General features: G+C 49.3%; 2 protein-coding genes across 5 annotated transcripts in view; both read left to right on the forward strand.

Annotated features, from left to right (window-relative positions):
* Positions 1-1005: 1005 nt before the first annotated feature.
* SLC6A5 (solute carrier family 6 member 5) lies at positions 1006-49640 on the forward strand. Of its 3 annotated transcripts, XM_080641132.1 has the most exons (17): positions 1006-1024; positions 1843-1943; positions 3290-3826; positions 6438-6576; positions 8966-9097; positions 9430-9603; positions 15467-15608; positions 18261-18393; positions 24075-24209; positions 25858-25961; positions 29104-29228; positions 33938-34050; positions 34798-34929; positions 35823-35922; positions 38453-38553; positions 42616-42783; positions 45020-49640. In XM_080641132.1, the coding sequence occupies exons 2-17, from the start codon at positions 1941-1943 to the stop codon at positions 45173-45175; spliced, it is 2394 nt and encodes a 797-aa protein (XP_080497258.1). In that variant the 5' UTR covers positions 1006-1024; positions 1843-1940; the 3' UTR covers positions 45176-49640. The 3 variants fall into 3 exon arrangements, with proteins under 3 accessions (XP_080497258.1, XP_080497257.1, XP_080497256.1); XM_080641131.1 differs by lacking the exons at positions 1006-1024; positions 1843-1943 and adding an exon at positions 1987-2127; XM_080641130.1 differs by lacking the exons at positions 1006-1024; positions 1843-1943 and adding an exon at positions 2140-2265.
* Positions 49641-60863: 11223 nt separating this feature from the next.
* Positions 60864-70501, forward strand: part of NELL1 (neural EGFL like 1) — a 721145-nt gene continuing 711507 nt past the window's right edge. Inside the window, exons 1-2 of one of the 2 annotated variants that reach the window (XM_080687783.1) lie at positions 60864-61265; positions 70385-70501. The exon at positions 70385-70501 is cut by the window's right edge and continues 12 nt beyond it. In XM_080687783.1, the coding sequence (XP_080543909.1) occupies positions 61211-61265; positions 70385-70501 (172 nt within the window). In that variant the 5' untranslated portion in view covers positions 60864-61210. The remainder of the gene's footprint in view (positions 61266-70384) is intronic. The other variant, XM_080687782.1, reaches the window with a different exon arrangement.

Consider the following 70501-nt stretch of genomic DNA (forward strand, 5'->3'; position numbering starts at 1 on the left):
GCGCGCGCCCCAGGGCTCCTTGGCTCCGCTTGCTGTCCTGACCGTCTTCAGCCAAAACTCACCAGACCCACCCTGTCTCTTTCACTTGCCTGGTTTCCTTCGGAGCGGCGCGGGCCTCCAGGGAGAATTAGGTGCTTCTCTCTCCGCCCGGCCCAGCCCCGTGAAAGGGGTTGGGAGATTTTCTAGGGTCAAAGGAGATTTTATGAGTTTCCGTTTCCCCAGCTTTAAAACTGGGAGTTTCTCAAAGGTTGTTGTCAATGCTAAATGAGTTAATTCATGGAAAGCTCTTGCACAGTGGTTCAATGTTGAGAACTTAGTAAATGTTAACTCAAAACTACAATAAACGTGGCCTGGAACCCGCAAAGCAGCTCTCAAGGAGGGTCTCTTCAGGGAACCTGTCCTCCTTCAATATCAGTGCGGACCTTGCATCCCCAGCCTTCTTCCATCAGAGGGCCCAGCGGGCGAGCCTGGGAGCAGGGCGTGGGAACGCCAGCGAGCCACTGGAAGGTGGCGGGAGGGGCCTCCACGGCGCCCCAGGCACCCACCACAATCTGCCGCTGCAGCTTTCGCCCGCACCCCGCGGCGTTGCCCTCCCGCTGCGTGGGGACGGTCCAGGTCCAGCCGGTGCAACCGCGCCGACCCCGAGGCGGCGGGTCGGGATGCTGGCCTGGCGGAGAAGAAGGGACTGAGTGCTTTCTGTAGCTCCCCATCCCGGGGGCCAGGGGTTACCCGAACCAGGCCCTCAGGAAGGAGGGCAGGGCGGGGGGGAGGGAGGGGGAAGCGGTTTACCTACGAATCCTCTTCCATTCTCCAAACTACACCTTCTTTGTAAAGGTGTTTCCCCATTGCTTTGCACCCAAAGGAAAGTCCCTCTTTTTATCGCCACGGCCACCCCCACCCCCGCCGGAGTAGGGCAGCACACCTTCCCATGGCTTCAGGGATGGCCAGCCCTGCCACCTGGCTGCGGGGATCCTGATTCTGAGGGTGAATAAGACCTCACGCTTCCAAACCAGGCCTAGCTGCGGTGAGTTTTTATTGAGAGGGCTAAGAAAACATGAGTCTCCTTTGACTTTGAAAGTGACCTAAGAACCAGGTTGGTGTTGAAGATACTTTCCTTTTAATTTCTCTAAAATATTTTCAGAGGAGCTTAACAAATACATTGAGAGCAATCGTAATTTCACCCAGGGATGTCTGTTGTGTCAATAGAGATAAAATAGGAATGCAAATGGTAGACCTCAATTTTTAAGCGAAAGTCCAGGATCCCTCTAACCCTGGTTGTCTGGAAGGGTAGGGCTGTGAGAATCGAAGTCCCCATACACGCAGGTGGGTACAACACCCTTATCCAAGCAGCACCCCTGTGCGGCAGCCATCGCAGAGCTGTGGTGCTACAAGCAGACCCCCCATCGTTTGGGGGGTAATATTGTGGAATCCTCTGCTTGCAGATTTGGAGAGGCAGCTACGGATGTAGTAGCAGAGAAAGATGGAAACATGACGGTGATGTAACTCCTTCCCCCGCGCCCACCTCAGCAGCCCAATCCGCTCTGCGCCTCGCCTTGGGTGCAGTGGGACGTGTCCTTCCTATGTTTTCCTTAATTAGGGAGAGGCAAACTTCTGTCATCTCCTCCCGCTGGCTTCGGTTTAGTAATCAGACCCACATGAGTCACGCTGAACACGCAGCCCCCCTCCCTCCCGAGTGACAACAACGGGCCAGCGTACTCACGGCTGTTGTCCCTTTAAAACTCGAATCCATGGGGGTAATGATTTATCAAACTTGTATTATCAAGAAAATGTCAAACGAAGGGCACCTTGCTTTGCACTGACGCAAACCTCGCCTTTCCTAAGGAGATATAGAAAGCGCCTCTCTTGCTGGAGTCAAAGCCAGTCTTGTCAGTAGCTGGTTTCACTCTCTCTACCTATTCAATCTGCTGCCGGTGTCAGACATGGTGAGTGTTTGCTTTTTTGTTGTTCTTTTAAGAGAGGGGGCTGCGGGGTTAGGAGGAGCAGATTCGTTTTGAATACTTCTTTTTGAAATGGTCTGTACATTTTGGAAGAAGGAGGGAGGACGGTTGTCACAGCCGTAGTATTTGCACTTGTGAACATCACCTGAGGTTCAAGAGGTTTCTGAAGGTATGGAGCTGAGCGGTTGGCGGGGTCACCCACCCTGCGGATTCTCAGCACTGTCCTCGGTGCTGAAATCAGATGCCGGTAGGAGGATAGTCGCTCTGGGTCCTAGAGGCTGAGATAAGAATGCTTGCTGGAGTCAAGGTACTTAGATTGGTGCAAATTAAGGAGTTCTGCTATGTGCACTTGTGCAAGAAGACTTGATGAGAGGTGTGTGGATGAGCTGACGATAATACGATTATTCTCACAGTATAACAGTAATTTCTGGTACTAATGTTTAGGAAACCTTGAAAGATAACGAGAAGGAAGAAAGCAGACGGAAAAACCACCGCTGGTAGTTCTTTTAATTTGAACCTCAGTTGGGAGAAAGCAAATGAAAATTAGTCATGAGTTTTGGCCCCCACGCAGGTGTAGGGCCATGAAGGATATCAGACTTCTGTAAATAGGTATTCTGGGTTGGAGGCGGGCACTTTGCATGTTCTTTTACATGTCTGGGAATCTGGGAATCTGGGAGTGAATGTAGATTGTGCAAGATAACAAACCTAGTGTTTTAAGTGTGGTTTGTCACTGTTGTTGGGTGGTTGTTGCTATCCCTGCCTTTGCTACCTGGCGGGCAGGGGTGGATTTTGGATCACTGGGATTCGCACAAACGATTTGGCCTGAAATCCTCGCAGGTGCCAGGGCATCAGCTTTGTGGCCGCAGCTTGACTATCGCTTATGGGAAGAAAAAAAGAGGCAGTGTGCATTGTTGAATGACAAAGGAAATGGGGCGGAAAATTAAAGAATCTTTCTACAATGGCGATGGGGACATGGGCACCCTACAGCCGTGATGTGAAATCCAAAGAGGGCGGGAGCTCGTGACTGTAGGCTATTTCCACCCTCCCCTTTACACTCCAAAAACCCATTTCTGCCTCTTTTCCTAGTTCCACTCTGTCAGGGAGGAGAATGTTAGCTTCCTTATGTCATCTGGTTATTGACCCGACAGGCAAATTGAAAAATACTGACTGCAGTTTTTCTTGGAAAAGGAAAGAAAAATCCAGATTTCAATGTGTTCCGTAGATATTGTGTTTGGACCTGAGCTGTGAACATCTCTATATGTAGACACAGGTTCATTTCAAAGCTGCCTTGATTTTTTTTTTTTTGCACGAATTTCACGTTGTATTTGCAGGATTGCGGTGCTCCCAAGGAAATGAATAAACAACCAGCCAACAGCCTTGAGGCGGCGGCGGTGCTGGGCCACCACGAGGGTTCATGCGCGCCCAGGACCAGCCCGGAGCAGGACCTTCCCGCAGCCTCAGCCACGCCGCCCAGTGTGCCCAGGTCGGCTTCCACCGGCGCGCAAACTTTCCAGTCCCTCGATGCACGAGCCTGTGAGGCTGAACGTCAGGGGCTGGGGGCTTGCAAACTCAGTAGCCCGAGGCCGAGGCCGCCAGCCCCCTCCGCGCCTCTGCGGGATTCGAGCGAGACTCACGGCGCGCAGGCTGCCCCTCCTGGGGGCGCAGGGCCGGGCAACGCGATGCATTGTAAGATTCCGGCCCTTCGGGGCCTGGAGGAGGATGCGGACGTGAGTGTGGGCAAGGGCACCCTGGAGCGGAACAATACCCCAGCCGTGGGCTGGGTGAATATGAGCCAGAGCACCGTGGTGCTGGGCACGGATGGAATCACGTCTGTGCTGCCTGGCAGCGTGGCGACCACTGCCGCCCAGGTAAGCAGGTTGCTCTCGGCCCGCGCAGCCTCCTGCTCCCCAGGCGCGCGAGGGGAGCGGGCAGTGGCGGGTGCACGTGTGCTGATGCGGAGACTGGTTGGCAGTGTCCGGTAATGGGTGCTGACGGCAGCTTTGGGGCTTCGGAAGCTCGCACTGCGCTGGGGTCTCCAGTTCAGGGCAGTGGGGCTGTAGTGTCCCTGCCCGAGGGGTAGACCTCAGGACCTGCCGCTCCCTGTCCCTTCCCAGCCTCAGTGGAAGCAGAAACCGGGCGCAGCCTGATGAAGCAATTGAGGCAGATATATTCCTACCCCCTTACGAAGACAACCCCCACTTGCCAATAACCCGGTCTTTAATTATTTTTCTTAATTAAAAAAGAAGAAAAACCCAGAGGAAATACTCGTTTAAGTTTTGTAGTCTTTTCACTGTGAGTTACCCTTTATCACGTGAGAACTCATTTGATGAGAGTTGGGTTTTCAGGAGCCTGCTCCCGAAACTTAAGTTTCAAGGCTTTCCCCAAAATAAGTAAAATAAAATAAATATGGTATCTAATTTTGTCATCATAATTTTGTATGGTTCCCCCCCCCCCCCTCAATTGTATAAGCTTCAGGCTCCACAAACCTGGAACCAGCTCTGCATTTGATCCTTTATGCTCAACCAGAGGCATGAAAAACCCACAGAGCAAACCCCAATCCTGGGTGAAAGATTAGCAACTATTACCGGTGGTCCCTTCTCCCACATAGGCTTGGTCTTCTTCCAGTTTCCCCCAGTCTCTCTCCTTCCTCCGCTCTCTTCTTTGCTCTGTCTCATTCCACCTACTTCAGCTCGTCCCTTCCTGCCTTTCTACTATCTCCTCTCCTCCATGGGCTCAAGGGCTAGGCATGTGTGCAGTGGTGGGTGCCTAAACCAGAACATCCATCTGGGTGAGATTTTGGATTTATATAGCCCTTCTGTTTGTAGTCACTCTAGTGTTGGTTCTCGTTCTCTCTCTCTCTCTCTCTCACACACACACACACACACACACACACACACACACACGCACGCACACTTATCCACAGACCCATGCAGCAGGAGCTCAGCTGTTAGAGTAACTAGAAATGAACAGACCCTTTGGCTCTTCCACCCTGTCCTTGTTTTGCGGGGAGCACTTCTGGAGTGTTCATCTGTGTGTGTTCACTGCCTCTGACAGCATGTGCCCACCAGTGTAACCTCAGATGGAGGCAGATTTTTGTTTCTCGTATCTTCTTAACCTCCGCACTGCGGCAAAAGCCGCTGGAACTCCCACCCTTCTAGCTCTGGAAGAATGGGAGGTGGAGGTGGAGGTGGGAATGGGGCCAGTACGTGTGGGAGGAATGCAGGGGGATGTTAAAGATGTTCAGTATAGATCAAGCCCTGCATTTGCCTATTTTTTAGCTCTGCCCATCTTGTTGTTGCCTTTCTGACACCTACCTCAGCCTGCCTTTCTCCCATGACTTCCTCACCTCCTGACAGCTGCTTTTTCATCCTCCTTGGTCTGTGGACCAGGGTGGGACATCCTGGGTTGCTAGGATAGAGGTGGATGGTGACTGAGGAGATGAAAGCCATGCAGTGGCTGGGTCCTAGAAGCTTTATGGGGTGTCTGGTGTCCTGAACATTTTCAGAGTTTTAGTTGAGGTGGCTTTTCTGCTTAGTAGTTAGACATTCCAGAATCAGGTATGGCCCCCCAAAAGCATCTTAGTGTGAGTTTGCAGAGGTAAGCCCCAAAGCTGGAGCTGGAAGGTGCTCAGGGGATAGCTGTTCTAAGGCTCTCATTTTACAGATGAGGACACAGAGACTCAGAGAGAGCAAGTGGCTTGGGGGACTATATAGCTCATAAATAGTGATATTTAGATCAGAATTCAAGGCGTTAAGTGTCCTATCTCTTACCATATCCACTTCTCTATTATCCCCCCTTTTTAATTCACACATCTCCCTCCTGCCCATCTCCCTTACCCCCATGCCGAAAGTATCCCCTCCCCTAAATTAACCAACCAGGTAGATTCTGCCTGCAGGCTTTGGCAGAGAAAGGGAGGCAGGGGCTCTGGCTGGCTTCAGGCATTGCAGTTCTCTCTCTGGCCTTAGCACAAGCTCCAGAGGGAGAAAGAGCTGGGGAAGGGGTGTGTTGAGAGGTTTGGGTGGGGAGGGGTGGGTTGGTTAGGGACCTGCTTGCTGGAGACTCTGGGCATGATATTGGGGGCCTGCTTGCCTAATGAACTCTTGGTCAGGGGTTGGGGATGGAGGGATCTGCTTGCGATCAATCAACTCGTTCAAGGTTTGGGGAAGGCTGCTTGCTGGTGTGTCCTGACTGCAGGATTTGGGCAAGAGGGGCTCAGGGGTTGTTTAAGATGGATCTCAGATCAGGGTTGGGAGCCTGCTTGCCAAAAGACTCTCAGTGTAGAGTTGAGGGGTGAGGTTCCTGCTTGTAGATGCATTCCCTCTTTGGAATTGGGGTCCTGCTTGCTGATGCATCCTCGGTTGACAAGTGGGGGCCTGCTTGCTGGGAAAGACCCTCAGCAGGGGGGCGGGGGGCTGGAAGGGGACCTGCTTGCTGACCAACCCAGGGCTGTTATCCAACAATGTGCTTTTCCGCCCCCAGGAGGACGAGCAAGGGGATGAGAATAAGGCCCGAGGGAACTGGTCCAGCAAACTGGACTTCATCCTGTCCATGGTGGGGTATGCAGTGGGGCTGGGCAATGTCTGGAGGTTTCCCTACCTGGCCTTCCAGAACGGGGGAGGTATGGCTTTTCCGGTCTTTCCGCCTGTGGCGCTGTGGGGTGGGCATTGGGGGTTGGGGGAGGGACCCAGAGCCCTAGGATGGCCCTGAGGGGAGGCTCAAAACAACCTCCTCACACTCCAGCCCCATCCCCTGAGGCAACAGGGCTAAGCCAGAGGGCAGGAGCTTCAGTCACTGTTTCACCCTAGATCCAAGAGGCTTTTATCTGGAGAGAGTTTGGGGAAGAGGTGGGCCCGCATGATCCCCCACTGGTTCTGTGGGGAGGGGGTCTGGATCCTGAGCCAAGTGGGCATTGATGCAGGGAAGTTCAGACTCTGTGTGGTGCTGGACACCAAATTCAGGATGCCTTAAGAGTATAACTTGGAAATCCCCGCCTACACGGGAGACCTTGGGAATGGGCACTTGGGTGGTGCTGAACGCTGGCTGCTGGTGAACCAGGTGTGAGCTGAGAAGGGCTAGGAGCTGTGCTCTGAAAACTCTCTCAGAAGTATCCCCACACATAACGTCCCCTTGGACACCAGCGGCACAGTTTGACGAGCAAAATCACTTAGTCTAAAAAGTGGGTTTCGTTTCATTTGCCCTAACTGGGTGGAGGAAATGCTTTTGAAAGACAAGCATTGCTGAAATGGTGAGGACACCAGTGAGCAAGCACCAGCTGCCAGGCCTCTAGGATCTGCTGTACCTCTCTGTGCCCTTGAAGGAGGGACACGACATCCCTGGCTGGCCCTCCCGATGCCCAGGGCCAGTGGCTGCCCCCCTGCGGGTTGTTATAATGGGAATTTGCACCTGGAACTCCCTCCCACAGCTGTTAAACTTGCCTCTCACCCCATCAGGTTAGGCAGCTTAAGTTTTGTTCTGTCCTGTTTGTTTGTTTTTTGTTTTGTTTTTGTCTCTTGGATGGGCTCCAGGCAGAATTTGGTGCAAAGGGACAATGGACACATACTGCACCACAGGACAATTGAAAGGGAAAAATATGTTAATGCCCCTCCTCCCAATTCCAAATTAGGACAAGCTGACGAGTACTTATGAGGATCACAGAGCATTTGCAATCAGGGTGCCCTGGAAACCGAAAAAATGTGTGTGGCCACCCAATTAAGGGCACCACAGCCGGGTTTCCGGGTTTCCAGGTTTCCGCTGTTTTCCTCAGGGAGTCCCTAGACCAGGGTGCAGGAACCGAGTGAAAGAAAGGTGCTCTAATAAAGCTTTCTGTGACAGGAAGGGCAGTGGGTACACAGGATTGCATAGGGACGGAGTTCCAGTCAAGCCAGTTTGATCAGTGAAAGTGCCCTGGCTTTGCTAGCCTGGGATCTGCAAACTGCGGGGTAGTGCACACGCCCAGGTTCCGGAGCTGCGGAGCTGCGCACCCAGCCAGGCGCCAGAGGAGAGCCCCACTTTTCCGCACTGCGGCTCCAGGGCTCTGAAGCCCTCAGCGTGGGGTGGAGAGCTCACTGCCTTCTTCCCAGGAGCGGAAGAGGATTGCACAAACCACATCATGACCCCTAATTTTACTCCTCAGCAGCCCAGTGCTGCTGCCTGCCACCGGGCCTTCCTGTCCTGGAGAACCTCTGGGGGGGGGGGGGGACCCCCCTGTGACAGAAAAGGTCTTTCCTCCAGGCAGGAAGTTGGGAGGAGGGTGAACAGAAAGAGGGCCCTAGGAAGGATCAGCTTCATTCCGTTGGGCACAGTGTTCTCACAGAATCTTCTAAGGGAAAGAAAGCCATAGTCTAGATGAGATACCTACATCAATATTGTCAAGTGCTCAGGGCCTGGGGGGAGAGACAAAGGAGACTTCTTGGAGGAGGAAGCATTTGAGTTGACCTTGAAGAATGGAAGGGACTTCTTATGTGGAGAGGGAAGTTGAGAAGTGTGTGGTGGCTGCGGTGGTGGGAGAGGAATGGGTGCCTGGCCACCTGTCTGTCAGAGCAGGCCCTGTTGGCTGGTAGAAGGTGTGCAGGTAACTAGGTAACTTGGGTTGTAAGCCAAGGAGGGCTCCCAAAGTCTGGCTTCCCAGATGTTAAGTCCTTGGAGGGTGGGGGTGCTATAGAGATCGTGAGATTTCACCAAATCCAACTCCAGCAATGAGTCAAAGGTATGGACTTGTGGAACACAGGAAGGACTTAATTTTGGGACACTGAAGTACTACAATTAAAAAAAAAAAGACTAAAACAGCCAGCACACAATCCTAGCTACTCATCCAGTGGGGAATTGAAAAAAGGAGTGTGTTTGCAGGGAACTCTTGTGTTTTTTACAAGGGTGAAATGTCTTAAATGTCCCTGGGTGCCTGTGGTGGAGCTGGACCATCAAAAGCTCTCTGAAAAAGGTGGGGGAAAGTGGGCCAAAGCCTGGCCTTGGCCTCCCAGGGCTCTCACTCCCCGTTCTCTCTTCCCAAGGTGCTTTCCTCATCCCCTACCTGATGATGCTGGCTCTGGCTGGGTTGCCCATCTTCTTCTTAGAAGTGTCGCTGGGTCAGTTTGCCAGCCAGGGGCCAGTGTCTGTGTGGAAGGCCATACCAGCCCTGCAAGGTGAGTCCCCCTGCCTCTCAGCCTCCTCCACCTCACGTTGCTCTCTCCGGCCAAAGGGAGGGAGACCTGCTTTGGTGATCAGTAGAACTCATTCCTTCCTTCTTTATTTGATCAATACCACCTCTGGGTCCCACTAAAGAATGACCCATGATCACTTCTGGCATGTTCCATTCCTGGCAGAATGCCTCGATGCCCTTTGAAAACACAAAGGTCACCACTAGTAGTGTATCCCTCTGTACAAGTGAACCAAGACCTGTCCCCACCCGGGCCCCATTGAAAGAATTCCGTAAGATTTGGGATGAAATGATTCCCTGGAAATTTTGCTTCCACAGGCTGTGGCATTGCAATGCTGATCATCTCTGTCCTAATAGCCATATACTACAACGTGATTATTTGCTACACACTTTTCTACCTGTTTGCCTCCTTTGTGGCTGTGCTGCCCTGGGGCTCCTGCAACAACCCTTGGAACACGCCAGAATGCAAAGATAAAACCAGACTTTTATTAGGTAAGTTTGGATATACCTACATTAGGTGAAGTACTCATTCATTCATTCAATGAAGATTAACTGAGCACATATTATGTTTGCCTGCCTTAAGCTAGGTGCTGGGGGCACAGAGATTTAAAAAAACAACACCAAATATACTTAATTCTAATATTTAACGAACTCATGGCCTAGAAAGGGATCATAAAATTTTTGTGTGCTCAGGAATAGCTGGAGTGTTTGTTTAAAAAAATGCAGATTTGCAGGCCCACTAGAGTCTGATTTATTAGATTTGGGGTGGGGAGGGTTGGGAAATTTGCATTTTAGCAAGGTCCCCAGGTGACTCATATGTGTAGTACAATTTGAAAAGCAATGAGGTCCTAAAGTCTAGGGAAGTGATTGATACAAGTGATTCTGGGTCTACACTTTACAAAATACTGCTCATATGGAAACAGACACTTCAACTAAAGCCCTTGGTAGAAAGGTGCACAATGTAATAGTAGAAGAGAGGAATTCTGCCTGGGAGACAAGGGAGTGTCTCTAGGTATTTCAAACCGCGGGCACATGAGGACTTGGGAGCAGGGTCAGCCTGTTGGGTCAAGGGTGAGTAGTAAGTGTGAGGAGACACAGGCTGGTTCGTGGGCAAGGCTTCCTGGTCCATAAAACATCCCAGCCCCAAGAACACCTGTATCCGTGCCACGTAACTTCTCTCCTCTGAGTCTGAGTTTTCTTCATTTACAAAACAGAAACAGTAACAATGTCCTTCATCCTGCGCACCTCCTGGGATTGCTGTAAGGAGAAAAGAAATGAAAGGATATGATGATGGCAGCTGAAAAGTATAAAACTCTACAAACGGAAGGTGCTAATTCTATCAGTCACCTTTGAAGGCTCTGGTCCTTTTAACAGGCCCCATAGACAAGTGGTGTCTTCTCCCCAGGCGATCTGTCATTTCCCTTAAGCTGGACTGTGCTGAGGGCAGAATCCTGTGATCTCTATAGACTGGCTTTTATTGCTGGCCCCCAAATCAGCTCTTTTGCCCTTGCAGAACTCGGACATTATTTAACCCTTGGGGTGTGTTTAAGAGAGAAAGGTGCATCCTTCCCTCCCACCCCTCCAGAGAGAGGCACATACAGTCGTTCACACTGGAGTATTTTCACACACGTGATCACGTACATACTTACCTGACCAAGCTCCCCGGCAGAGGCTTTGAGTAAGACTGGAGAAGAGTTAAAACCAGGGACGTGTGCCCATGAAATTCAAACCCTGTGCACCTGGACGTGCTCAGAAATGGAGATGGGGATTTGTGGGGGTTCCCAGGTGTGGGGCTCACTAGTGGTATGAGCAGGAGTAAGTGTCTCTTAGACTCTCTGGGTCTCAGTGTCCTCATCTATTTAATCTCCATGTTGACGTATTCTTAGGTTTGAGCAGTGGTTTTCTACCTGAGCTGCTGCACATTGCCTGCGTACCTACTGTGTACCAGGCATTACTCCAGGTGTTTGGGATATAGCAATAAATAAAATTCACCTGGGGAACTAACAAATTGAACGTCACTAGTGTCCATGCCAGACCAATGATTCAGATGATCTGGGGATGGAGCCTAGGAGCCTGTATTGTTAAGGTTCCCCAGGTACACCCAAGAGTAGGAGCACTAGGGTGCAGTTTGCCCACATCCTGGTGGCCACCTCTGCAAAGCTGCTGTATGAGAGAACCCCACTGGGCAGCTGTTCCTAGATTCACAACCAAAACCCAGCTGCCAGATGGCTCCCTGAAGATAGTGGCCATGGTAGGCAAAGGGCATCTCCCAGGATGTGGGGCCTGGAATGGAGAAATATCTCAACGTCATGCCAGAGCCCAGCTTGTTCCCTCCAGATTGTGCCAGAAAGGGGAATCACTTTTCAGGGGAGTGCCTGCTGGAGGAGGGCTGCTGCTTTGATTCAGTGTCTGCTTCCCTGGGGACTTCCCTCAGGGACCATAGTGATCGGAGCCTGCAGCTGTGCCCCGGGAGGGATAGTATTTCAGCAACACCATTCTCCTCTACTAACAATATCCACCAATATTTGTGCAGCACCTTAACACTTAATAATAATACCCAGCATCACTTACTCAATGCCAAGCACCTTGTTAAACCCTTTTACTCGTATTACCAATGTTAACATGAACAATAAACCAACATATGGCATCCAATATTATTTTCACTTTACAGATGATAAAAACTGGAGCTCAAGGTGATAGAGATAGTTCTGTGGTAGATCTGGGATTTGAACCAAGTACCTGCCTCCCAAGACCCTGGTCCTAACTACCATGCTAAATGCTTCCTAATCCACAAAGTAGCTTTATAAATGACGGTTCTGCTATTTGTAATAAGTGCCCAAGAGTTCCAAGGGGCAGGTGACATGATCACTGTTTTGCAGGTGAGAAAGTGGACTTGAAGGCTCAGAGAGTGGGAGTGTCAGGCTGTGAGTCACAAGGGGTTTGGGTCTCATGACTCCTAATTCTCTGCTCAGCCAGGGTTCCTGAAGAGTCCCAGCAGGTTCTACTCCCTCAGTCCTGCAGGGTGACATCAGCCCAGGTGTTCCCTACCTATTTGTAGCTGAGGTTCTATGGGGTAAAAAGGAAGCTTGTTTGAGTCAGAGACACAGTTAAGGACTATACATGATTGTTCATTGCAGCCATATTTCCAGTCTTGGAAAAACATCAGAAACACTTACACCTGTGATAAAAATTCAGCAATTACTGGATAATTCCATGGTTCCAATAAATTATAGTGCATCCATACGATGAAGTTTTCTATAGTCATTAAGAATGAATATTCATAAAATATGGAGAAATCCTCACCATATTGTGTTAAATGTAAAAACAAGATACAGACTTATAGCGTACCTTTATTATTCGTAAGAAAATATGCATGGATAGAAAACATATAGGAAGATGATACACAATCTGTTCACTGGCACATTTGGGGACATTCTTTCTTTTCTTCATTATATGTCATGGACATGTATTTATTTTATTAGAGGCCTGGTGCACGAATTCGTGCACCAGTGGGGTCCCTCGGCCTGGCCTGCAGGATCGGGCTGAAACCAGCTCTCCGACATCCCCTGAGGGGTCCCAGATTGCGAGAGGGTGCAGGCCAGGCCGAGGGACCCCACTGGTGCATGATCAGGATGGGGAGGGATGCAGGAGGTTGGCCAGCTGGGGAGGGACCGCAGGAGGGCTCCAGGGCGTGTCCAGCCCATCTCGCTCAGTCCCTATTGGCCTGACCCCAGCAGCAAGCTAACCTACTTACTGGTCAGAGTGTCTGCCCCCTAGTGGTCAGTGCACGTCAGAGTGAGTGGTTGAGTGGCCTTAGCATATCATTAGCATATTATGCTTTGATTGGTTGAACGGACGGCCGGACACTTAGCATATTAGACTTTTATTATATAGGATAGTCCTGTATGTGTATGCATGTGTTTTTGTTTGTTTGTTTGCTTTTTAAAGCAAGCTGAGCACATAGACTAGGCCTGGCACGTGGATGGGGATATCCCTGGGTTTGTGGAGTTTCCAGTCTGGCTCACAATACCCAGGAAACTTTAAAGGCAGAGTAAAAACACTGCACAGCTAGGCTCCTAGTGGACATGTACAAACCAGAAAAACTATGCAAGCTCTCAGCAGAGAGACAATGAACATTTCCCACTGATTATTCCCTGGGAGCATATGGACAGGCTGGGCAGATCTTATCTCATTCTTAAATTTTTTCACTTGTTTGTTATAAAGCAAGTGTGTGTGTGTGTATGTGTGTGTGTGTGTGTGTACCCCCTATCTGTTCTTCTATGTTATGTACACATGTGCGTGTTCCCTTATGGGGTCCAGGCAGAAGTAGTATTGGTCCTTTGGGGTCCTGGGGTGACTTAGAAAGATGATGATGGTTTGACTTGCAGAGACACAGGCAGCTTCAGAGCCACACTGCTCTGATGGACAAGTCGGGAGTCCAGACAAAGGGTATCTCAGGCTCTCTCCCAAAGGGCCACTCTGAGAGAGAAAACAGAACAACTCCTTCCAGGATGCAGTGTTCCACAAATAACCTCCCAAGCTCACCCTCTCCTTCAAACCCTATAACCACCCTACCCTGTGATAGCAGGCAGCCAGTCCCAGGAGAGAGGGGATGAATCGCTGCCGTTGTGACCTTCAACCATGGCAAGGAGGTATTTACCTCAGGTCCCTCTCAGCATTGCTAGGGACGCATTGCCCAGGAGCCCTGCCTCACCATCCAGATGCTGGGACCTGGTACCCATGCCAGCCCCAGGGACCCGACCACCTCCTGTCCATGGGTAGAAGCCATTTGCCACATATCTCTAAGGTGTATTTTGTAAGAAAGACTGTCTTCCTTAGGGGGACTCCACCATCCAGGTATCTGTAATGGGACACGGATAATCCATGCCCTGCCAAGTGAGACCAGCGACTGTTCTGTGAAATTAGGAGCTTAGCTGGGCCATTTAAAACGGAAACCACATAAATACCATTTCTATTTCTGGAATGGCCTAATTTTCATTAGAACTTTAATTAAATGACTCCTTTTCTCCCTACCCTTTCATTTATTAATAATTGCCCGAGTAAAGAGAATCCCTTTCAAACAGCTTCCAATTTAGAATGATCATTATCGCCGCTCTTTGTTCAGGGTTGCTGGGCCTGCAGAGCTCTCTGATGGCTCGAGCCAGACTTGACGTCGCAGAAGCACGCTTCTGCCATCTGGCGGTGGTACGGGGTATTGCAGGAGGCTGCCGGGAGCCCTGCTGCAGTGCCGCAGGAGCGCGTGACCTGGTACTGCAGGCAGCAGCGATGATCTAGAAACGCCGCCCCGCCAGGAAAGCGGGGAAGCTGCCCGCCTGCTTGTGCTTCACAATGGCACGTTGGGAAACAAGCAGTTTGGCATTTGCCCGCATGTTAGGGATCTCTTCAGTCTTAGGGGGTGGGTGCACTTTTGGGCAGGAGGCCAAGAGATAAATACTGTGTTTAGGGAGAGAAAAGGGATGTGGATGGCGATTTAAGTGTCTGCATTCAGGTCACTGCTGGGGGAAACAGATGCTTCCATGAGTTCGGAATCCTTCCGGAACTCTCTGTTATTTGATTAGACTAAAGGACACAATAGTGAATAAGAAGGCATTTTGAGGACGCTAAGAGTAGTGGTTCTCAGCCCCAGGAGCTTTTGCAGGAGCCATTTGGCACTAACAAATTCACCCCCAGGGAACCCCTGGATTAGGTCCTGCTGCAGGCTCACAAACACACGCATGGTTGCTGCCTCCACTAGCCCGTGTGGGTGTGTAGGAAACAATGTCATATGTACGTACTGTGTGTCATTCATCCTGCCAGACTGTGGGTTTAAGGTGAACGTATAAGTAAGCCTTCTGTGGCAGTAGCTCTCCAGGAAGTTTGCTTATGTCTAATTAATCTCTGCAAGCCATTTACTTTCTATGGAGTTCTGAGGACCTGGGTTGGAGTCCCGATTCTCTTCCTCATTAGCTATGTGATTTCAGAGTTACTTAACCTCTTTGAGCCTTTTCCCTCAATTTAAAAACAGTGGTACTAGTACTCACTGCATAGGCTGTTGTGAGCGTTAAGTGAGATAAAGCCTGCAAAGCATAAAGTGCTCAGTGCAGTGCGTACCGCACAGGGAGTGTCTATAAACGAGAGCTACTGTTATCATTACGGATCAGGGCTCTGGGGTCCGTGACACATAAAAGGTAATTCTGCGGTTCATCTCCATCTAGGTTGGTTCAGCTAACACTTTCCCGAAGTTACTCTTCAATATCTAACACATCTTTTTGGCTTTTGGTTTTCAATTGCTACGGCACATGGGTATATTTTCCGCATAGATGCCACCGTGTTTCCATCCTGTCCTCTCCTACAGATTCCTGCGTCATCACTGACCATCCCAAAATCCAGATCAAGAACTCGACCTTCTGCATGACTGCCTATCCCAACTTGACCATGATTAACTTCACCAGCCAGGCCAATAAGACGTTTGTCAGCGGCAGTGAAGAGTACTTCAAGTAAGAGGGCTTTGTGTTACTTTCTCAGAGACACCCAGTGAGCTCATGAACGCTCGACTTGCAGAAGGAGGTGTGGGGGCCCGAGGGGTGGGCTGCCTCCCTTTGCACCCTCCCTTCCCATTCGAGTGATCACTGAGGAAGAGACTGTCCCCAGTTTGGCTTCTTAGAGCAGATTGTTTGCCTCAGGGCCTGGAGGTGAGAGTTGGCAGAGTGCTGGTGGGGACAGAATTGCTGCTGCTATAATTCACAATGTTGTGACAAACACTTTGCAAAACCTGCATGCATTGTGATCTAAGCAGACCTTCCGTTGACTAGTTGTTGTTTTTTTCTTCTGCATTTGAGAAGGAAAGAGAGGCAAAACTTCAGAAACCAAGTTATGGTCAAGGATGTAAAGAACGAAATCATTTTTAAAGAACAGTTTCACCCAGTTTTATACTTTCTACATCAGTATTGAGAGACGCTGAGGATTGATGTCCAGGGACCCTGGAAAATCCTCGGCCCCCACAGGACGATTTAGTCAAGTTCATGGAGTTATTTCGTAAGAGAGGTCTGTGTAGGCAGCGTCCCAGCAGAGGGTACCTGAAGAATGTCCTCTAGTTAGGCCTCAAGTTGGGGGTTGTCCACTTGTGTGCTCAGGGCCTTGGCAGGGGCATTTGGCTGCTCGACAGGCTAATGAGCGAAGTACAGATGAGCAGGATGATAGAGAAGGGTGGGGACTGGGGCCAACTGGACAGGATGTCAGCCAAGAGCAAGGGTGGCTGCTGGTGCTCGGCTTCACATCCCTGTCTGTGGGAGTGTGGGCAGTGCAGCCAAGCTTCCATGTTACAGGTAAAGTCAGAGGTAAAATCCAAATTGCTATGTGTCTCCCACTTTAAATGTTAGCGAACTGAATAAAATAAAATAAAATAAAATAAAATAAAATAAAATACAGTATCAGTGGGGCCCTGGGTTGTGATTAAAAGTGATCACTAATATCTCTACTAGTTGCCTAGTTGCTGTCAATTTCTGCGTCAGATTTCTCTTCTGTGCAGACTCAGAGGGGACATGCTTGTCCCTGCAGACAGAAGGGGAGTGAGGCTGAGAGATGAAATAATCCCTTTGAAGATGATATAGGAGCAGTGAGGGTGTGTGTGGACTGACCCTGAGCACTGAGAAGCTGAGTCTGACTGGTGGTTAGAGGAGGTCTGACCACATAATCCACAGGGTTCAGTGTGTTGTTAAATATTTGAGAATTAGCTTTCTGTGGTTTTCACTAGTCCTCTGGGACCAGTCTTCGTTTCCAAGAGGAAATGTTATTAGGAAATGCTATTCATCCACGAGCCCTTTTTAAAGGGTGGGGTATTTGAGGTGGCCGAGGTGCAGTGGAATTAAGTGCTTTACCCTTGAACATGGGGAGGTCCTTTCATTGCCCAGGGAAGGTCTGGGAGCCCAGTTCACTTCCACCCTTGCTCACTTCCCCTAAGCTCTTTAAAAATATATATATTATTGATTTCAGAGAGGAAGGAAGAGGGAGAGAGACAGAAACATCAATGATGAGAGAAAAAAACCACTGACCGGCTGCCTCCTGCATGCCCCCCACCGGGGACCGAGCCCACAACCTGGGCATGTGCCCCTGACCAGAATCGAACCCAGGATCCTTCAGTTCACAGGCGGACTCTCTATCCACTGAGCCAAGCTGGCTAGGGCTCCCCTAAGCTCTTGAGCCCAGGTTGCCTCAGACGTGGAGACTGAAACAGGCTCTGTCACCCCAGAGTGTGGCCACCCCTGTTCAGAAAAGTGTGGCCAGGCCTTACAAAACAGCTTATCAGGTGGTCCCTCGGCAGCGGGGCGGGGGGTTGCGGGGAGTGGAGGGCGGGGGCAGGGCGGTGCTGCTGCCTTCAGAAAGCTCTGGGCTGTCATGTCTGCAGTCCCATAGAATCTGGGTTCCGGCTGGGCCTTTGCTCAGGTCACAGGAAACCACCAACCACCCAACACAGCCCCTCATCCAGGAGGCGTGACAGGATTGCTTTGGAGTTGCAGAGATGGTTCGACGCTTACTAGAACTCACTGTCCTATAGCTGCCTCCCCTCCCCAGGAGGGAAGCTGCTTGCCCACCCTTGGCCAGGCTCCCAGCTGCTGCCAGGGACGTGGGGTCTCCAGGCAGGTGGTGACTTCTTCAGCACACACAGACCCTGTACTGAGTTTTACATTTAAAACTAGGCAAACACTATTGGGATGCATTCTCATAAAAGAGTAGAACAACAAAGAAAACACACCAAAGCCATCCTGGACAGTTTAGAGTTTCTGTTTGTGATGTGGCCTTCTGTAAAGTCGTCACCCTTGGTAAGGCCGTGGGGGGCTGTGCTGGGACCCCCGAATGCCATGGGATTTGTTGTCCTTCTCCTGGGGCATCTCATGGTGACGGTGGCGCTGACAGTCTTGTACGGAGCCTTCCCCGGGGCCATATGTGGCCTCCCCAGCACATAATGAAGAGCAGGGGCAATCTCGTTGGTCTCTGCAGACAGCCTGGGTTAGAGAATCACTCACAACCTGATCTGGTCAGGTCCCTGATGGGAGGTGCGGTTGCCGAGTTGGCTTGAGGCTTCTGGCTCTGCTGGGAGATTAGATCCGGAAGACTCTCATCCCTCCCTCCTTTCTCTTGCCTACTCACAGGTACTTTGTGCTGAAGATTTCTGCGGGGATCGAATATCCTGGGGAGATCAGATGGCCACTAGCCTTCTGCCTATTCCTGGCTTGGGTCATTGTGTATGCGTCTCTGGCAAAAGGAATCAAGTCTTCAGGAAAAGTAAGAAATTGGGTTTACCTACGAGAAATTGGGTTTACCTAGGGGTGATTGTGACATGAGCAGGTTAAAGAGCACTGGAAGGAGAGTCCCGAAACGTGGGTGCTGTTCAGATTCTGGCCCCGGGTAGCTGTGGGCCTTAGGAGTGACTTGACTCCTGTCGTTCATGGCTGTTTTAAGGCTTAAATGAGACAGATGTGCACAGAGCTCCTGGGGGCACTGTGGTTAGGTTCCTTCCTTTCTGCCACGGCTGCCACTCTGTTCAGCAGGTGGCCCTCCCTGACATGGCTCAGTCACCCTCCTGAGCTAGATGAGTGCTGCTGGCCTTTTGCCTCTTGGTCTGGCTGCCAGGCTGTGACTGCTGCTACTAAGATGCTGGAAAAAGATCAAAATTGTGAAATGATCCTTTCTTCTCAACCCGACCACTACACTCAGCCTTTCATGCCCTTCTTCCAACCTCCAACCCATGTGCCCCACGTGCCCCGTGTGCCCCCAGCACCAACACTGACAGTCCCACCGTGGGATCTGGGTTGAGCAAAATACTTGACGACTTGCTGAGCTGTCGCTCGGCTGGCCCTTTGGAGGTGATGGGATTCCCACCCCAAGCTCAGGGTGTGAAGGCAAGGAGTCCGGACCCTCAGGACACTCTGGGTAATGCCCGAGGGTCACACTGTTCTTTGTGATGGTTTAGGACGGCATTATAGCCACTGCCTCCCTCGATTTAGAATGTAGCCCTTGGTGGTAGATTGTATGGGCTTTTTTGAGCAGATTTTTCTTTTAGATCTGCTTCATTAAGAAAGGTTGCCAACTAGGAATTGATGATCAGTTTTTTAAAAATGAGGAATACCACCAGAAATGATGACACTGCTCTGGAGCGTGCAAATGTTAATCATGGAGTGTGGTTTGGAAGCCTGGGTGAATGGCGGCTGAGGCCTCTTATTATCCCGGGCTCCTTTGTGACTCAAATTCCATGAACACGCCATTGCTCAGCCGCGATGTCCTCCTTCTCCTGCAGGGAGATAAACTCAGTTCCTCTTGCTCAGCGCCCTTGAGACAAGACTGGCTCAGTGCTCCCTATGAGATCTCACTCTTCCTTTTATTTTTTAAAAATATGACTTTATTGATTTTAGAGATAGCAGAAGGGAGAGGGAGAGAGAGAGAGAAACGTGGATGAGAGAGAAACATTGATTGGCTGCGTCCTGCATGCCCGACCCCTACTGGGTATCGCGAGCCTGCAACCTGGGCGTGTGCCCTGTCTGTTAATCTAACCAGTGACCTTTTGGTGCATGGGACACAGCTCAGCCTCCTGGGCCACACCACTGCTGAGCCAGGGCTCACACTCCCTTTTGAGCAGCTAGAATTCCAGAGGCAGGGGAGACCAGTGGGCAGCCTGAAGGTCAATGCCGCCCGAGCTCCTTTGTGACTGAAATTCCACAAACACTGCCATCTCTAAGCAGCGATGTCCTCCTTCTCCTCAGGGGCTAACAACGCTAACCTAATTAGCTAGCCCAGGCTGGTGGGGCCTCACCTGACCACCTGTTCAGGGCTCTCTCGGTGAGGAGGTTGCGGCCAGGAGTCAGGTGTCGGGCCAGCAGGCTCCGACCAACCAGTCATTGCCACTCCTGCCAAGTGTAATTCATTACTGTTCAAGTTTAATTCCTCTGACAGTACTTTCTGAAGCTGCCCTGGCACAGGGGACCAATGGGCACAAAGCCCCCAGGCACACCCGACTCACACTTAGGCGTGCCCAGGATTTATAAGCCAAACTGTGGGCCCTTTTAGTTCAGCAAGATCACGATCCATAGAGTGATCCACAGAGTGATCACATCCTCCCACACACCATGAGCCCAGACCTGGGTGCAAGCAAGTGCTTAGGGTGTAAAATTTAAGGCGGCTCTCACTCTCAGGTTCCTGCAGGTGCCAGTTGGACCCTGAGAGTGGGTGCCTCCTTAAATTTTGGACTCTCAGTGCCTCACTTGCCTTGCCTCTTCCTAACTCTGGCCCTGCCTCATACATTTCTGATCATGTGGTCCATGGAGGGGCATCAATGGGAAGGAAGAACATAGGAGTTAGAAAGCTTCAGGTTTGTATCTTGGCTCCAGCTGGGAGACCTTGAGTGAGATATTTAACCCCTTGTGAGACAGAACCTGAGCCTCAGTTTCCTTTTGAGCAAAATGGGAATACTAATAGCCGGTCCACAGAGGGGGTCATGTTCGTACAGTCTCCGGCAGTGAAATGGGAAGAGTTCTCTCTGCCGGTTAGAGAGAACTCAGCCTTGGGGTTTTCTTCCTGCCCCCTGCTGTCTGGGTCATGTCCTCTCCTTTGCCTCCTCCATCCTCACTCCCCATCAGCCCCACGTGGTCAGGAGGTGACCCCTGCTGTCTTGGTGGGGTGGGGAGGTCAGACTGGTCAGGGCCCCGCCCTATAGCATCTCCTCTCCCAGCCCCATCTTACAGCTGCGGGGACAGCCCGGGCAGCCTGGGGCAGGCAGTCTTCCCTGAGATCTCAGATGCCTTTGATTTCATAACAACTTCTGTGTAGAAGGGCTTCCTTAAGAGGAAGGAGAGAGGCAGGTTTGGCAAGAATAGGAGGGAGAGCCTGCCTCCCCCAAGTCCCTAGCAACCCCTGAGCTTCTGGGCAGGAGGGAGGGGCGACTTCTGTGGAGGGTGGAGGGTGGAGGGAGGGGAGGGAGGGAAGAGGCCCCTGTTAGGAAAGGTAGCTGTGCAGAGAAAGGAGACCAGCCCACCTCCAGTCTAGTCAGAACGAAAGAGGTTGGCCTTGATGAGTAACTGGGTTTGGAGGAAGAAATAACTCGTTTTCCTTAATCTGCAGCCTGCCCCATTTTTGCTAATGGCAACACCACTTTTTCAGTTGTTGAGGCCAAAAATTTTGGGGTCATCCTTGCCTCCCCGCTTCCCGCCCCTCATTCCACATTAAATGGGTCAAAAAATCCTGTTGGCTCGCCCTGCAAAGCATTTCTCCTAGTTCCTGCAAAACACCCTGGCTGGAACCATAGTCCTCCCCTGCCTGAGTGCAGCCATGGCCTCCAACAGTGGCCCCTGCTTTTGCCCTGGTGCCCGCAGTATATTCGCCACCTAGACACCGGGTGTGGTTCAAGTGTTAGAGCACGTCACTCCTCTGCCCAAATTCCTGCTGCAGCTCCCATTCCCCACTGAGTAACGGCTCTACAGGATCTGCCCCTCCCGCCCCTCCCCGCACCCCCCCTCCAGCCCCCCTCTGCCCTCTGCCTGCCGCTCCTGCCGCTCTGCCCCAGACACTCTGGCCTCCTGGCTGTTCCTGCGTCAGGTGCAGTCCCTTCTTAGGGCCTCTCTAGCTGTTCCAGGCTCCAGTGTTCTCCCAGATACCAGTGGCTCATTTTCACGTCCTTCAAATCTGGGCTTTTCAATGAGGCCTCCCCTGCATGTCCCACCCCCTTTGCTTTGCTCTACTTTTTCCTTTTCCACACATCATCTTCTAATATGCCACGAATGATGTTATGATTACTACTGGTTGCCACTCTACCATTTTGGAATGTAAGCTATTTGAGGGTAGGGGTCTTTGTTGTGTTTACCCCACATGCTTAATGAAATGATCCCAAGAGTTATGTCTTAATCTCACCCCCAACCTATTCCCTGCAAATTCCCAAATCTGTCCTCAGCCCTGAGATCCCAGTGTCTGCCAGTCCCTGCCACCTGGAGCCTCCTCGCCAGGCCCTAGAGCCTGTGCAGCCAGGGCATGGTGGGGTCTCTGTCTCCCTCCCAGGGCAGGTGCCCAGGATGGAAGGTGCAGGTGGGACTGGAGTGGCTCTGAGCCAACAGTTCTCACTCAGTGGCTGTACATGCCCACCCCATGGATAAGAGAGGGTTTGATGGGCCAGGATGGGAGCTTACCCTCAGCCTTCCTGGTGTCTTTTAATGCACATTTGGGTTGCCACTGGCCTGTGAGCTGAAGGTTGTCTGTGTTATCAAGACTGGTGAGACCTAGGCAAGACCAAGTGGCACTTCTATTTCCAGGACCCCCAGGCCTGTGCCACTTTGAATGGATTGTCCCATTGTACTCTTCCAGCAGCCCCAGTGAGGAATATGCTGCCATTATCACCACTTTGCAGGTGTGGAAACTGAGACTCAGAGAGGTTAAGTCCCTTCTCCAGGCAGCCCAGCTCATAAGTGAAGGAGCTGGGATTTGAACTTAGGCCCGTGGGACTGTAAAACCTGTCTTACCACCTACTCTTCTCTTATCTACCAAGTCCTGATCCCAGGCCCTTCCTCCGTCCCCAGGTTTGATTGACAGATAAGGAAGGAAAGCACTTCTCATGCATCCCTGTCCCTATCCAACCACAGCCCCCAAGTTCTGCTCCTATTACTTCTCAAATACTTCTTGAATCCGGGAATATCTTTCAGCTGCTAGTCAAGGCCTCCTGTAAGGTGGAATGATCACATGGTCCATGGAGAGGCATTAATGGGAAGGAAGAACATAGGAGTTCTTTTTTTTTTTTTTTTTAAATATATTTTATTGCTTTTGTACAGAGAGGAAGGGAGAGGGATAGAGAGTTAGAAACATCGATGAGAGAGAAACATCGATCAGCTGCCTCCTGCACACCTCCTACTGGGGATGTGCCCGCAACCAAGGTACATGCCCTTGACCGGAATCGAACCTGGGACCCTTCAGTCCGCAGGCCGACGCTCTATCCATTGAGCCAAACCGGTTAGGGCAACATAGGAGTTCTTCATCACTCTTAGCCTCAACCTTTTATTTTGTCCCAACAGTGATTGGAGCTTTTCCCTCAAACATCTGCTTGCCCACTCACTTCCTTCACCTTCCCCCCTCTCTTCGCCTCACTGGCCTCTCAGATCCAGCTCCTGCATCATCTCCATGAACCTGTTAGTAAACTCCCAGGTTGAGCCCAGTGCCCTCCCCGGACGTCACTGTGTCCTAGGTGTCTGGTTTAGCCCATTATTCGGACGCTGTCTCTGAGTCTTCCAGGTCATGAGTCCCTGGATTCTCATGCATCTAATGCCTGGCTCATGTAGGCCCTCGGTAAACGCTCGTTGAACTTAGTTGTATTTAATGACCATCTGTTATAAATCAGACACTATGCTGAGGTTCCTTTGATCTTCACAATTACTTATTTTTAAGAAAGATGCCCTTGTCTCTATTACAGAGGCAGAAACTGAGATTCAGAAGGCTCAATAGCTTGTCCAGGCTCTCAAGGCTCCTCAGAAGAGCCAGGGATGCTGTTCCATTTGAACTAAAAGTGTCTGATCATCAGATCAGGGTCTTTCACCTGACAGGGTGACTATGAACAAGGATGGGAAGCTTAAGCTAAAAGGATTAATCTCTAATGGTGGAATTGGGGCCTCAAGCAGAGGGTAGGGTAGGAGTTAGGGAGGCAGCTGTCCACTCAGCTGCTGGGTGGGGTGAGCTGTCCATCCTCACTGGGGGCTGACTCACCCATAGCCTTGGGTGTCCTTCCACAGACTTTATTTTGGGTTCCATCTGGGTCACCTTTGGTCCCAGTGCCTTCCCCGTGTCCCCAGCCCTAGCAGAGTTTGGGGAAACTACCTGATGCCCTCCCCATCGGGCACCCGTGTCCAGGGGCAGGTCCCACCCTGCCTCTGCTGATGCTCCTCAGGCACCCGCTGCAGGCCCGCCCCACCCAGTCCTCTGTTGCATGGCTCTTCCAGGTGGTTTACTTCACGGCCACGTTCCCGTACGTCGTGCTCGTGATCCTGCTCATCCGAGGGGTCACCCTGCCTGGAGCTGGCGATGGGATCTGGTACTTCATCACACCTAAGTGGGAGAAGCTCACGGATGCCACGGTGGGCTTACGGTTTTGTTTATGTCGCATCTGGGAGCTGGGGGATGGCACATGGGGAGGGGACTCACGCCGGGACACTCCTTGACAGAAAGGGTCAGACCTCCTCCCACAGGGCATCTCACTGTCCCGTTGACAAGGTCTGCTAATCTGGGAATGGTACACACTCAGGAAATCTTTAATGAGAAGTGGGCAACTGGGAGTTTTCAGATTCCGGGAATGGTTGTCCTACATTTGGGGTAGCAGCAGAGGCCGGAATGAAGAATGAAATCCCCTTAGTAGCTTTGGGCCACCTCACACCACTTATCTGTTACTAATTATAGTGCATTGGAGATGGAGTTTTGCTGGTTGGAAAATAATAGCACTTAGGCAATTCTATTTTAAAGGGCCCAGACGCATTTGAATACTTACAGCACATGCCACAGGGCTAGCACACGCTTGCGCTTTCTCTTTGCCTATTCTGCACAGGCACCTCGTACTCTAAAATTCCCAGAACAAACCTCCACATGAGGGGTGTCTGTGTAATAAGAAGGGAGTTTTCTCACCTTAAAGAAATATGTGCTTTTCCAGAATATGTTACGAACACATAGCTAGGATTGAGTTTGCATATAATAGAAACCCCCAGGTAAAAGTTGACTTCACTTGCATGCACTGAAGCAGCCCAGTGGTAGACAGTCAAGCACTGGCTGGATAGCTCCAGGTGTCATCAGGGGCCCAGGCTCCCATCTTCCTGCCTCACCATCTTTAGGGAATAGCTTCCATGTGGCTGCCAGAGTTCCAGCCATCACAGCAGCATTCCAGGTAGCACAAAGGGGTGAGGAAAGGGGTAGAGATAGGACCCTCACTCTTTAAAAGTACGGAAACCCCAGAAGTCCCACATCACACTTGATTTTCACACCCTTGATCGGACACTAAATACTATGATTATCCTCTTCTAGCTGCATATCCCCTTGATGCTAGGAGGTGGTTCTTTAGCTGGACAAATGGCTGCCTTAAATAAAACCACAGCTTTGAACTTTCTCTTTGCATATTTTAAGCACAATTTTAAAACCGGATTTAATTTACAAAAATGATGGCAGGTCCATCATACGAATCATATAAATCTCCAGCTCACATGCTTGGGTGGCCTTCTGGAGTTTTATGGGGACAATTAAGAGGAATCACCAAGAGAACCAAGAGGCGATGTCAGCCAAGTTCAAGAAGCACGTGGCTTATAAAACCCCCTCCACCGTGGCAGAGGCGGCTTTGCTACAAAAGGGGCCATAGAATTTCAGATTTTTAATGGCAATCTGTAGAAATGTTAATTTTAAAAGGCTTATATTTTGGATCCACCAACATATCTTGCTGCTGCAAATAGTTTTTTTGAGAGTGATCGCAGCTAAAGAAGGGCCTCTCCCTTCTGTATAGTTTTCCATGGTAGGAAATGGAAGATGAAATGTGTATGTAGTTTATTGAGTTCCTCTCCTTTGGAGCTGAAATCTGCCAGGTAATTCACTGCCTGGTAATTTCAAATGAGATTTCTCATTGCATCAATGCCAAAGTCATCTCGTTCCCTACCGCCTTCGCCTGGGGCAGGGGTGAGGCCAGGGGCCTGGCAGACTTCCCTGCCTGGGTCAGCCGCTCTCAGTGACCTCTCCCCTTTTGCCTGCTAGGTGTGGAAAGATGCTGCCACTCAGATTTTCTTCTCTTTATCTGCCGCCTGGGGAGGCCTGATCACGCTCTCATCTTACAACAAATTCCACAACAACTGCTACAGGTACGTGGTAGCCTTTCAAGTCCCAGTGGCAGCTGGCGAGGGGTATTAGGGTCTGGGGACAGAAAATGGACTGAGGCCACACCCTCACCCTGCACCTGGGTAGAGCCAGAGAGTTGCCCTGGCACAGGAGAACCCTGCTCAGGCCTGGCTGCTGGCTTCTGGTGGCCTGCACCCCGACTGCACTGCTGACCCTGGCACGTGGGGTGGAGAGTCCCTCTGTAGGTTGTGTGCAGGGAGACATGTCCTGGGATGGTTGTTCTGTCAGCAGCTCAGTTCCTGGGTTCAGTTATATGGGAGTCACTGGTGAAGTCTGGTCATTCAGTCACTCTACAGATGTTTTTCTAGAGACCCTATAAGAAAAGAGCACCTTGGTGATGGGTGTGATAATTAACTCGATGGTAGGGATCCTGTCACGATGTCTACATATATCCAATCATCACATTGTACACTTTTAATATAATACAATTTTATCTGTCACCTATACTTCAGTAAAGCTGAAAAAAAAATGCAAACGTTGAATCCCCCTCCCAGATCTATTCATCAGAATGTCTGGAGGTGGGCAGGCCCAGGAACCTAAAGATCCAGGCAAGATCCCCAGGGGAGTCAAGGATGGTGACGTTTGGATAGTGTGGTGTTAGGGACGCTGTGGAACCCAAAGACCCCGATAGAGCCTGACCAGTTCCTGCAGGAGATGATATTGAAAGTTGGACATGTTATGACAAGCAATAGGAAAATAAGGCCCATTCTCTTGGGGAGCTGATACAAAAAGGAAAAAAGGAAGGAAGAAAGGAGGAGGAAAGAAGAATAGGGGGAGAAAAGGAGTGAGGGAGGGAGAGGAAAACGAAGAAAGGGAGGGAGTTGGGGAGGAAGGGAGGAAAGATGGGAGGAAGGAAGGATGGAGAGAAGGATGTACCTTGGAGTCAGATAGACTTGTATTTGAGTTTTCTTCACCATTTACTAAAACTCCAAGATGTGGGCAAGGTATGCCACTTCTCTGAGCTTTTGCTGTCTCATCTATAAAACTCAATTATATTTTGTTGAGTGATAGAGATGATGTATGCAAAGTTTTCAGAGCAATGTTGTGCACATAGTAGGTGCTCACTAAATGGCAGTTGTCATTATTATTATCTATAATAATAAAAGCATAATATGCTAATTGGACCGGACAGCTGAATAACCTTCTGGACGTCCTTCCAGATGAAGCCGCGGCGGCGGGGGCTGAGGCAGAGGCAGAGGTGGTTAGGGGCAATCAGGCAGGCAGGCGAGCAGTTAGGGGCAATCAGGCAGGCAGGTAGAGTGGTTAGGGGCAATCAGGCAGGCAGGTGAGCAGTTAGGGGTGATCAGGCAGGCAGGTAGAGTGGTTAGGGGCAATCAGGCAGGCAGGTGAGCAGTTAGGGGTGATCAGGCAGGCAGGTAGAGTGGTTAGGGGCAATCAGGCAGGCAGGCAGGTGAGCAGTTAGGAGCCAATGGTCCCAGATTGTGAGAGGGATGTCCTGGAATGCAAGAGGGTGCAGGCCAGGCTGAAGGACCCCCCCTCTGTGCACAAATTTCATGCACTGGGCCTCTAGTTTTTGGTAAAGTATGGGATATTTTGTGAACCCAGAAGAAACAGCTAGAGTTAAGCTGTGGCCTAGGATGGCTGGGATGGCCTCACAGGAGTGAGATCTAGACTGGGCCAAATTTCAACAGGTGCAGGCAGGAGGAAATGTTTGCAGGTGGCAAGGACAGCTAGAGGTGGGGATGAGTGGGAATGAGTGACAGGGACATGGGGCGGGGGCAGTGGGATTGGAGCTGATGCTGTGTGTACAGGGGGCTGGAGAGAGCCTTTGGAATTAGTCTGCTGTGGCTGCCATAGCAAATACCGATAGTGGGTGACATCAACAACAGAATTTTCTCATAGTTCTGGAGGCTGGCAGTCCAAGATCAAGATGTTGACAAGGCTGAGAACTCTCCCCTTGGTTTTTAAATGTCTGTTTTCTCCCTGGGTCTTCACATGGTCCTCCCCCTGTGCGTGTATCTGTGCCCTAATCTCCTTCTCTTATAAGGGCACCAGTCACACTGGACTAGGGCCCACCCTAATGACTTCTTTTTAACTTAATTGCTTGTTTAAAGACCCTGTCTCCAAATACAGTCAGATTCTAAGGAACTGGGGGTTAGGAATTCAACATATGAATTTTAGGGGCACATAGTTCAGCCCATAAATGTGGTGTCAGACTATGGGGTACGGACTTCTTTGGCCACTGCTGCTCACTAGCTTGTAACTGAGAATCAGTCTGAACATCATCCAAGGGGGAAGCATTGCTCTGTGCTTTGTTAGAAATGAGGCAGTGTGGTGTGGCAGAAGGAACACGGGCAGTGAGGCAGAAAGTCTGGATTCAAATCCTGACCTACCCTTAATTAGCCATTACCTTCCCCTGGGCTTCACTTTCCTCATCAGTAAACTCAGGGGCCGGACAAGGAGGTTGTTTACTGAGCAGTTGCCTGTGCCGGCCTCTGTGCTGTGCAGGAATCATCTCCTTCTGTCCTCACAGCAGCTGTGAGGGAGGCAGGGCCGTTGCCTCCATTTAAAACCAGAGTGGGAAGAAGTGACTTGCCCTGAGGCTCTAGCTGTGACCTCTCTTGAGTCCAGGATGGCTGGACAGGGCAGGTTGGGAAACTGCAGCCTGTTGCCAGCAGAGGGCGCTGGTCTCGGCCCCCCCTCCCCCCGCCGCCCCCGCTCCCCCTTGCCTTTTCAGTCTGGGTGCCCCAATCCACGGTGTTCTCATTCTTTGGTGGCATTTCATGGTCCCACTGCCTTCTCTCATCCATGGTTCCTGTCCCCAAAAGGCCCCACCCCCTCAATTTCTGCTCTGATGGACAGACCTGCCTCTGTCAGTTCACAGCATGTGGAGCCAGAGGCGCCAGGACAGGGCAGTTAGGAGAAATCTGCGCCTTTGGTGCTTATAAATTTAGCCCAAGGGCGTTTGTGGTCAGGACTGGTTGTCCCTGTCCTTGTGAATAAATAAAACAAGGCCAGCCTGCAGCAAATGCATGCATGGAAATAGCATGTACACACAGACATGTGTGCACACGTTGTGTCCTCCCCCTTGTCTCTTCCTGCCCACCAGGCACACCTAACCACCAACTCTCATCTCTTCTCCAGGGACACTCTAATTGTCACCTGCACCAACAGTGCCACGAGCATCTTTGCCGGCTTCGTCATCTTCTCAGTTATTGGCTTCATGGCCAATGAGCGCAAGGTCAACATTGAGAACGTGGCGGACCAAGGTACAGTGTCGCTGTCAGCCGCTGTTGCAGGGCAGGTGCCGAGCTCGCCTCACGAGACCCTAAGTTCTGCTCTGCTAGAAAGTTGGCCTCTGGAACAGGACGGGGGGTTGGGCACCTGGGTTCCCCTTTGCGAAGGGACAGAGATATATCCCCAGTAGAAGCTCACACAGGGTCAGGGCTGGCTGGGCCCTAGCCAGAGTGGTCGCTATAAAAACCCCTGCCTTGCTCCCCTCTCCTCTGCTCCAGTTTTCCTTTCCCCTCTTACCTCAGCTCCTGCCTAAGTAAGGTTTCCCCTGTTACACCTGATGGGTGTGGGTCGAGGAGTCATTAGGCAAGCCAGCAGAGCTGAGGTGCACACAGGTGGCTGCAGGATGTGTCCCTTGCAGAGGACACTAGGACCTGAGTGCTAACGCCTCACAGGAGCATTGCCTTCAGAGCAGCCTGTTCCTGACGAAGCACTTTCCTGATTGTTGGGTCCCATGCGCTCTCAGGGCTTTCTGCTTAGTCAGCAAGACAGACCTGCAGTTTTCCCCAGTGGGAGGAAAGGTTGGATGATGGCGCTGGGAGGGACGTAGAATAAATGTTGACTCTCCACCCAAGTCATCCTATGTTCATGGCTAACATTGGTGTGGCACTTCTGAGTTTGCAGAGAGCTTACATTTTTATCTCGTTTAATCCATATTCCTCGCACAGCATTTTGCAGAGAGAGAGAGAGAGAGAGTTTTTAATATTTTTATTTAACTCTTGATTTCCATCCAGCCTTGCTCTCCAGAGAATTTGGGTGTTTGGTAGGTTTTTGGGATTAAGGGACTTCGTTGTGGCTATTGCTTATCATTATGACCATTCTCTAATCAGACTTTTAGGGGATGCCTCAGTGTGGGGCCATGCCAGGGGCTATAGGGACATGACTGTGGCCCTAGATAATCCAGAGTGGCTTCGCCGTGCACTTACCTTTCTTCAAGGAGCTCACTGCAGTGTTCAGCAAATGGCTTAGGTGCCAGCAGGAGAGAACTGGAAGTGTCACCTTCTTGGTGGACTGCCCATCTCTCCTGACATCCCAAGGGGAATTAATTAGTGCCTCCGTGGTGCTGATGGTGCACTGCGGGCCTCAAAGAGTTAAAGAGGCGGCCTGCTCCAGGGGGTAATGATCTCTCCCTGGAGAGCAGGTGTTCGGTTCTGCAGCAGTGCCCTGGGTTAGAGCTGAGCCAGGCCTCTCCGTGGAAAATCTGCAGCTCCCTGGAGAGCAGGGAGGGCAAGAGAGAGGCAGAGAGGGCTCTGTCTTCAGGGGTGCCTGTGCCACCCCAGCTGTCCTCATTCCCTCTCAGCAGAGGACCCTCCCTGCCCCACTTTCTGGCAGACCTGATGTATTTTGTTATTTTTGTGACATTATCGTGTTCATTGTGACCAGTGGCCAAGCCACATTAGTTTACACATCTGAGCTCTTTTCTGCCCCAGGAAAGGAATTTGGGGGTACGTGTCGCTAAAACCCAAATGGAATTCTGCTTTTCCTTTACATCAGACAATTGCCCAGGTTTCACTCTGAAACTTCCCCTTTCCAAGTTGTTTCCATGTCTTCTGATTTTAACAAAAAGAGCCCTGGTAACCTGTTCTGACATGTGTTGATCCTCGGCACAGGGACAGTGGGCCTCATTGCCCCCGGAGAGGGGCAGTGGCCCCTAGGACTTCTCCCCGAGCCGTGGACAGCTGGCCCTGCTCGTCTGGATTGCTTGCTTCTGTGTGATTTGCAGACTTGTCTGGTTTCTCTGGTCCAGGAGAGGTTCTGTGGACACAGGTCGGAGATCGGGGGTCAGGCCCATACTAAATGCTGGCCACTCCCTCCTAGCTGGGCAGGATTGGCATATAGACAGGCAGTATGTTTTTGCCGACCCAATGTTAGTAACGATGTTTTGGATTTTAGTCAAAACCAGGTTCTTTTTAGTGACCTAACAGCCCTCTGTTTGCCTTCTGAGGGAGGCATTTTTGTCATGGACGTTTCCCCAAATCTCAGCCACACGGGAGTTTTGGGGCCCGGAGGTGGGATTGGCCATGAAACCGAGCTGGGCTCTCCTTTCGCAGTGAGCACAGGGACGGGATGCGTCCTTCTCAGGCGTCTACTCCACCAGAGCAGCATCCTGGGGAGCCAGCCTTTTAGCATCATCTCCATGGCTGCCTGTGGAGTGGCGACTCCTGGGAGAAGCCAGCCTCGAGCCCGACCAAGATGCTCCTCCCACAGCAGGAACCCCGGGCCAGACTAGAGCAGATGGACACAAATGTGGGTCATGTATTTAGACTTTCCAAGTTTAGTGGGAACTGCCAGGTAACCAGACCACCAGGAAGCACTGCCTCACCCCTAGTACTTCAGAGACTTTGGCTCATCAAAACGAACACCCTCAAACAGGCCTGCCATCCACCATCTGTCTATCACCTGAGCGCCAGCCCTTACGCCTTCTGAGAACTCATCCATCTGTGATAGGTTTCCCAGCAGAGTGGCCATTCCCCGTGTGACCAGGGCCCCTGGCTGTGTCTTAAGTGACTCTAGGACAAAGGATGACATCGCTGTAGGTCTCTGGGGGCCTGCCCGGGTTGCTCCCTTCTCAGAGGAAGACCAATAATGGCCGATGCTTGCTGAGTTCTCCGTGCCCATCGTTCTGAGCCCTTTACTTGTATCTGCACGTTTAATTCTCACAGACACTTGATGAGGGTAGGTACTGTTATCTCCATGCCATGGATAAGGTTTGTCCAGGGACAAGTCTCACCAAGTCCCGCTTTCCAATCCATGGGGCCGTGGAGCCTGTACCCCACCCCTGGGTGGCACTGGCTCCCCTGGGACTGGAGAGATGCCGGGACTTCTATGAGCCCTGTGGGCCTCATCTGGGGAAACTCCACTGTGGCTCAGACAATCCATCTTTCGAGAAAAAAAAATCTGAACTTTACCAAGTAATATAAACAATGTATTTTTAAAACCCACTCCGCTGCCCTCTTGGAAGAACAGAGATCACTGAAAAGGATGCTTCACTTGTACCTTAGGGAGGCAGCTGAGACAGAAGCAGGCCGCACATGAAATCATTTTCACCCTGAAAGAGCAGTAAAGCCCCAACGGCTGGATCCTGCCGCGGCCATCAGCCCCAGTCCTCCGCAGTGGCCATTCCGAGACCTCTTGCCCGCTTTATGGGCCCAGCTGTCGCCGCGCGCTGCTGCTTCCTCAGTGTTTGGCATTCGAGACCTATTTGGAGCTGAAGTTTAATACAGCCTTTTCTTTTATGGTTCACACAGGAAGCCTTCTGAGGCTGGCTCTGCTGTGTGTTCAATAAATGCATAAAGCGGGGATATCTGAGGCCTTCAGGGCTTTATGCTTTAAATACCCCAAGGCCCTCGGCATCATTCGGAACAAACAACCTGATAAATTCCAGTTTAAAAGTGCTGTTAGGCTCGAGTTGTAAAAACTCGAGGTGCTGTGATTTCTGGTTCTTAGACGTGTGTGGGCTGTGTGTTACCCTGGCATTATCTCTGCCCATTATCGTTGAGTTTCCTACTGACAAGGAAATTCACAGCTGCTGATCATTAGCCACCCTGGGTTACAGTAATCCTCCCAGCCAGGCTGCGAGGCAGATAGGAACCCTGGCAGGGCTTTATGATGGCAGAGAAAACGGCAGCTCAGATTCCTCCACGAAGAGCACGTGGTATTCTTGGGAAAACCTGAATCAGAAGTGCTGATTTCCAAGTTCATTGTTCACTCATAATGGAAGGTAACATTCTGCAAGTGAGACATTGGTCTCTGTGCTTTGCCTGCATTTTCTCACCGGTTCCCCGGAACCACCCTGTGAGGTACTGTTGTTATTCCCATTGCACAGATGGGCAAAACTGAGGCTCATAAAAATGAAATTACTTGTCTAGGGTTGCACAGCTGGTAAGTCATGGAGTATGTATTTGGACCCAGATCTGCCTGACCATTAGAACCCAGACTTTCTTAACCCTTACACTATGCTTCACCACCCCCTTCCCCCCAGCTGATTCCCCGTGGACTGACATACCCCCATCATTCCCAAGCCTTTGTAGGGCAAGATCCGAACTGTGTTAGGTGGATTTACGTTTTATGTAAATGGCTTCTCCTGAAATGAAGCCATTCTGGGCGTGTCCTAGCCTTTAGAACAGGGTTCTCAACCTTAGCCCTATTGGCATTTGGGCTAGGTAATTCTTTCTTGTGGGGACTGCCCCATGAAGTGAAGGATGCTTAACAGCATCCCTGGCCTCACCCACTAATGCCAGTAATCATCCTCCACCATCCCCATTGTGAAATTGAAAAATGTCTCCAGCTGTTGCCAAATGTCCCCTGGGGGCAAAATCACCCCTTGTTGAGAACCACTGTTCTAGAGGATAATTATTATATTCTTCACCAACTCACCCATCCAAAGATGGGTTTTTCATGTTATTTTCACGGGACACAGCCTGGCCTTGGGGTCTGAGTCTTGGGGCCCCTCCTCTCAGTTCCCCAAGATATGGATCTAATTCCCCTGGTCCTTCCCCTCAAGGAGCTTAAGATCTAATTGGGGAAATGGGTAGAAACGAGTAAAGAAAACCAACCAACCAAACAAGCAAAAAACAGTGGGAGCAGCATGTAAGTAACAATTCAGGATTTCCATGGAGAGAAGGCCCGGTGGGCTTCCAGGAAGAGGGGGCCTGTCTGCAATCATCTGTCTTGTTCTTTCCAGGGCCAGGCATTGCATTTGTGGTTTACCCGGAAGCCTTAACCAGGCTGCCCCTCTCTCCGTTCTGGGCCATCATCTTTTTCCTGATGCTCCTCACTCTCGGACTTGATACCATGGTGAGCCCCCTCCCCTTCCATCCCTGGCCCAGGGTCCTTCTGAAGATGCCCGTCTCCTGGGTCCTGCATCCTGCCTGCAGTGGGGGATGGGCTTAGCGGTACCTGCATTTTTCTCTCAAGCTATGTAGAGATGGTGAATTACCTGTCCAGGACTCAGGATAACCTTGCATTTGTGGGGGACTCGTGAGATGGTGCCAGAGAGTGGCCCTCTCTTCCTTTATTCCTCGCTCCACTTTCTGTGCATGATTTAGCCAGTGTATTTACCACCTTGGTGTCATTTTGCCAAAGCAAATTCTATGGGGCAGGATAAGGGAGAATAATATCAAGTCACTTTTAGCGGAATTGCTCTGGGGCGGAGGCTACTACCCATCATGCTGACAGGCGCTCAGAGTTTAGGAGCTGGGTGCAAAGAGGGTTTTTCCTCAAGTAGAAGATCAAATGCAGGTAAACTGGAGGAGGATTTACATCTCATGAATACGAAGTGCAGCTTCAGCTACTCTGACGGTGAGTATGAGTGCAGGCTCTGCGGGGCTGGAGGTAATTTCTAAAGCTCACAACCTGCTTGCATTCCCTCGTGGCCTTGTGGATTGGACCCAACAAGCCTTTTTAGGCCCATCGAGGGAAGGCAGTCCTAAAAGCCAAACCTGATACAGGTACCATGTTCCCTGTGGGAAGCACAGAGGGCTTTTTGGAGCCTTCGGGCTGGTGTGGTCTATCTCAGACGCCCTTTTCCTGGCACCATTCCAGTTTGCCACCATCGAGACCATAGTGACCTCCATCTCGGACGAGTTCCCCAAGTACCTGCGCACCCACAAGCCGGTCTTTACTCTGGGCTGCTGCATTTGTTTCTTCATCATGGGCTTTCCGATGATCACTCAGGTAACGGGGGGTGGGGACCCAATGGCTGTCTGTCCTTTCACCCTTAGCGCTCAGAACTCATAACAGTAGCCAAGTCACTGGCATTTCTGTGCATATGGCCCCAGGCTATTGGGGATTCTGACCACAGAGGGAAATATGTCACCTTGGCTACTCATGGCACTTCTTACATCTTCATAATTGAGATGTAGCCTTCTTGAGCCAACAAGGCAGGTGTGTCCTACTTTAAGAAAATCCAAATTTACTGACCAGAGAAATGTCCATTTGCTTACTCCTCATACACAAGTGTCTACAGCCACTTGAGGTCATTCTAGCCTGAGGGTCTCGGTACATGGAGTGGTCGCTCACTCAGTGTACGTATTGCTTTTGCTCTCTGTGTGACCCTGAGCGAGTCACCACTTTGGGCCTTAGATTCTTCATCTGTAAAATGATGGCTTGGAATGAGATGATCTTTCAGCCTCATCGATTGTAAAGAGACTTACAGAGTGAGGCCACGATGCAGGGGGATGCAGGAGAAATGCCTGAAGACACCTCAAGGTTATATGAAGGTCAACCACATGGAGATGTATGGGTAGAAATGTTCACCTATTGCTTAAAGCAAAAACAAACCGATCCAGCTGCTCTCACATGCACATCTTCAGATGCTATCTTGGCCTCCTTAGAGTAAGATGTTAGGTCCTTTTCTGTGCTTTTTCTGTTGATGGGCTTCAAGTCTCCGGGAAGGGGGGGGGGGTGGCTTTGCCATCATGGCAAGGCCTCCAGCTTGCATGCTGGATCAGCTTTAGGGAGGGGAGATCCTTTGACTCCTGTTTGCACCTGACTGTCCTCTCCTGTTAGAAATGGGACAGAGCCTTGAGCCAGGCCCGTTGATCTCAATTGTTTCTCTTCCCTGCTAGGGTGGGATTTACATGTTTCAGCTGGTGGACACATACGCTGCCTCCTATGCCCTCGTCATCATTGCCATTTTTGAGCTCGTGGGGATCTCCTATGTGTACGGTAAGGGAACAATCCTGCCTGCTGCTGCGGTAGAACTTAGTGTAGATACGCAGGTTTCCATATTTAGTAAGACAGTGGAAGGGCTTACTTGCTGCTACCTGAGAGATGCAGGAGATAGCACTTTATTCCAAGCTTGTCTCAGGACCTCTGTGGGGCAGAGTTAACAGAGAAACAGCTTCAACTTCTACTCCTTTGGTTCTCACCCCTCCCGTATGCCCAGAGGGTCTAGCGCTGTGCTTCCCAACCATTTTTTGGTCATGCCCCACCTAAGCATCTCTAAAATCCTGATGCTCCCCCACCCATGACATATAATTCTTATTTAAAAAGTGAACTCCTATTCACATGGAGGAAGCCTAAAAGGCCTGTAGCTTGCTCTAAACAAGCTTCCAAAGAACACGGCATCCATGAAAGAGAAAAATAAAAGAACGAAAGGACAGTTGAAGTACTGAGGAAGAAATTGTTAAAATAACAATAATAATATGAAGTGATATGAAAAAATAGCAAATGAAGTTTCAAAACATAGAGAACTGAAATGCATAAATATGTCACAATATATATTTATATACTGTATATGAGGCCCCTAGAACCATAAGAACGATAAGAAATGCAAAAATTCACTGTTAATAACTCATTCTCAAACTGCCCCCCTTAAAAATCAAATTGCCCTCCTGTGAGGCATGTGCCCCACATTGGGAACCACTGGTCTAGCGTAAGGAGGCCATCCCCTGAAGGTGTTGATAGCACTAAAGGGCATACACAACTACCATCCACAAATGGGCGGGACCGCGGCTCAAAGCATACACTTCTTGCTTGTGGACACGAGGAAGAAACCTGGAACCTCCACTCACCACGGACTGACCTACCTGGAAGGGCCCTAAGAGTTTGTGGGGCCCAGTCCCCTCAGCAAAGGGAGGCTCAGACAGGGAAACGCTGTCCCTAAGGCTTCACAGGGACTTAGAGGCAGAACAGTGTTCAACTCTGGCCCCTAACTGCTGGTCAGGGGCTGCCCTCGGCAGCATTGTAGTTGACCTTGAAGTAGAGCAGGCAGCTCACTGCGACCTGAGAACTGCTGGAGTGAGTGGGAAAGGCCTTCGGTGAGCCCCCACACTGTCCTCAGCACAGGCCACGGGCTCGGCAGCATTCTGGGTCTGAGCTTGGCATGGACTTGAGGGCCACTACCAGTCTCAGGATCCATTACTTTGTCTGTGGTGGCTCCACTGGAGTTTTTACCATAACATAATGAACTGTTCTGTTCCTGAAGGAATACCACATCTCTGCTTTCTACCCCAGCAAGAGATTGTCTTCTCATATTGCTTCATCCTCCCCCTTTTTGTAGCAGAGAGCAGGCTCTGAGGACGCACGACCAGAAGGAGGAGTCTGGGCTGGGAGCTGGGGGCTCAAGTCAGGGGGAGACAGCTGATGCAGGTGGTGCACAGGGAGGTGGTGGCAAAGGGTGAGAGATGGTGAGTGAAGGCTGGAAAGGAGCCCCCAGAGTCTGAATTCCCTGCTCATTAGGGACGAAGGACCCAGAAATCCAAGGGGGCTGGGCGAGCCCGGGAGCAGGAGGAGCATGTGGTCGAGGTCTCAAGGAAGAAGCCTGAGCATTGCAGGGGCGACGGCAGAGGTGCCACTTTCCACATAAATGACCCAGAGGATGAAGGACTGAGAAGAATTAAGCTGAGGCTGCTGGTCCACTTGTCAGAACAGCTGACTGTGAGGCAGCTTCATAGTCACTCAGGTCCCTTCAGCTCAGTGAGCCCACAGGTCTGAGAAACCTATGTTTCTGATAAGCTCAGGAAACAAGGCAAGAAATGGCTGGATTTGAAAACATTTCTCCATGGCCTTTTCTTTCAAGGAGTGGTATAGAAACCTTCCTAAACCGAGAGTGTGTGGGGACAGGGGTTATGTGTGGCCATGAGACCAGTGTCTCCTCTGAATGTTGCTTTAGTTGATCAGTGATCAAGAAGCCACAGTCCCTTGAGTTCCAGCAACGTGGGCAATGGCCACTGGGATTTACATGGGTTTTTGCCTGACGTTATCATCTCATACAGAACAAAGATAAACTGACTTGTGGAAGGTGTCCTTGGGAGGGTGGGGGACAAAAAACCCCACCAATGTACAGGAGCTCTTACCCCGAATCCCAAGGCTTTCCTAATACCCTGCTTATTGGCCATGATCTCAGTTGGTTTGGCCAGAGTTGTTGCTAAGCACATAAGGCTACGCAGGTGACTATGCCAGGGTGTGGCAGTGCCGAGACACCTGGGTGGGAACTGAGCTTTGACATCTCACCGCGGGATGACATTTCTGCACATCACCGTGGAACGTATTTAATACCTTCTTAAATGTCCATTTTTCCCAATCTTCCTGGCACTGAGTCATTTGTCTGATAGTTTCCTACATAATAGGGGTCATGTTGACACCAGGCTGGGGCTGTCCCTGGCCAAGGGCACCTGAGGGAGGGGCTCTAGCGCTGCCCCTCCCCCTTCCTGCCACCACACCTCATGCTCGCCCTCCACTTGTCTGTTCGCAGGCTTGCAGAGATTCTGCGAAGACATCGAGATGATGATTGGATTTCAGCCAAACATTTTCTGGAAAGTCTGCTGGGCATTTGTGACTCCAACCATCTTAACTGTAAGGACTGCATGCTGTATTGTGCAGATGGGACCTTGTATGTGGTGCTTTGTGCTTAAACAAGGACGATGCGGACATAAGAGCCCGGGAAGCTGGTAGGATGGGCATTAATTGTCTTGCCTTTCAGACATGGAAAAGAGGGGAGCAACTTGCTTAAAGGTGCTTAGCTAGTTGGGTGCAGAGCTGGACTCATGCACAGTTTGGGGCATCCTCATGGAGTGTTTCCCATGCTAGGAGTCTGCCTCGTGCACTGGTAACAGTCACAGTCCTCGCTGCTAACGAAGGCCCAGGCTCTGTTCAAGGTGCTTTGTATGTTTCCCCTCAGCGCTCCCACAGCAGCTCTGTGGGGTTGGCATTATAATTCTCCCCATTTTACAGGTGAGGAAGCTGATGCCCAGAGGTGTTGTGACTTGCCTAGCATTGCACACCCAATAATCAGCAACAGCCTAGGTGCGAATCCAGGCAGTCTGGCTGCAAAACGCTTACTCCTAACCACTACTCAATACAGACACTCAGTTGTTCCTTTTTATTGCTCTGAGAACTATTTTGTCTTCCTCAAGTGTGGTGATGACATTTTGAGATCATCTGACATTCATCTTAAAGATCAGAGCTCTTCATGTATCAGTAAACCTGCATAGGGACTTACATGCGTGTCCCGTCACCTCCTTTACTGTGCCATAGGCTGCAGGCTTTGCCTCCATCTACTCTCCAAGCACAGTAACTGATAGAGACCTTGCATTCCCCCCCCCTTCTCCTCCCTAGCCTGAGGCAGGTGGGTGTCTTCTCAGCAAGGTAGAAGGAAGCCAGCTGTAGTTCCACCTGTGCCCAGCAGGTGGCAGTAGAAACCAGATTAAGACCCTTTTTTTACTCTACAGTACCAACCTCTCTCAAGGAAAACAAGCCAGGATGGAAGTAAAATAGTAAAGAAAATACGTTTTCCCTTTTTAAAAATAATGACACAGAGTTTTAATAAAAAACCTCAACTTCCTTTTAAAAAGACAGAAGTTTACATAGAAAAACCATTCAGTATTTATCTCCCTCTGCAAGGACGGACACAGGTAGCATTCTGGGGCCCCATCTGTACTCACATTTTAGAGGCTGTTATCTGCCTGAAAAGTCCCACTAGACTTGGGGCATGAGAGTTGAAAAGAAGTAATATAGAATTTCCAGTCTCTTGAACTCAGGACCGAAATATGTATGAAGAACTCGGACTTACCTAATTGGTGGGAGGAAAAAGCAACACTCTCCTGCCTCCGGCATTTCCTCTCTGTTGCACTTTGCTCTCCCCGATGACTACTGTACATGACTTATTCTTGGGCAAAATCCAGTTAGAATCTGCCCTAGATTCTCCTTACCTCTCCCTCCAGTCCCAGGAGAGATTAATGTCAAAGAATTTGATTATATTCTGCAGAAACCTCACATCATAACAGTCAGCATGCTATTTGTGGAGGTCAATGAGAGACAGGCACTGCACGAACACCATCTCTGAAGCTCCTGACCACCCCGCTTGGGGGTGATTCTTTCCCTTGTGTCACCTGCATGCACTGAGGCACGGGGAGGCGAAGGTGCTTGTCTAAGGCCCCAATGCTCGCAGGTGGCAGAGCTAAGCATTGAATTCAGGGATGTTAGGCCACACTGAAAAATTCTAAACACCCAAGTGCTTTTCAAACTTTTAATCCCAGTTTGGGATTTAAAAAGTCTTTTTTTTTTTTTTTTTTTTTTTTTTGTGAGCAGACTGTTAGGGAAAAGGAATTCTAGGAACTTGCTGTGTTTTTTGAGAAAGTCCCTCAACTATGCTGTGCTTTACTTGGTTTCCATTATAAGACTCCCATCAGAGACCTGTGGAGAGGTCCCAGAAAATATCCCGAACCAGAGTCCCCCTCTGGGGAAGCGACAGATAAGCAGAAGTGGTCAATGCCATCATCATCACCAACCACGAGCCCTCTGCTGGCCGTCTCGGGCTGATACCAGCAAAAGCTCAGGGCAGGCCTGACTCGGTGGCTACATTACCATCTCTTAGGGCCAGGCTCACCCGAAGGCAATGTTTTATCAAAACTGACCCAACCCAGGGGAGTGTATTGCTAATAAGTTTGATATGATATTTGTCCAACTGGAAATGGGTGTCGAAGGACCAAGCCTAACACTTCTTATATTTTGCCCTTCTATAAAATGGATACTTGTGGTGTGCTGGGACGAGCTAAGATTATGGGTTTAAATTACTTCAAAACTCCTGAAATAAAATGGATCATTTTTATACGTGCCTTCCTGGATTTATAGGGCTATAAATACTTTCCATGCAATCATTGTGTACATAGTCAGATCACGTCACTGAATTATGTGCACACATAAGCGGATGTATTGCTGTTTATATAGTAAATGAAATGGAGCAACTTACCATAAATACATTAGGCCGCACTTCCAATAGACGGGTTAATAAAGCTTATAACTCTAGGGGCAAATGTTTAAAAGGGGGCCTAGAGTACGGCATCTCTTTGTATAAGAGCAGTTTTTTTTCAACAGTTTTCTTCAGGCTCATGTTGCTTCAAATAGATATATTGAGTTATTATTGCATTGAAATACTCACTCGCCCTAGCAGCCTGGGCTTTGCAGCAATAATACAGATGCCTCATGTTTGTACAGCGATTCATGCTTTCCCCAAACACTTCCATATGTTTTCTTTCCTGACATAGTGCACTCCAATAATTTTGGGGCAGTTATTTTACTGCTTAAGATAGAAGAAAGGTGGGGAGGAAAGAAGAACTTAGTCATTATCATAACGTACGTGACTCCAGGCTGAGGCAGGACGAATCCAGGGGATAACACACTTTTCTCAGGGCAGTGTCGCCAGAGGCTTGGCCAGAGCAGCTGGGGCCCCTGTTCTGTCTTTTTCGTGCTTCCTTTTCCAGCACACGTCTCCCCTTGTTCCTTTTCAGCGGCACTAACCAGTCTTCAGAGGGTTCTCACCGCCACTGCCAGCTGAAGTGTGCAGTGATAGGAGATAGTGGGCAGAAAAGACATCATGACCGCTCTTAAAATAAGGGGGAACTCTGGAGTAAATACCAGGCTATCATTCCCAGAAAACTCCCGTGTTGCATGCAGGGTGTGAAATATATCCGTTTTATAGCAGGTCCCTCAGTTCATGAGTGGGAGAGCTGAGATTAGCCTCTTGGTCTCCTGGCTCTCAGCCCACCATTCAGTGTCGAGGCCCCTTCACCTTGAGTCATTCGAAAGGGAGGCTGTGCATCCATTCTCTGTCCCACAGCTCATTATCGGACCAGGCTTCTGGCTCACGCACCACGTGGGGACCACTCAGGGTCTCAGCCAGCTTTATAGCCAGCTCCCAGATGCAGGCATTCCCCGGTCAATAAGAAGTAGTGACTCAATTCACGTTTTAAAAATTAAAATACAGCCCTACCAGTGTGGCTCAGTTGGTTGGGGCATCATCCCGTACACCAAAGGGTGGCAGGTTTGATTCCCGGTCAGGACACATACCCAGATTGCAGGTTTAATTGTGTATTCGATCCCTGCTCGGGGCACCTGCGGAGGCAACCAGTCAATGTTTCTCTATCACATTGATGTTCTCTCTCTCTCTCTCTCTCTCTCTCTCTCTCTCTCGTAAACATAAAATTGTTAAAAAATAAAATATATAAACTTAACAGGTTTATTTCTTGTAACAGAAGCTGATGACCCATTATAGGAAGTACAGACAACCCCTTAAAAACACCCCCAGCCCCTCCCACCTCCACCCACCAGTCACCTTGCTGTATGTCCTTGGAACTTGTCTTCTCAGCCTGTCTGTGCCCACACCTGCAGGTGCAATGCTCCATTTCTACGAGAGGCCAAACCCAGGGTCAGCAGCTAGGTGTGTCCTTGTCACCTCTTTGAGACTCCGTTTCTTCATTTGGAAAATGGATTACTGACACCTCCCTTTCAGGGTTGTTATGGGTATAAAATGACATCATAGATATGTAAGCATCCAGCTCAGAGCAGGGGTTCGACACGTGGCTGTGGGATGAACGGATACCTCACCACCCTGATGCCTGTGTTTCTCTTTTCCCTTAGTTTATCCTCTGCTTCAGCTTTTACCAGTGGGAGCCCATGACCTACGGCTCTTACCGCTACCCTAACTGGTCCATGGTGCTCGGATGGCTAATGCTAGCCTGTTCCGTTATCTGGATCCCAATTATGTTTGTGATAAAAATGCATCTGGCTCCTGGCCGATTTATTGAGGTGAGTCCGTCCGCTGCTCTCCCCTGGCATCCCCTTTCCAGGGAGAACCCCTGAGAGCCCTGTGCATTAAAAACAAGAGATTCGGCAAACCAGTTCCGGAGGGAGACTTGGTGATTAAGGGATTACAGTTGCCAGTGTTTTTATTAAACCCATTTTTATTATGTATTATTCCTTGAATGGAGGCGCTGAGCCAGTCCACAGGTTGAGCTGTTATTATGCTATCGATCAGCGCTCAGCGCTCAGCGCGGTGACAGCTCTGGGGAATGAGTGATGGAAGTGCCTCCTCCCCTCTCACCTGTGGTTTAAAGCCCAGTGCTTGGTTTTTAACCACACTTCAGGTCCCCCCCTTCCAAATGTTCCCCTCTGTTCAAGGCTCCTCCCTCCAAGCATCTATTACCATTAAATTAAAAATCACTGCCCTTCCGTTGTGCCTGGGTTAGGGATGGCTGGGGTCCAGGCTGGTTCAAGTGTCACCATCCCATACAATGTAACAAGAGGTCCAGAGCATGGCTGGTAGAGATGAGGCCTGTCTTTCTTTGTCAGTTAATTCCATGCTGGACCTATTTCTTAATTACAATGCAAAACAAAAATAAAAATCCCCACATGCTCACTCCAGAGTGGATGGGAAGGGGGCTGACTGCTACTTGGGCCACCAGTAAAGTGTGGCCAGGCTCCTGTTTATTTATGACAAGTCACTTGCTCAGACGTGCTGGGAATAGGGCAGCTCTGACTCCATCTTGGAGATCCAGAGGCCTGGCATTTTGGACCAGACCTGTGTTCCTCAGGGTTTGGCCCGGGGACCAGCTCGTTGGAGATGCAGATGATCAGACTCCAGCGTGGCTCCACTGAACCAGAGTCTTGGGGAAGTGGGACCCTGGAGTCTACAATTTAACAAGCTCCCCAGGTGATTCTAATGCGCACTCACGTGTGTGGGGCATTGGGTAGTAGACCAAGAGGCAGAAACACCTGCAGACAGAGGGCCGTGCTGAGCAGCTGTCGGGGCTTTGCTCTGGGTCAGCCAGGCTGAGAAAAGAGGGAGGTCTCTGGGATGTCCATGGAGGCTCCGGAGGGGAGAAACCAGAAGGAAATAAAGCCTGTGAGTAAATGTGTAGCCAGGTGTCCACGTGCCTCGAGAGAGCCTTGGTTTTCACTGGACTAAAGGAGGAGGTAGAGTGGGCGAAGGGAGAGGTCGGAGTCTTCTTACTCAGGCAGATCCCTGGTTTTCGTCCTCAGGAAATGCTATTCGTTGTCCCCTGAGGTTATTACTGAGACCTCCTTGACCCCCAGAAAGCTTGCTGGTGTCCCTGATGAACCTCCCCACCACTGACCCAGAAATCTCTTTCCCCCTGAACAAAACATGGTTGAGCGCTACTATTTTGTGTCAGACTGAAATTCTCTGAACTGATGAGTTGGCTATATAAATTTACTATGGTTGATTTGGGACACAGAGGTTGCAAATGGATAATTAAGGAGAGATTAAACTAACAGCTGTAAGAGGCAGCTTCACTTTAATAGTTAATAAACATATAATTGTTCCCTCTTATGTAGTGAGAAATATGTTTTCTTTCCTCTTTCTAAAATATGTTTCAGTGAGATTATGTTTTCAGTGAGAAGTTCGGTTGAAGGACTAGAGACACCCTATTATTTGCAGTTTGCCTGCAAGTGCCCAACCCTGTTGAACCAAGTCAGAAACATATATTTTTGTCAACAGATAATTAAAATCTTTGCTCACTCTTGGCAATATATCTTTGGGGTCGGGATATTTTTTTTCTGGCCATTTATATACTTTTGGGAAATATGCTAAACAAAATCCAATTATTTTGATGTAGCAAACCACTGTTGGAACTAAAGAGCAAAGTAATAGAGCACATGTGTCCTTTGCAAATTGCATTTGGCAGTGTCGAGAGAAGTATGCGGGTTCTGTTCATTTGGAGAGAAAAAATGTGTAATTAAAATCTGGGTCCTTTTTCCTCTATTAATCTTGTGCAAGGCAAATCCTGAGCAATTGTAATATTGCTTGCAGGGTGATGTAAATAATTTCAAGTGAACTAATTCTCCTCTTTAATGAGTCCATGGCTTGGTTAGTTAATTTCCACCTGCTTCTCCCGGTGGGGGACCTCTTGGATCAAGGGGGGCACCTGGAAATGTGGTTGCACAGTTTGGGGGTGCAGGTTGGTACCTTGGGGTAGAAGGTGCAGTACTTCCGTGACCCTGTGTGTCTTTGGCTTCTTTGCAGAGGCTAAAGTTGGTGTGTTCGCCGCAGCCGGACTGGGGCCCATTCTTAGCTAAGCACCGTGGGGAGCGTTACAAGAACATGATCGACCCCTTGGGAACCTCCTCCCTGGGACTCAAAATGCCAGTGAAGGATTTGGAACTGGGCACCCAGTGCTAGTCTGATGGCATGAGATGGCCCAGACTTGATCCTGCTTTCCCTCTCTGCCTCCCCCTACTGGTTTCCCCAGCTTCCTTCCCATTTTGATGCTTCTTTCTCCCCATTTCTTGGTTCGTATTTGTGCATGAGAGTGGTTCCGTAGGACCTAGTGTCGCATGCTGTAGTGAAGAGCTACACGGACCTCCTCAAGCGCTGTTCACCTGTGTCCATGGTGTCCGTTGGCAGTAGGGTTGGTCCGCTAAGCACGCGCTTTACCCCACAGGAGCGGACCAGCTGGGTGAGCACTTTCTGGTGATGTCACAAGGAGGAATGTGCTATTTGGCCAACAGAAAAATATATGCTGTGTGTTATCCATGGTGCCCGTAAGGCATCTACTGAATGGCAGAATCACAGGACCGTTAACTCGGACTCATGGGTGTTGTAGGGCTGAGCTGAGCAGTATAGAGCTTCATTCAGACACAGAAAGACGAGAGCACGGTACACTTGGAGGATCAGCTGTGGTCAGGACATGCTTTAGAGCAAGACGAGGCCAGCAGGTTTGGGCACCATCGAGGTGGTTAAGTTCCTATTTTGATTCACAGTTGGGGAGGTTTCCTTCTTGTGGAACAACCGTCTCGAGTGTGCAAGGACGCAGACACTTCACTCTGCACACGAACCTCAACAAAGAGTCGGCTCCCTTCCCGCTGATGTTTTTAAAAAACAAAACAAAACCCAATTTGTGAGTTCTTTGGTCATTTCCTCACCCCTCCACAAGAAGCCATCCTATAATTTGTGCCTAATTTTGTATGTTCATAGTGGAGCTCCATTCCAGTTTCTACATGACATTTAGCACCATGGTTCGATGTCATGGTCCAGTGTTTCTTCTTTTGTACATGTCCTTCTATAAGCTGCAGATACCTTGCCTCTCAGCCTCTGGGACAATGAGACTTATCCTGGTCCGTCTATAAATTCTATATACAAAAACAAACTCTTAAAAGACAGATAACTTCTCAATTTTTACTCTCAACTTTTTCATTCACAGTCAATTCCAATTGCAGTTACAGAGAAACCAAGGAGATGAAGAGTTTAATAGAAAACAACCATGACATTCACTGTGCTTTTAGGTCACAGTATTTACAGAAATTCCTGATAAATACAGTTTAGATAAGTAGTTGAGTGAGCCAATTAAGTATAGCGTTTAAGACTACATTTAGATAATTCAATCTTAAGAGTTCCCAATTCACAGTACTCATAACCACACTCTGATGAGAGTGAATCGCGTGTCTGCAGAGCTTGGTGAAGCTGTAACTTCATTAAGTTCTTGTATCCTGAACATGTGTAGATGAAACTTTTCAAATGTGATATGTGGTCACATAGAGTATGTACCCCTAGTGGTGTTTTCTGTCCTTAAAAATATCTTGGGAATCCCTGTAGAGAAGGTGAGTTTAGAATAGTCTAGCCTGGGTTTCTGTTTTCTGATGGCAAGAATATCAAAACCTCAAATTGTTCCCTTTTGGGGAGACCATTTCAATCATTTTCTTATTTGTCTTCATATTACAGGGTCTCAGGCAAGTTTTCAGTTCAAATCTTGTATATTGACGTGACATTTTCATCCTTTCAACAGTAACGGGACCCAACACCAGACCTTAATGTAACATTGGTTAGAAAAAGACTTCATTTGTTAAAAGAAAAAGTCTCAACTCATTTTACTGAGCTGTCCCCTTTTCTAGGGCAAATATCATTGCCATGTGCCAAACGCCGATGCGAACTTCCAGTTTTCAAGAGCAGCCTGAGGAAAGGTTTAGAAGGGAAACAAGGATGGGTTTTGAACTGGAGGTTTCCATCTCTTTGGTCTGCAGTGCATGTTTGTTCTCCTTGCTCCCTGATCTCTCTTTCTGTCTAGATCCCAAAGCTAGAACTTACTAGACTCTCTCACAGAGACTAAACACTGAGCTTCCCCTGGACTTAGCGTTAGGAAGCTGAGCTGTGGCCCCACCTGCCCCAGTGTTTCCCATAGTGGCCTGTCTGCCATGAACACTGCTTTCCACAGAAAGCCATATTGACGAGCGGCCCCCATTATGGGAGTAGATCTTGCAGAGTGGTATCCAACATTCGCCTCTGCCATTGCCACCTGGTGGAGTGGGAGAGGAAGGAATAACTTAGGCTTGGAAATTATCTGCAGCCTTTCCAACTTGGAGTTTGAAGAAAAGAGCTGAAATTAGTTAGCATTCTCTCATGAGATCTGTATGTTTGTGTCAGGATGGACGGTGTTTAGATTTTCTCTCTCGCTTCTTGGCTAAAGCTTGAGTCTTGTGCTGGGTGCCAACCCCATTTCAGCTAATTATTGCTGTTGAGATGAAAAGAGTCTGGGTGCTGCCATATTTGTTTTGTGCAAACTGAAGGTGAACACCGTGGTGAGAGTGGGTCCTCCTCCCCAGGCAGGGTGTTCTGCAGCTCGGAGCAGCCGCATTGGTGTTAATTGCCATTTATCCAGTTAGGACCCAGTAGCTGGTCCCTGAGCAGCTGGGTTTTTTTTTTTCCTTTTCCCTCCAACTTCCAAGTTTTATATACACTTTCCTTAAAGGCGAAAGGTTCTGGAATTAGCTGGAAACGGTTACCTTGGAGATGTGGTTTTGCTCATTTCTGTAGTTACGTTCCACTTTGAGGCTCTCTTTGCCAGATGTGTCCAGTGTCTGAGCTACCCCCAGTCATGGCGCACCTACCCTCCCGCAGACTTGGCTGGAACGCTGAGGGTTGGGAGATGCATGTGACTAGAGGGGTGTTTCCATGCTGTGTTAAAATGCACAGTCAACTGGAAGAAAAAAAAATTTGAATAAAGAGAAAATGAACAGTGTTGTCGTAAACTGCCACGCGAGAGTTTCCCTGAAAACCGAGGAGAAAGCGGAGTTGCTGAGAAAAGACTTTATGGGTTCGCTGTGCAGAATGTGGGGTATTTTCCACCTGTGGGATTATTTCCTAACACCAACAAATGCCAGAAATCCATTCTGAGTTAAAAAAAAAAAAGCCATATGTTAAAAACAGTAACCCTGTAATATCCTTAAAGGAGAAAAACATGTATATTTCTTAACTATTGGTGTTGTGGCTACTTCTGCAAATACTTGTCTAGCATATTAGTAACTTAGTCTTTAGGGCTATGTGTTTATCGTGTATCAATGTGTCCAAGCTGGCCTTTGTTCCTTTTTCCTTTCTATTTATTTATTGCATGAAATCTGTGGTCAATGCAAATCAATGACCTCAATGTCTTTGAAATTTCCCATGTGTTTTTAATATGCAAGAAATGTAATCAACGTGTATTCCAGTGAGCAGCACTTTAAAAAGACATTTAACACAGTGAGCGTTAAATGGATACCAGACTTGGGTTGTCTCTCTGCTGATGTTGCATTGGGGTTGAGTTTTCCTCTAAGATCTGTTCTGTTATCTACATGTGCCTCAGTACTTCCTGACAACCTCCACCTGTCAGCATGGTTGTCCCATGCCTGAAATTGCGAACTTTCCTTCCTGTTTGTCCCCTTGGCCATCGGCCATTGTCCTCTTCCCAGAGACTTGGGCACTAACTATTGCTTAACGTTTGTGCAATGGCAACATCATACCACTGCTGTCACACCCAGGCTTGGGTTTGGGACACACTTCTTCATGGCAGATGACTCGCATGAGGGCATGCTGTGTGGCAGGTTGTCTTACAAGGAAAGAAGTTCAGGGTCAATGAATGAGCAAAACTTCCAGGCTGGGAGCAAAGCTTTGGGTGATTTAATCCTGGTACTAATTTCTCCCCAAAGTGGCCCTAGGATTAGTGAAGGCGAAGCTTCCTAGTTTTTCCAGATTTTGCTTCAGTTGCACAGGAAGACTGAGTAGTTTTGAATCGTGGTCTCTGCTCGGTCATTTCTGAGCACCCTGCAGCCAAAGAGAAAGTGTGTTCAGATGGGCTGAAAAGCAAGCGGTGGTCTGATTTACCTGCCGGATTAAATACATCTTCAGGTAACCATTTGCCTTATAGGTGTATTTTATTGTTAGGATGATACTTACTAATTGACTAGGAACTGTTTTGTCTCTCATTTTTTGGGGTCTTTTTTTGCACTTTATTATGGACCTATCATGGAATAGGTTTATTCTTAAATTGCATACTTGGCTAATGTCCTAAATGTAGTACTGTTGCCTATGAATAAAGATATGTTCGCTAATCAGGTCCTTCTATTTTTTCATTAACTGTACATGAAGAAAATATATTATGTTACAAATGATGCACCATATATATATATATATATCTTATAGAGTACATATTAGATACTGTGTATTATTCATTTAAGACTCATTATTCTTGAGGCCCTACCTCAAAGTTTGTATTTATGTACACAAATGCAATTTATTGTATTCTATATTTGCTTATTATATACTGATATAAATTAGAATTTATCCTAATAATGTATGAGTTCACAAAACCCTAAATAAATGTCCGTGTTTAAAACATGATGATTACAGTATTGTGTCTATTACAAACCCACATCCTTTCTTAACCAATGGCCTTCAGGTACCTGCAGGATTGATCTCTTTTATTGGGAAAAACCTAGAACAGAAATGGAAAACTGCTCTCCTGGGTAAATGAGATTGGCACTATTGAAGAAACAAATATTAATTAAATTGTTATATTCTTAACCACGAGAATACGCTATTGTTTGCTGAATTATTCATTACCCCTTCTAGCGAAGGTCAGAGAGGGAGGGAGAGAATCAGAGTGAACCTGAACAGAGGGACTGGGCAGTGTGTTAATGGGTGTGTGTTAATGATCATATTGTCCGTCTTCAATTGCACTTTACTTCAGCAAACATGTGCGCAGTTCCCGCACTGAGTTGGACCCTAGGCAAAACTGAATAAAAAAGAAAACAGCCACAGATCTCAAGGGACTCAGAGACTAGCAATAAGACCACTCATATATATTTTGTTGTTGTTAATCCTCACCTGAGGATATTTTTTTCCACTGATTTTTAGAGAGAGTGGAAGGGAGAAAGGGTGGAGGAGGAAGAGAGAGAGAAACATCAGTGTGAGAGAGACACATTGATTTGTTGCCTCCCGCAAGTGCCCTGAACTGGGCCGGGGACTGAACCCAAAACCCTCTGGTACATGGGCCAATGCTAACCACTTAGAAATAGGGCCAGGGCAAGACTGCTCATATTAAACAAACATACAAATCAGTCAGTGCCATCTCTCCTCTTTCAAGTGGTTGGAGACCCTGGTTTCCTGCCCAGAGATGAGCCCCGAGCCCCAGTGTCTTGTGTAGAGACTGGCTGCTGGGCATTCCTATTTCATTCTGTCAACCACGAAGCTTGACGCTGCTGTCCTCAAATGAACACGGCACACTCCCCCCGACCCCACCCCCATCTTCTGCTTCCCAGTTGGCAGGATGAGCTGGGCTGCTTTTAGTGCAGTGGTCGGCAAACTGCGGCTCACGAGTCACATGCGGCTCTTTGGCCCCTTGAATTTTTAGCAAAGGCCAGCTTAGGAGTACCCTAATTAAGTTAATAACAATGTACCTACCTATATAGTTTAAGTTAAAAAAATTTGGCTCTCAAAAGGAATTTCAATCATCCTACTGTTGATAATTTGGCTCTGTTGACTAACGAGTTTGCTGACCACTGCTTTAGTGGGAAAAGAAATGCCCTCCCCTCTGATGTTGTAAACCATGTGCCGAGAGCACCCGTGCCCATTCCATGGAAATGGGGCTTCTACGCATGCCAAGCCTTGTCCATACACCACGCTTCAATGGGCAGACTGAGCAGCAAATACCAGACAGCACAACCTTACGCTGAAAGAGGCACAAGAGCGCCCTGTGGGACCAGAGTTCAGAGCCGGCTCATCATCCTCGATTTCCGTCCTGAGGTCCCTTTGCTCAGTTGTATTTTCTTTTAATGTTTTATTTGGGAAACTCAAGCATCCATACAAGCGGAGAGAGAGTAATAAACTCTCACGTCCATATTACTCAGTTTCAACAATTATCAGCTTTTGTCCAAGTTTATTTCATGTGTCCCTCTCCCCATGCTGAACTGAGACTTTGTTTCTTTGGAGTGTATTCCAGTAGATCCCAGATATCACAGAATTTCACTTAAAAAATGCTCTGGTATGTGTGTGTTTCTCTTCATATCTCTTACTTGTTGATTTTTAAAATTATTTTTTAATTTTTCAATTACAGTTGACATTCAATGTTATATTAGTTTCAGGTGTATAGCAAAACGGTTAGACATTTGTGTACACACAAAGCGATCCCCGGACAAATCTAGTACCCATCTGACACCACACAGAGTGATCACAATATCACTGACTGTCTTCCCTATGCTGTGCTTCACATCACACATGCTGTATTTTTTATACCCCTTTTATTTATTTATTTATTTATTTATTTAAGTGATTTTTTTTTTTTTTTACAGAGAGGAAGGGAGAAGGATAGAGAGTTAGAAACATCGATGAGAGAGAAACATTGATCAGCTGCTTCCTGCATACCTCCTACTGGGGATGTGCCCACAACCAAGATACATGCCGTTTACTGCAATCGAACCTGGGACCTTTCAGTCCGCAGGCCGATGCTCTATCCACTGAGCCAAACCAGTTAGGGCTTTATACCCCTTTTAGATAGTCCTTCACTAAGTGAGGACAATGACAAAATGTGGGAAGTTTTGAGCTCACATATCACTAGCTGGACCAACCTACTCTGGGCAGGTAAAGAGGGGTACAGGGGCCTGTCATGTGGTGTTTTCTCTGACAACTCCCCTGGCTTATGCTGTCCAATCTTCCATCTGGTTTTCATTTGGGCAATGCTTTTCTTAACGAGTTACTCTTGCTGCCTTTGATTCTTCTCTGCTTTTGTTTATGCTTCCTTCCTCCTCCTTCCCAGATGTCCCTCCTGGAACCAGAGATTCAGAACCTCACAGTTGCACAGAAGTCCGACGTCATTCATTCCAGCATGTCTGATACACAAATTCTCCTACAACAGCTTGTTTTGTGGGAGCTGGATTTACAAAGAGATGCATGTGAGATGAGTAATCACTGTCTAAAAGTGGCATCCTGGGGGATCCTGACAACAGAGAACTCCTCCAGTGCCTTTAAAGTAGCTCAGCTTTACAAAAATTGGGTTTACTCCTCTGATTTTCACATTCTCCTCTGTAAAACAGAGCCGGCATGTGGTTTGGGCCACTCCTTTCTTGCCTTTTGGTGCAATCTGTGACTTTATGAGCATTTTGATACTGTAAGTCATTTAACCCACTGCTATTCCACTTTCCAGGAAACTTCTTCAGGTATTTGTAGTATGAAAAGAAAATAATGACTAGAATATAGCATAGATCCACATTTTCACCATTTACTGATCCTTTCACTCATTTATTTATTCTCATGCTCTACTCAGTGTCTCAATTATTTATATGTTTCTAGTACCTAACAGTTTGTGACACATAGTAGATACTCAATAAATGCACATTTAAATTGAATGAGCCAATATTGAGTATCGGCCCTGTACAGCGAGCAGAGCTGAATGTTATCATGTACAAGAAAAACATGGGTAAGACCAGGTCTCTCCCTCCAGGTTCTCGGAGTGAGGGGGATTTTCAGACAGAGGTACAAACATCAGCACAGCACACGGTGGAAAGTACCGAGGGCCACAGGAGGCCTTAGGACAGGAACATACAGAGGGGGCGCAGAGGGAGAAAGTCTTCTGCAGAGGACTAGGCAGGACTTTGTGACATAGGGACACAGAGGACTTTGACTACGAGGCGAGTTTTACAGGTGAATGAGAGCAAGTAAGCGTTGGCACGGGGGTGAGACAGGCCATCTCAAGAAAGAGGGATGGACAGAACTGGAGAGTAGAGTATATGCTTGTGGGAGTGAGAACAAAGGCTGAAAAAGTAGTTTAGAACCTGATGGTCAAATGCCTTCAGTGCCAACAGAAAGAGTTCAGACGCTGCCTGACAGGCCACAGGGAACCAAGTGGAGAAGGTTTCCTGGTGGAGGCAGCGAGGGTGCCAGACACAAGGTGCTAGGTTCGCGTTCCAGCTTTGTTTCTTAGGAACACAGTCTCGGTTTTCTCCTTTATAGAGCTGGAACTGTGATGCCCCTCTCACACAGCGCCAGGATTGCACAGAAATTTGTATGCAGATCAATGTTGGGTATTTTCCATTAGAGCCAGACCTGTCCATTTGGAATATTGACCAGGTCGCAGTGTCAAGGACGGATCATAGTGGGGAGGCACTTGAAGTAAGAACACTGGTTGGATGGTGCAAGAAACCAGCCTTTTCAAAAGGTTAGACGTGCCCGGCCAGTGTGGCTCAGTGGTTGAGCGTTGACCTATGAACCAGGAGGTCACAGTTCGATTCCAGGTTAGGGAATATGCCTGGGTTATAGGCTCGATCCCCAATAGGGGATGTGCAGGAGACAGTGGATCAATAATTCTCTCTCATCATTTATGTTTCTGTCTCCCTCTCCCTTCCTCTCTGAAATAAATAAAAATATATATTTAAAAGTTAGCAGTCTGCATGGAGGTGGCACCAGCTAATAGGAAAGGACACGCAGTGAGGTTGGAGCACTCACTGAAGACTCTGGTCCTGCAGGGGCTGCCATGTTTGTGGATCTCTGCAAAGTCTCAGAGTCCAGAGGACATGCTGGGGCAGATGGGGTTCAGGGGGCTCAGCTTGGGTGTTTGTATCCCATTACTTGGTTCTTCTGCCTTGTCCTTTCAGAAAGCAGAGGCTGAGGGTTTCTGTGGTTATTTCTGAGGGATACTCATTTTGCATAATTTGCCTTCTGACTGCCTGCCATTTGCACCCCATGCTGGTATTGGGGAGACTCGCACAGGGAGAGCTTTGGGCCCTACCTTTACGGTTGCATGAATTTGCTCTTTCTTGGCTGAGGGCTTTGAGATAGACCATATTAAAAAAAAATCACTCTGTCCGCCTGCTCAGAAGTAGAGGGCACTGCTAAGCGCAGGCCCACGCATTCTCAATGCACATTCTCTCTCCTTTCTTGCCTTCTTGCGAGTACTTCATAAATCTACACAGCTGGTGTCTTGAGGTGAGGGGAAGAATTACGATGGACTTGCACTGGCCATTACTGGCATTTTGCAAAGAGGGAGAGTTGTAGAGACTGGATTTCTCCTTCTCAGGAACACCTCTGACTGTAGCGAGGCTTGTCACCTAATCACAATGAAACATTTCCCAGTTCCCTTGACGCCAGGCATGGTCAGTGAACTGCACGTCTTCACCCCACCCCGAGTCCCAGCCAGCTCTGTGCTCATTGTGGGTGATTGCACGTCTTGCCCCGGATCTTCACAGCCTGTGAGAAGGTGTCCACATGCCAGTTTTGAGCCTAGATCTTAGGAGACCTGGCGTATTTTTCATTTGCTCAGTTGTACCTCTTTGTGCCACATGAGAAGAACTTGTCCCCGCTAGGCCTCTGTTCCAAGGAAGAGGAAAGACAAGTCAGAGAGAGCACTCAACTGACACACAGACCTGCTGTGAGAAGTGGCGTCGGCTCAGCCACCCTGGCCTGAAGCACAGGTGCCCTGCTGAGGACAGCCCGGCTGAGCGGAATCTGGTTTGAGGGTCTACAGCAATGGACAACATGTGCACACATAACTCTTAACAAAACCTGGCACGTGCACACCTTGGTTCTTGTCATCAGAAACTGGAAACGCATCTGAGATTATGGATGCTATGGATTAGGGAGGTTTCATCTAAAGAATTATGAGATGCCTTTATCTATATGTTTGTAGATTTTTCTATGTGCCTTCCTACATATTTATACCTAGCTTTGTTCCAGAAAGTGTTTGAAGCTGCAAGAGAGCAGGACAGTCATTAACTTAGCAAAAGTATGGGCCCCTCTGATTTGGATGTCATTGAAGTTGATTAGAGTTGAGAATCCATTTTCCACGTAGAGTGCATCCATCCACTCATATAAAAACAGAGGTATACACACGGATATACTCATTCACCCCTCGTTATGACTGATTACACATAGATTCCAGGACATGAACCCCCGCCCCCAGGTCAGGCGTGCACAGTTCCAAGACCATTGGGGCTGCTCTGCCAGTAAACTTGCTCTTTTGTCAGTTTCCTAGAGCTGCCATAACAAAGCACTACAAACCGGAAGGCTTAACACAACAGGAACTGAGTCTCCCACAGTTCTGGAGATTAGAAGTCTGAGATGAAGGTACTGGCAGGGCCCAGGCCTTGCTTGGCCTGCCACTGTAGCACTTCATGTCTGCCCCGGGTGTCACAGGTGTTCCCCTGCAGGTCTCTGTCCTCACATGGCATTTTCCTCTTCTCATAAGGACACCAGCCCTACTGAAATTAGGGCCCACTAACGACCCCATCTTAGCCTGCCTACATCTGTAAAGACCCAATTTCCAAGTTAAGTCAGGACTGGGAGTGAAAACTTCAACATATATTTTTGGGGGGACACAATCTGATCCATAATAGCACTCACTATCCTCTCATCCCTCTCCCCCCAGTTTACAAGGAAACTAGTTGTGTGCCCACTGTATGAAGGCAGTTGAGAGGCCGCGTGGACAAAAGGGAGTGGCTTAGGAAAGGGGACTGGAGTCATTGAGTGAGATGGGGAGTTTCTCAGCCTTGAAACAGCCTCTTGCTTATGAAGCTGGTTTGGGTCCAAAAAAGGAGGCTTCTTCTTCTTCTTCTTCTTTTTTTTTTTTTTTTGCTTTTCCTCTTTGGAATTTGCTGCCCCACATAGAGTCAGCAATGCAACAGCTGGGGGCCAGTGGGACAAGGCAGTCTGCCTGTTGGTGAAGGCCGACAGGAAGTTCTCCATGCTGCCTCCTGGGAGAGCATGGCATGCATCGATTCATTCAGCAAACATCAGTGAGCACCTAAAATGTGCCAGCTACTGTTCTTGGTGGAGAGAAGCAGTGGTGAGTGAGAAAGACAAACATCCTACTCTGTGGAGCTTACCTTATATTGGGGGAGACAGAGTAAGTGCCAATGAGTAAATCATTATTCCTGATACTCACGAGCCCTATACAAACTATAGCAGGGTAAGGCGGCAGAGTGACAGGGTGAAGTGAGATGCTTCTTTAGGCAGGGTCTCCTAGAGGTGCTGACACTTTAGCAGAGATCTGAGCCATGTAAGAAGTGACCCACACGAAGATTATGGAAAGAATGTTCCAGGGAGAAGAGACAGTGAGCGTAAAGACAGTGAGGATGGTATGAACTTGGAATGTTTGAGGACGAGTGAGAAATCTGATCTGGGGTGAGCAGCGGGGAGAGGGAAAGGTGGGAAGGTGGGCAAAGGCCTTGCATGATGTTTGGATTTTTTAAAAATATGATGGAAAAGTGCAGAAGGAATTTTGAGCAAGGGAATGTGGTCTGATAGATGTTTTAAAATGGAGACTATGGCTGCCGGTGTGTGTGTGTGTGTGTGTGTGTGTCTAAATTGTCAAGGGCAAGAGTAGAGGCAGAGAGAACAATGGGAATCTAGGGCAGTAGCCCAGGAAGAGACACTGATGGATTGGAGGAAGGCAGGAGTACTGAGGGCTGGTGAGAAGTGGTTGATTTGGGGTTTTTCTTGAAGGTTTTCTAAAGGGCTTGATGGCTTAGACACGGGGTATCAGCAAGGCAAGTCTAGGATGGCCCTAGGTTATTTGGTTAGAGCACCTCCTGGCTCTTAGGAGAGAGTTTGGGAGGAGGGAAAAATCAAGAGTCCTTATTTAGTCATATTAGATATTTTTTCATGATCATTGAGGAAGTTTTTGAGAAAGCTTTTTTGAGATACAATTCACATATCATACAGTTCACCCGTTTAAAGTGTATGAGTCAATGGCTTTTAGTATGTTGTGACTATCCATGAGTTTTGCATCCATCGCCATAATCAATTTTAGCACATTTTCATTACCCCCAAAATAAACCCTGCACTCGTTAGCCCTCACCTGCTAATCCTTCATCCCCCAGCCCCAGGCAAGCACATTCTGTCTTGATAGATATGCCTATTCTGGACATTTCATTAAATGGAATAATATGGTGCTGTGTGGTCCTTGTGACTGGCCTCGGTCACTTACCATAATGTTTTCAAGGTTCCTCTATGTTGTAGCATGTATCAGAGCTTCATTTTTCTTTATTGCTGAAAAATATTCTATTGTATAATATACCACATTTTATTCATGCATTCAGCAGTTGATGGATATTTGGGCTGTTTTTCCTTTTTGGCTATTATGAACAATGCTGCTGTGAACATTTGTGTACAACTTAGTGTACAGATATATGTTTTCATTTCTCTCGTATATGTACCCAGGAGTAGAATTGCTGGACCACATGGTAACTCTGTCTGAAGAGCCATTTCACATTCTCACCAGCAGTATATGAGGGTTCTAAATTCTCCACTTTCTTCTCAACGTTTAGTATGTCTTTTTTTATTTTTTATTTTAGCCACCCATAGTGGGTGGAAGTGATTTGTCATTATGGTTTTTTAAAATATATATATTTTATTGATTTCAGAGAGGAAGGGAGAGGGGGAGATAGAACCATCAATGATGAAAAAGAATCATTGATTGGCTGCATGCCCCCCCCCCCCACTAGGATCGAGCCTGCAACCTGGGCATGTGCCCTGACTGGGAATCGAACTGTGACCTCCTGGTTCATAGATCATTGCTCAACCACTGAGCCATGCCAGGCTCATTATGGTTTTGATCTGCATTTCCCAGGTGGCTAATGATGTTGAACATCTTTTCATGTATTTATTGGCTGCTTGTATATGTTTTTTTTTTTTTTTTTTTTTTGAGAAATGTCTACTCGAGACTTTGCCCATTTTAAAATTGGGCTATATTTGTCTTTTATTATTAAGTTATAATTGTTTTTAATAAGTACAAGTTTCAATTAGGTATATACTTGCACACTTTTTTTCGGTTCTGTGTATTCTCTTTTCACTTCCTGTGGCGTCCTTTGAAGTGCAGGTGTCTTTAATTTTGATGATGTGGCCATATTATACTTAAGATGCCTCCCCCCAAAAAAAGTTGGGTATGTATGCCTGGGGTTCAAATGAGAGGCTGGGCTGGAGACACACATTTGAGAATCACCCATGCAGACAGTAGCTGAAGCCATTAGGCTGGTTGACAACACATAGGAGTGAGTGTGGCTGGGAGACAAGGGGAGGGCTGAGCCAAAAGGCTCTCCAACATTTAGCAGATAGGACAAAGGGACAAAGGGATGATCGAAGGAGCTCTGGGATCCTGGGAAAACTGTGGAGGGAGACCATTCAGAAGGGCAGGGCAGACATGGGATAAGGCATTGGGTAAACCAAGCCTCATTGCTGCTTCCACCGAGTACAGGTCTCATTACAACATCCCAACAACGACCACAAACAGTCATGTAGTCCCTTCGTTGCCACTACAGAGATTTGCCGGGCCAATTCTATGAAGGTGACCTTAGCCTAACAGGTTGACACATTCAAAGTCCCCACTAGAGAAATGCACTTATAGGAGGAAGATTGAAGTGCTCAGTTATCTGGGAGGATTTATGACCTTGTTGAGATTAGCCCTTATTACTGTTAATGGGTGTGATGCAGCAAAGCTTTGATGGGACATATGTCTTGCTTCATTTTTTAATGGAACACGCTAAAAGCCCCATCCCACAGGACCAACTAATTATACAGAGACTTTAAGATACATCTCTAACCCAGACCACATTTTCCCATTGTTGGGGTCACTGGGATGTCTAGGGATCTTGGGATGTCTGAGATCAATAAAAAGGCCTTTGAAACTACAGTTCAAAGTGACTAAAAGCTGCTCCTGCTGGGGTTTATTTAAAAACTGCAGAGGAGCCAGCCAAGTGTGGCTCAGTGGTTGAGCGTCATGCCATGAACCAGGAGGTTCGATTCCAATCAGGGCACATGCCAGGGTTGCGGGCTCAATCCCCATGAGGGGGAGTGCAGGAGGTAGCTGATGTATGGTACTCTCTCATCATTGATGTTTCTATCTCTCTCTCCCTCTCCCTCCCTCTCTGAAATCAATAAAAATATATTAAAAAAAAAAAAACTGCAGAGAGAGGGGCATGCCTCTCACAGAAGAACTGGTTTATGGTGTCCCATTCACAAGGCCTAACTAAACTTGAGGAATTCCGTTTTCCTCAAGATGTGTGATTTTACTATTAGGTGTAAATGTAACGGGCTCCAGGAGAGTGCTGGGAAAAAGTGCTGTGACGGAAACACAGAATGAAGGCAGAGAGATCCCTCCTGGGCTTGAGTTGGATCCCAGGAGACTTGGAGAGTCCTTCCAGGCTGACATCAGTTTACCTCTTACCCTCTCAGCTCAGCTTCTGGAGTGGGCAGCCCGCTTCTTGGTCGGCTTCCTTCCTTCGACCTCCGCTGCCTGAGCTAGAGTCGACCTGCTTGTTCTCATTCTCTTTCATCGGCCCAAGGGCCACACTGTAAAGGGCCAAGTGGGACAGTGGCTTGCACACAGAAATATCCAGAAAAATAGGGCAGAGACCAGAACACGCAGGGAAGGCCTTCTCTCCTAATAAGCAGTGCTAGCTGTTTGATGGCTTCCAGTGGGGACTCCTGGGGTTAGGACTGTGGGAGGTGAGAGGGCCTGCAAGAGGTGACAAGGGTAGAAGGTCCTTATCAGGGAAGTGGATTCCTTTTCAGGGAACTTTGGATTGGCTCCCAGGACTCGAGGGAGCGCTGTTCCAGGAAGTTTCCTTCTCCTCCTTTGGGACCCCTGTTGAGTGTATCAAAGGGGTGGTCCACACTGGGGAGCGTTACATCCTGCGGGGCTCCTTAGGTATAAACCAGAGGTTCCGTCATCTGATTTCATGACTTGGCATCTAGTTATAAATAGCACTCCTGGATGGAAGTGAGACAACCGGGAGATCTGTACTGAGAAGGCCGGGGTCTGGAGGAGGGGGGGGGGTCACAGTGAGGGAGAAGGACTTCTCTCCCTGCAAGCGTATAACACAAAGCCCAGCTTTTCTCTTAAGAGAATGGGGGTTGGGATGGGGGTGGGTAGGGGAGGGTCCCCGAGAAACCATGGGAGAGGCCGAAATGGGACTATGAACGCAGAAGAGGGCTTTTGACAAAACCACCCAGAAAGGCATCCAAGGGAAATAAAATGATTAGGAATTTCCCCTAAGTGGCAGCATTTGCCCTGCAGAACCGGAAGGTTTGCAGAGAGGTTCCCCAGTCCCCCACCGCAGCTCGCTCCGGCTCGGGAACCCTTTTTTCTACACCGCTGCCTCAGCGCCCTCACCCTGCCGCCCCCGGCGCCCCCCCCCTCCTCCTCCCTCACGTGCGCCGGGTCTGAAGGCCCTGGAGAGAACAGACAGGAGGTGCACGTGGGGAGCCAGGACTCAGCCATCCTTCCCCACAGGTCCCTACGCTCTCCTCCCCACCCAGTTGCCAGAGCGAATCCCGACTAATTGTTTCCCGGGAGGCGCTGGGCGCGCTCCGTGGCACCTTCTCCGTCAGGGTTCTCCCCGGAGAAAAGCCCACTCGAGAGGGCTCCGCGGTTCTTCTCGGCCGGGATGATCTGTGGCAACTTCGGGAGCCCCCACCGCAGCGCCGAGACGGAAGCGGCGACAGCGGCGAGGCCAGCTCGCCTGGGCTGGAGCCTGTGAAACAGAGGGCGCTAGGCGCCTCCCGCCTCCCTTTGGGCCGCAGGTCCTGGGACTCGGGCGCCCGGGCTCCCGGTAGTAGCGGCGGCTGCGCCTGCAGCTTAGCGGGCGCAGGAGGAAAGCCCGATCCCCACGCGGAGCGCAACCTGCCGGAGTGGCCGAGCCGGCGCGCCGCCCCAGCACCGAGGCAGGCGCCGCCGCAGCCGCAGCAGGAGCCGGGTCGGAGCCCCCCACCGTTGCGACCCGCCGTGGGGGGGCGGGCTGGGGGCGGGGCGGCCGGGGCCGCCTTCCAGGGCGCGATCCCCGAGCGCAACACCCGGCGCAGCCGAGCCACCTCCCCCGCCGCCCGCTAGCAAGTTTGGCCGCTCCGAGCCCTGCGCGCCTCGAAATCCAGGCGCATTTCTCCTGGCTTCCGCACGCCCCGTTTCGGGGACCCTCGGGAGCGATGCCGATGGATGTGATTTTAGTTGTGTGGTTCTGTGTGTGCACCGCCAGGACAGGTAAGAACGGCTGGGCGGTCGCAGGGATACAGGCAAAGGGGGAGCCCCTCCGCTGTGCCCAGCGCCCACACTAGCGCCGGGAGACCTGGAGCCGACCCCCGCGCTGGTCCGGATCAGGGCGGTGCAGCGTAGATAGGTCCCTCAGACCTCTTTGTCCTGCGCTTGGTGGAAGGGTGGGAAGTGGGACCCGCAGGCTGGAAGATGCCCCTGAGGAGCACCCCTTTCGAGGGGGACGCAGCCTCGAGGACGCCGGAGTGAGGGGCGCGGCCACAGGAGCGCACCCTTCTGCTGCTAGTAACCGGCTTCCGCGTGGAAATCCACCGCAGGGCCGGCACGCGAGCCCACACCCCAGAACTTGAAAGGTGCGCTGGAAACCGCTGTCTGCGCCCGCCGGTCGAGAAGAGGCAGCCCTGGGAGTCGCACCTGCAGAGGGAGCGCTTCCGGCCGGCGGGCGCTGCTGGGGCCCCGGAGGGCGCGGCGCAGGGTGTGGGCTGCGTGTGAACCCGGGGATCCGCGCTCTCCTCTGGCCCTCCTCAGGGGAACTCCAGGAGCATTTTACCCCGCCCTCCCCATTCCCCGGTGCCCAAGTGCTGGACGTACAATTATTGGGGATTTGGAGCGGTGGAGACAATCGGGGAGATGTTCTCCAGCTCCACACCAGTTTTCCCTTCGCTATAATTGCGGTTGGAGTTGTGGAGGGGAGGGGCGGGGACAAGGCTAATTGGCGTAATTTTCTGAAGTCCTTACTTCGTTCTGCCTCCAGGCACGTAGTTGTGAGGACTCTAAGGGCACCTCCATCCTTCAGCTTCCACTCGGCCCCCCTGGGGTTTGGAGACCGGCTGTTAGCTGCCTTCTCCCAGAGGCTAGTAGGTGTGGACAGATAGGGATGGGGTAGGATGGAGTAGGAAATTGGCTAAATTAGGGCTCTCGGGGGTGTGTGTGTGTGTGGCGAGTTTTTATTCCTACCCCAGCCAACCTAGGTACGCGCTGCCAATTTTGAGCCCCAGAACGGGTGTGTAGTCATTCCCTGTGCGTTTATCTTTTCCTCTTTTACCGCTTCTTATTCCACTTCCATGAAGGCACAGCCTCCTTCGCAGGCTAGACTGCAAGTTTATCCGGAAGGGCTGGGGAGAGGGCCTGGTCTTGGTTGGCTCAAAAGTTCCCTCCTCCTGCCCCCAGGTGCCCCCCTCTGGCAGTTAGCTCGCCCGCCCGAGGATACTGGAGTTGGGCGTCTGGGAGATTCCCGCCGGCTCTTCTTGCCAGGACAGACCTGGCCAGCAGGTTTCCTTTTGCTTAACGGAACAGTCGTGTGTGGACTTATTCACGGACAGAAACAATTTCCATCCCTTTCCTGTCTGCATCCGCGATTCCCAGGCCTCGGAGACGCCAAGGCTCTATTCTAAGAGCCTAGAATAGTTGCTTGTTGAGTTCAGGCCCTATCAGGCTGCGTTAGTTTAAAAAAATAAAAATAAAAAAAATCCGGAACAAACTGGGAGAAATGCGCCCCCCGGAAGATCAGGACGGGAGAGGCTAGTGCAGAGTGTGGTGCGCGGAGAATCTGGTGCTGCTGGGCATCTTACAGAGGAGCCCGTGGGAGGAACCAGGTGGGGCAGGGGCACCCACCGGTCATTTCACGTCCACAGGTGCACATCACCACCGAACATGCCTAACTCTGTTCTCATGACTCCTTCGAAAAGTCTGCAAAAAGTGCCTCCGTAGGGAAGTGGACTGTGCCTCCAGGGTTAGATCTTTAAGAACAAGGTCTTTTCCCCTTCCCCACACCAACTCCTTCACAGCTTGTAAACATTCTGTTGTAGGGAAGATGTTCTATTCATTCCCTAAACAGTTGAGTGTCTTGCTGACCGCCAGGATTGCTTATGCAAAAAGGAAACGACTTGGTTCTTGACTTTCAGGAACTTACAATTTAGCTGAGAATCTTAGATAGAAACTGGAAAGCTTTACTAAATACATAAATTTATTGGGGTAACATTGGTTAATAACATTATATAGGTATCAATTCTACAATACATGACCTGTATATTGCATTGTGTACTCACCACCCGAAGTCTAGTCTTCTTCTCCATCACTATATGTTTGACCCCCTTTACCCTTTCATCCCCCCAAAGCATTTCATTCTTATTCTACAGTTGGATGGAGGAGGCTGGGAAGGTGGTGGGAGTATAAGTTTGTCTTGAGGAAATACAGAGGAGGAATAGTAGGAATGGGTTCTGGGGAGGGGTGGTTGGTGGTCAGGGAAGGCTTTAACCAGGAGGTGACCATTGAGAGTGGCCTTGAAGGCTTTGTAGGGACAGGTGGACAAAGGGGAAAGCATCCAGACAGAGGGCACAGCGTGTGCAAAGGGGAGCATGGAAGGGTCTGCCCCGTGGTAGTGGCAGTTGCTGAGGGAGCCTGGCTCAGTGCCTCTTGGCACTACTTGAACACCAGAGGCCACGCACGTCTTTCTTCTACAAAAATCCTCAGAAGAATCAGAGAAGCGGTGGGGGAGGGGGGATGGGAAGGGAATTATATCTCAATTCTTTCACTAGAACTTATTGTCACTTGAAGGGGTTTGCTTAGCAGCTTTCTGGGGGCAGCCTCTTTGATTTTGCCCTGACCATCAATTCTGCATCACACATCCATCCTCCTAGGTAGCAGAGGCTGGCTTGTGATTACTTTATCAGGATCCAAACAGGCGCCTGGGAAGTTTATTTGTCAAGTGGGACCATTGTTGTCTGGGCTGTTAACAGTCCAAGATGAAACAAACATGTGGGCCATTTAGGGAGCTGCTCCGATATCCTTGCCTTTTAATGGAAATGAGTAGATGATATCAGGCACATTTTAATTAAAAGCAGCGCTGCAGTGCAGTAGCAGTTACACAGGAGAAGATGTAATGATAGGTGTCACTGGAAGCTGCTGAAACTGCCCATTGTTAAGAGAACTTATTTTACAGAGTAAAGTGGAGTCAAGATAGGAGGTGCTGTTCTCCAGTCTTCTGTGGGTGAAAAATAATTCTGGGACTTCCAGGTACATTATTAATAACTAGTGACCTGGTGCATGAAATTCATGCACATTAAAAGGGGATTAATTAGAGGAAATAATTTAATATTGCTATTTGCCCTTTCTCTATTAGTGTCAGAGATGAAAGAAAATTAGTAAAATGTATATGAAAACCTTCCTCCTGTCAGAGCCTGGGGCTCACCACAGGACCCAGAGTCAAGTCCCCGTCCACCCACATGCACCTCAAAATCACATGAGACCCAGACCTGGCCACCACCTCCCCCGCCATTGGGCTAGATCCAGACCTGGCAAGTCCCACTTTTGTCAAGCCCCGCCGGGCAGGAGGCATAGCCTTAGGTCCCCTGGCCTGGCACCAGGACAGGGGGTGTGGCCTGAGGTCCCCCAGCCCAGACTGGGGCGGGGGGCGTGCCTTGAGGTCCTCCATCAAGCCCTGCCAGGTGGGGCACATGGCCTGAGGTCTGCTGTCAAGCCCAGCCAGGCAGGGGGGTGCAGCCTCAGGTCCCCTGGCCTGGTGCCAGGGTGGGGGGAGCAGCCTGAGGTCCCCTAGCCCAGCATCAGGACGGGAAGTGCACCTTAAGGTCCCCTGTCAAGTCCTGCCGGGTGGGGGGTGTGGCCTGAGGTCCCCTGTCAAGCTCCATGGGGGCGGGGGAGGGTGTAGCCTCAGGTGCCTGCTGATTGCTCATTAAGGCTCCTTATGGGAACTTGGCCTCACCTGTGGGTGCAGCCATCTTTGTGATGGAGTGATGGTCAATTAGCATATTCCCTCTTTATTAGATAGGATGAAAAATTCAAAGGCTAAAATAATAGCAGTAATACCACATCATGTCCATGAGTTTTCTCTAATGGCTTGGAAGTGTGAATGACATCAGCTCAGTGATTGCTCCCCCTTGGCTTTCCAGCATGTTTTAGTCACCAGGCAGGGGGCGGAGGTGGACCCAGGGGCCACCGGCTGGAAAGGAGAGATTCCTTTCTGAAACACCTATGCTGCTGATTAACTATGTGCTGAATGGAGCTGTGGACAGAGCCCTCAGCCTCTAGTGATCATGTGAAATATTGGCTGATTGGAACAGGCCTAGAGCATATTCTGCAAGGATATTGCCTTTGGGGGTATTAACGACTTCTGTAGGAGTCCAGGGACCCCAATTCTATCAGGTGGTTGTGAAATCCTGCTGTAAAGTGAGGTCTTGGAGCATCTCTGCAGCATCATATCCCTCTGCGTGGACCAGGGGAGAGCAGCTGCCATCAGGGACAATGAGCCAGATTAGATTTGAAGTGAGCCAGACCCAGGAGGATTTGCTTGGGAGCTTAGGCCTGTTACCCAGGAAGTGGACTGAGTAGGTTCTGGCCCTGAGTACTCCCGGGGCAGGGCTGGGGATCGGCCAATAGCAGCAGCAGGTGTCCTGGGAGATTAGGGAGATTAGGGTGGAGGTTCCGAATCCCAGAGCCAGACCCCAAGTGCCTCTGAGACATTGACACACTGCCTTCCAGGTTTTAAAACATATTTCTTCCACAGAAGGTTTTTTATCCTGCTTAATGCCAATTCTTAGCTTCAGCCGTTTGTAGAGCACTTACAGCCAGAGTGGAAAACTTTAATAGAGTTTCCTTGGAAAGGGCAGCAGCTCCATGCTCGGACAAGAAGCAGAAACATTAAAGTAGAATTATTTTTCATGGAACCAACACTCATACTTCGTAAGGTCCAGGAGAGGCTGTGTAAATGCTATCTCATTAATACATTTTCTGACTCCTCAGGCAGTGTGCAAAGTGCTGCCTTTTACATGTGCTGCTTATTGGCACGAGGCATTTTCATCCTGAGGGGGACCAATTAAAGGAAGAGAAGAGAACCGTATCTGGAAGCTTTACTGATTTCTCTTGTTCTGTTTTTGAGGGGTGTTTTCATGACAAGAGCAATGGAATTATCTTAAAGCCAGGGAAGCCCCTTCACTCAAAGGTTGTGGGGGGAGGAGTGAATATAGGTTTACTAGTAATGTACAGATTTTACAAAGCGAAGCCAGAGTGAGAGCCTTTCTAGGTCATAGGCAAGTGGAGGAGTTGGGAGGAAGGGGGCCACCCGCACCTTTTGGACGTGTCCATGGAGTAGGGGACCAGGGAGCTGGAATGGCCTGGAGAGCTGGGCTTATGGAAGACAGATGCAGCACACCCCAGATGTGCTGGGCGTGTTCACGTAGTTACCACGGAAACCTCATGAGGCTGGGAGACAGGTGTGATCATCCCATTTTATGGATGAGGGAACTGAGGATCTGAGAGGTGAAGGGATTTTTCCAAGGGCACAGAGTTAGTAGGGCGGTGAGATCGGTTGAAACTGCTCCTAGTTTAGTGTTGTTTCCACAGCACTTTCTGGGTTGAGGGCGCTGTGTTCTCATTTGGGGACAGGGATCCAAGGGCACCCACTGGGGTCTTCTGTCAGTTTCACAGAATCTGTTTGGGTGCCTCTTAGGCTTGTCCAGCTGCAGGGCTCCTAGTCTCAGAGATTTTGGCATCGTAAGGATGGGTCTTTAGTCCCTGCATGCCATCTGTCACCACAATAATGTGCATAATAAGCTACCAAAAATTCAGTGGCCTAAAACATTTGTTAGTACATGTGTCTGTAGGTTGGTTTGCTGATCTAGGCCAGGTTTGGCTGGCCGTGGGTCCAGACTCAGGAAGGGTATCTGCTCCCTCTGTCTCAGTCTCTCTGGACCAGTGGACCAGCAGGGCCATGTTTTCTCAGCTTTGTGCAGAGGTACAAGAGAACATTCATGCCTCTGCTTGTGTGACATCGCTAGCTTCCCAATGACCCCAGCAAGTCACATGGCCAGGCTCAAAGTCAAAGAGTGGGGACTTCACTCCTGCCCTAGTGGAGGGAACTGCAAAGCCACACAGCCAAGGCTGTGAATATGGGAGGGGTAGAGATTTGAAGCCAGTAATTTAGTCAACCACAGCCCTTTTAGAAAGTTTCCTTGGCTTGAATGCCATCTCGTCCTATCGTGGTTTCCCCAGATATGCATATTTCTCTGAGGTCATTGCACCCAAAGAGGTAATCATGCATCAACTTACCAGTTAATTAATTGGGTCCTAAATTCAGGGCCTGCCATGTCAGGCCCTGGGCAAGGTGCTGGGGCTACAGGGATGCGTCCTTCTTCTCATGTCCTTCTAAGGGTCCATTCCAAATTCCTGTCCAGAGGAAGACCAGTATGGAAGTCCTCTGAGATCACTCTTGATTTAATTTCTGCCATATAGGTGTGGAACACGATAGATCAAACTGAAATACTAGCTCCTTTCCGGCCTTTTCAAGGAGCTCACAGAACTGCTGCTAGCTGAGCTCACTCGGAGAAAAGCATCACCACTCTCAACAGGAGGCCCATGCTGCTCTTAGTTTAGTGTTGTCTCCACAACCCTTTCTGGGTGGAGGGTAGACACCCATTTAGCTCAGTGCTTCTTTGCACACAGTAGGTACTCAGTCAGTCTTTGGGAATTGAGTCTGTGTGAGGGATGAGCAGTTTCAGGCAGACAGGATGGAAACTTAATGAGACCATAATGTAAATCAGCATATCCCACTCCTCTGCCCCTTAAACACACACCTGAAAGCCCTCCAATGACACCCCATTGCAAGGCTTACAAGGCAGGTCCTATTTTTGGCCTCATTTTCTACCACTCTTCCCTCCACCAGCCCACTCTGCTCCAGCCACACTAGGCTTTTTTCTGTTCCTTGGACATGCCGACTTTGTTCCTGGTTGCTGTTCTCTAAACCGGGACAGCTTCCCCCGCAGGTCTCTCATCACTGGTTCCTTCTCATCATTTAGTTTCAGCTCAGAAGAACCTTCCCCGACCATCCTTTCTAAAGCCCCATGCAAATTGCTTTCTCTTGCATTACTGTGTTTTGTTTTCTGCTAGCATTCACCGCTATCTCAGATTATCTTGTTTGTTTCTTTCTTGCCCGCTCCTCACACCCTGCCCCAGGAATGCACGCTCAGACAGGGCATCGCCAGGGCCTAGCAATGTGTGTGTTACACAGTAAGCCCCAGTAATACCTGTTGGAAAAGTATTGAATGAATGAATGAATGTGAAATGAATGGATGGATGAAGAGGGGGTCTCTGGGTAAACCGGTCTCACATCGGCTGCATTGCCAAGGGGAAACCTTTAATCTTCAGGGCAGAGGACAAGGGGAAGCCTGACACAAACTGAGCAGGCAGCTATAGGCACTGTGTCTTTAACTTAGTCCTTGGTCTGCTTTGGCTGTGACAGGCTTTAGCCTCAGAGACCCTTCGCTGACCTACCTTCTGTTGACAGAAGTCCTGATTGCTGCTCATAGGAAGAGCAAAGAGGGCAGATTTCCTTCCCACATCTGTGGGGGCAGGGGCGGAGGGAGGGAGGACAGATGAGGCTGTAATAGCTCATGATGTCCCCATGAACATCCACTCAGTCTCTCTGGGACACATTGGGCTCAGGCTCTCCAAATCTTGCCTCAGCGACTGCATTACCATTAAGACAAAAGTTGACAGCTGCTCCTGATTAAAACATTCCCAACTGTGAAAGCAGAATCACACTATTGAGATGCTAAGCGTCGACAGACACAGCTTTTATGAATGGCTTAAACATAGTCCCTTGGAATGAGCTGTGGCCTTATTAATGTATATAATTGGGAGGAGTCACTTGGCAGCCATGGGTATATCATTCTGCAAAACTGTCCTCCCCGGGGGTGGGGGGTGGTGGTGGTGGTGGTGGTGGTGGTGGTGGTGGTGGTGGTGATGGTAGGAGTGGCTCTGAGACAGCCTTAGAGATTTGCCATTTCTTAGTGGGGGCAATAGGGGACTCAGGGCCATGTCTCTGTGCATTAAAGTTCTCCAACAGTAGTCAGTGTCTAACTTCTAGTCAGGAGTCCCCTGGATGGAATGGTACATTTGTTGTTCCAGGGATCCACTTTTCTGGCCAGTCCCTCTGCCCCGCGTCTCCACCAGGGACAGGCTCCTCTCCATTGCCCTCCTCTTTGCATAGGTGGTTGAGCCAGATGAGTAGGGCTTGCTCTGCTGAGGTCTTCAGGGGTGACAGGGGTCAGATTTTGCTGCTGTATCTGTCTCTGATGCCACAATTCTTAGGGTTGCAATCCTGTACCCACAGACCCAAGATCTAAAAAAGCTCAGAAACCCAAAGTTTCACCCTAGCCGGTTTTGCTCAGTGGATAGAGCATCGATCTGCAGACTGAAGGGTCCCGGGTTCTAATCGGTCAAGGGCACATGCCCGGGTTATGGGCTCAATCCCCAGTGTGGGAGCGTGCAGGAGGCAGCCGATCAATGATTCTCTTTCATCAATGATGTTTTTATCTCTCTCTCCCTCCCTCTCCCTTCCTCTCTGAAATCAATAAAAAAATACATATTTTTAAAAAAGAAACCCTAAGTTTCTCCATAACTCACCTGACAGCAAAACCTACTCTGAGCTGTGCTCATTTGGTGGCGAAACTTGACCTCAATGGCGATGAGGCTATTTATAGTCTTTATTTAGCCAATTAGAGGAAAATGTCATAGTTTTTGCTCCAGAAATACTGTATTTGATCATAGGGTACTGATTCAGGTTTTGCTGAAGATGTTACATAACATGTAGTATTATATTACCTTTCTAATGTATGATACATTGTGAATCTGAACTATATTAGGCTCTTAGGGTTTACAGGGGTGGGCAAACTTTTTGACTCGAGGGCCACAGTGGGTTCTTAAACTGGACCGGAGGGCCGGAACAAAAGCATGGATGGAGTGTTTGTGTGAACTAATATAAATTCAAAGTAAAGGAGTGGAGGGGAGAGCAAGAGAACCGGATAGAATAGCTGGATCCGGCCCGCGGGCCGTAGTTTGCCCAAGGCTGGTTTAGGACAAGGGATTATCAGTCTTTAACAAATGGGGGTTTGGGTGGGAAAAGAGACCAAGAAACTATAATGTCAGGGGGATAATGGAGCAGAGTTGCCTTCTTTTCTGCCCAGCAAGAGAGCATCCCAAGCATCATCAATGGCTTCCTCGTATTCCCAGCCACTCCTGGCTTCTCTAATTTCTGTTCCACGTTACTGCCAGCAGTCTGCATTTTAAGCCAAGACAGCTCTTTGTTTCTTTTTCAGTGCTGGGCTCTGGGATGGATCCCGACCTTCAGATGGATATTATCACCGAATTTGACCTCGTGAACACTACCCTCGGCGTCACGCAGGTGTCCGGACTGCACAATGCCAGCAAAGCAT

The sequence above is a fragment of the Plecotus auritus genome (assembly GCF_963455305.1).
Source record: "Plecotus auritus genome assembly, chromosome: 9".
Classification (NCBI taxonomy): Eukaryota; Metazoa; Chordata; class Mammalia; order Chiroptera; family Vespertilionidae; genus Plecotus; species Plecotus auritus.

Excerpts from the sequence above, each read along its gene's own strand:
- SLC6A5 (XM_080641130.1), top strand. Across the intron at positions 25,962-29,103 it reads TTCCACAACAACTGCTACAG|GGACACTCTAATTGTCACCT; the intron begins GTACGTGGTAGC and ends TCTCTTCTCCAG. Across the intron at positions 34,051-34,797 it reads CTCTCGGACTTGATACCATG|TTTGCCACCATCGAGACCAT; the intron begins GTGAGCCCCCTC and ends GCACCATTCCAG.